The sequence below is a fragment of the Saccostrea echinata genome, unplaced genomic scaffold, assembly GCF_033153115.1.
Source record: "Saccostrea echinata isolate AGI-Se365-2 ecotype Australia unplaced genomic scaffold, CSIRO_AGI_Sech_v1 ptg000001l, whole genome shotgun sequence".
Lineage (NCBI taxonomy): Eukaryota > Metazoa > Mollusca > Bivalvia > Ostreida > Ostreidae > Saccostrea > Saccostrea echinata.
In genome coordinates, this window is record NW_026889750.1 from 35,456,304 (window position 1) to 35,528,392 (window position 72,089).

At 33.2% G+C, this 72,089-nt stretch overlaps 4 protein-coding genes across 6 annotated transcripts; 1 reads left to right on the forward strand and 3 right to left on the reverse strand.

Moving 5' to 3' along the window:
- Window positions 1-6,382: 6,382 nt before the first annotated feature.
- Window positions 6,383-14,210, forward strand: LOC133190632 (solute carrier family 25 member 32-like). Of its 2 annotated transcripts, none has more exons than XM_061326333.1 (7): window positions 6,383-6,735; window positions 7,883-8,048; window positions 8,261-8,349; window positions 9,881-10,047; window positions 10,494-10,607; window positions 10,980-11,125; window positions 11,610-14,210. In XM_061326333.1, exons 1-7 carry the CDS (start codon window positions 6,561-6,563, stop codon window positions 11,728-11,730), a joined length of 978 nt encoding a protein of 325 aa, XP_061182317.1. In that variant the 5' UTR covers window positions 6,383-6,560; the 3' UTR covers window positions 11,731-14,210. The 2 variants fall into 2 exon arrangements, with proteins under 2 accessions (XP_061182317.1, XP_061182310.1); XM_061326326.1 differs by having other exon boundaries at window positions 6,387-6,735; window positions 13,783-14,210.
- A 535-nt stretch (window positions 14,211-14,745) lies between these two features.
- On the reverse strand, window positions 14,746-27,984 carry LOC133178762 (calmodulin-A-like). 2 transcript variants are annotated; one of them, XM_061313472.1, is made up of 5 exons: window positions 27,824-27,984; window positions 18,431-18,458; window positions 16,048-16,191; window positions 15,582-15,836; window positions 14,746-15,115 (listed from the first exon to the last, which is right to left on the reverse strand). In XM_061313472.1, exons 1-5 carry the CDS (start codon window positions 27,842-27,844, stop codon window positions 15,084-15,086), a joined length of 480 nt encoding a protein of 159 aa, XP_061169456.1. In that variant the 5' UTR covers window positions 27,845-27,984; the 3' UTR covers window positions 14,746-15,083. The 2 variants fall into 2 exon arrangements, with proteins under 2 accessions (XP_061169456.1, XP_061169461.1); XM_061313477.1 differs by lacking the exon at window positions 27,824-27,984 and adding an exon at window positions 19,267-19,554.
- Window positions 27,985-35,673: 7,689 nt separating this feature from the next.
- Window positions 35,674-40,755, reverse strand: LOC133190555 (proton-coupled folate transporter-like). Its single transcript, XM_061326251.1, has 6 exons — window positions 40,684-40,755; window positions 39,458-39,537; window positions 37,967-39,215; window positions 37,792-37,875; window positions 37,439-37,595; window positions 35,674-36,679 (listed from the first exon to the last, which is right to left on the reverse strand). The coding sequence occupies exons 2-6, from the start codon at window positions 39,461-39,463 to the stop codon at window positions 36,589-36,591; spliced, it is 1,587 nt and encodes a 528-aa protein (XP_061182235.1). The 5' UTR covers window positions 39,464-39,537; window positions 40,684-40,755; the 3' UTR covers window positions 35,674-36,588.
- A 6,437-nt stretch (window positions 40,756-47,192) lies between these two features.
- On the reverse strand, window positions 47,193-55,745 carry LOC133190563 (proton-coupled folate transporter-like). The gene is made up of 6 exons (XM_061326262.1): window positions 55,686-55,745; window positions 55,503-55,560; window positions 49,973-51,182; window positions 49,784-49,867; window positions 49,123-49,279; window positions 47,193-49,020 (listed from the first exon to the last, which is right to left on the reverse strand). Exons 2-6 carry the CDS (start codon window positions 55,530-55,532, stop codon window positions 48,933-48,935), a joined length of 1,569 nt encoding a protein of 522 aa, XP_061182246.1. The 5' UTR covers window positions 55,533-55,560; window positions 55,686-55,745; the 3' UTR covers window positions 47,193-48,932.
- Window positions 55,746-72,089: the final 16,344 nt, after the last annotated feature.

Below are 72,089 nucleotides of genomic sequence, written 5' to 3' on the forward strand. Positions count from 1 at the left end.
GTAGGGCGTGGCCACAATAGGGAATCAAAGTTTTACATTGAAATATATAAGAAAAATCTTTACAAATCTTCTTCTCAAGAACCACTTGACCAGAAAAGCTGAAACTTATATGGAAGGATCCTTGGGTAGTGTAGTTTCTAAATCGTTCAAATCATGACCCCCGGGGGTAGGGCGGGGCCACAATAGGGAATCCAAGTTTTACATTGAAATATATATGAATAATCTTAAAAAACTTCTTCTCAAGAACCACTGGGCCAGAAAAGGTGAAACTTATATGGAAGCATCCTGGGGTAGTGTAGATTCTAAATTGTTCAAATCATGACCCCCGGGGGTAGGGCAGGGCCACAATAGGGAAAAGAAGTTTTACATTGAAATACATAAGAATAAATCTTTAAAAATCTTCTTCTCAAGAACCACTGGGACAGAAATGCTGAAACTTATATGGAAGCATCCTGGTATAGTGTAGATTCTAAATTGTTCAAATCATGACTCCTGGGGGTAGGATGGGCCAAAGTAGAGATTCAAATTTTACATTGAAATATATAGGAAAAATATTTAAAAGCCTATTTTTAAGAACCACTTGACCAGAAAAGCTACAACTTAAACGGAAGAATCCTTGCATAGTGTATAGATTCTAAATTGTTCAAATCATGACCCCGGGGGTAGGGTGTGACACAATACATATTACAAGGGAGAAAATCTCGTGAAGAACAGCAGGGCCAAATATACTCAGGTGAGCGTTGTGGCCCATGGGCCTCTTGTAATATTTCTTAGGCTTCAAACCCCAAAACGGTACATTTGAATGCACATTACTAAAATTAGATACCCCTTCTCATTGAATTAAACATCATTACCTAGTGTATTTTCTCTATTGGTTAAGGTGGGAAAAAACAAAAAAAAAAAGAAAAATTCATTTCAATTCCTGAATTACTTCTACACTAATTCTAAAATTAAGGTGCCTCTATCTATAGAATCCAGATATGGCCATGTATTTCACTATCGCATCATCGCACCATCGAGGTCTGGGTCGGCAGTGCGATGACGCAATGATGCGATGTCGGAGAAGCGATGATGCGATGACGATGAAGTGATGGTGCGATAGCGCGATGACGATGATGCCATGACCCGACAATGCGATGGCACCGGCGATGAAGCGATAGCACGATGGTGCGATAGCGATGAAACGATGATGCGACAACGATGAAGCAATGATATGAAGCAATGTTCACTATCGCTGTATCGTGCTATCGCACCATCGTCATCGCATTGCCGCACCATTGCATCATCGTCTTCGCGCTATTGCATCGTCTTGTCTTCGTCATCGCGCCATCACTTCATCGTCATCGCGCTATCGCATTGTCGCGCCAACGACCCTTTAGTCGATGCTTGATGGTGCGATAGTGAACTACGTGGCCCTATCCGGATTCCATATTTATCCTTATACCCCATTCGGCTTTTTGTGATTGGATTCGACCGATCAGTTTATTCCATGTGAGAAGCATCCAGCAAATGTAACCATCTGCGCACCCATGACGCGACTGACTACTTTGTTAGCTTCCTGTAAATCTATCATAACATGTTAAGTACTAAGGAGTTTTTTTATGCATTTACTTTGAGATGTAAACATTTGAACAGTTATACATGGTGAATAAACTTACATTTTCTTCATACATGCTACATGCACGTACAGGAATTTCATTCACATGGGAACCTAAGAAGTTTATTCTTTCAATGGTGTTTCAGTAATCCTAAGTCTTACGCTAGTTTATTGGGTAATCGGCTATTGTTTGATATCTAAATATTACACTTCCCGATCACTTCCTTTAAAAAGGAATTCTTGTTCCCAGTTGTATCTGACTAGAAGTCCCTCGGTTCATACATGCATTTAGTACATGCATATTATGTTATACATGTATGACACATGTTATACATGTACGAATCTTCTATAAGACATTATTTTATGCTCTATTGTTATAATATTGGATAAGGTTACAGATTTCACATAACCTGAAAGTCGTTGATATTTCCATTTTCTCCATTTTGATCTACATGTATATTAACAGCATGTTTCTCGTATTGGTCATTGTCCGTGAATAAATGAACATTTCCTTTAATAAATAATACTAGATGAAATCCCGCGCATGCGCGAGGAATTGAATTTATACCACTACCGACTGAAAATATATTATAGTTTCTACTGACAGCCTACAGACTTATAGCAGGAAGAAATACTTTGTTCAAAATCCCGCATGAAGTAGATACTTGTACGTCTCCACCCCAAATCCCCAACCCCTTTTTTGTAAAAACTTGAAAAATAACAATTTCATTAATTGACGTTTATTGTGGAACCTGTGTTATGGACATTTAACTTCAGAAGCTCTTATTTCATTTCCGTCAAGGATAAAAGCAGCAAGTATGCACATTTTACTGATTAATTGATTTTTTGGGGGAGGGGGGGATTAAAAGGTACTTGGGTCTGTTTGTACCTTATTGATATGTAAAAAAAAAAAGTACTTTACTTACTTTTTTTACATATCAATAAGGTACATACGTATTTATAAACCAAGACCCAAGTACCTGTGTAAAAATGAGCTTTTAACGCCCTATGAATAGGCCGAGTATTTGATACAAAAGACTGTATTCAGAAAAAAAAAATGGAATGTATTGATTAAAGCACAAAATTTTACATCTTTAATTGTATTTGAACAATATCTTATTCATTAATTTTTTTTCTTTTCATGTAAGCAAGTTTATTACGAAGTGCAAATTGTACTTCGGGTTCGTTGCCACGATGCCCTCAGTAAGGAATATAGCCTATACAAATTTTACCGATAAATTTATTAGGACATGTATATATATATATATAATAGTCTTTCGATATATAAATATATTCACAACTAATAGTGTTTTCAACGATTTACCATTATTTCAATGACTTTTCACACAAAAGCTTTTTTTTATGTTATGCAGTAGTAATCGCCTCGTTTATCTTTTTAACATCGGGCTCGATGCTATATGATGTTCTAGAAGCTTCCATCAATATTAAGATCGGTGAATGACGAAAATAATTTGCATGTTTCCCTTTTGAATCGGTTATCACAACTTATTTCTTTTATATCATTTAAATCAAGTTTTGATTGAATAATTCAGTGATGACGTTTCATGAAATAAACGATTGCTTGTTGTCAGTGTCATTAAAAATTGCCAGTAACTTAGATCCGCCAATCGGAAACGCCACCGTACTCATGTTTTTGCTATTTCATGGCTGTTTATAGAAATTGAAAGTAGACTTTTGATTTAATGTACGATACTCACTATGCGAGTGAAATCTAAATATAGTTTACGGACATCATCTTGTATCTAGTTTATTGTTAGAGGGGTAAGTAAAAACTCTGGTGCACCCGTTTCGGAGTTTATTTGCAAAATTTATTAATTTATAAGTATAGATAGTCGTGAAATCTTTGTTTTACCAACATCTCGTTTTGTATATACGCCATCGTCGCATCTTTTCTAAGAATTGGGAGATAGAACAAAACCCGTAGCTTGGGACAGTGGTGTTAGGCATGAAATACTTTGAGTACAATTACAGCTCGACAAAATACACACGTAACCAAGTATAGGCCTGTATGTGAACGGGGAGGGGGGCACAATTAGCAGGGATCGACATTAACGGTTGTCCGATTGCCCGGGACAAGTAAATTCTCAATTCGGGCAAGTGAAATTGTCGACATACTTGTCCGATCGGGCAAGTGAATTTTTTTTCATACAAATGTACATATTTATTTAGTTTACATTAATTTATAAATAAAACAAGAAATTGAACACTTGATTTCCGCCACGCACCTGACTGACAATGCTTTTGCATTCGAAATTCCTTGGTAGCATTTCTGCTGGATTATATACCATTCATTTGAAATTTGAGTTCGTTGTTTTCTCTTTCGTAGGAAATACGCTCTACGTCTAACAAAATTTTGTTAACTTATTAGGAAATTAGATTATTCACGCACAGAATATAAGTACAGTGTAACACGTTGTATCCTGATCAAGGTAAGATGTATGTTTCGTAGCAACTATCTTCCTTAAGCGTTGCTTCACAGTTATCGCTGAAAATCACGAATCACAGAATGATCCTACCGCAAATAATTTTCAAAAATATGATTTTTTTTTAAAGGAAACGGAGGGTTTTTGCCACATGGCAGTGTGTGTTAACAGGTTAAATAATGTACAAATGCAGGATCGAAATTTTTTCAGGTACCTGGTAGCTCAACTTGCCAAAATTTACAGTAGTGTATTTCTTCACATTTGTTCTTTTCAAAACGTTTGCAGTAATTAATAATTTTCGCTTTAAGTTCCATCCTAATTTTGGGCAACCAAGTTTTGCATTCGGACAAGTAAAAGTTTGAGATCACTTGCCCGAAGGGCAAGTGAATCTGAAAGTTAATGTCTATCCCTGATTAGGGTGGGGGTTGGGGCCTGGGGAGAACGTGTCCTACCCCCAATAGTTTTGCAACAGAAAACCAAGCTATTTTACATAATAAAGTCCAATGATATTTCTTCGTTTGCCCCCCCCCCTCCCCTTCCCAAATGAATTTGCCATGGTTATAAGCTAATCAGAGCTCAACAAATACTCTTGCTTAAAGGTGTGCAATGATTTCATTGACACCTACATGTAATATATATATATATGCATTATTTATTTCTTTCGAAAACTTGCGAATTGTTTTGTCGAAAAAATAAGGAAACACAAGCTTTCAATCAGCTTTCATTATTTACCCTTTGGAAACACATTTTTACTTTAAATCTGTTTTTTTCAGAGGTTCATGTTTTCCCCCTGTTTACGATTCGTATTCTTTACTGGAATTATGAGATCGATCACCGTTCGTTATCTTCACTTTTTAGATTTAGATGAAATTTGAAAAATATGCAAATTTTTGATAAATAATGTTTTAATATTTATAAAATAATATATTATGAGAAGATATACATGAAATATTTTTTCGATAAAAATGGAACTCGTTAATATACTTATCTTGTCATTGGTCATTTGAAAAATTATTTTTTTAAAAAAGCATTCTGATTGTAAACACAAGCACTCTAAAGTTGATATTAAAAAGATGCTTGAGTTTCTGTTTCTGTTGACAATATTTATGTAGTTTTTTTAAGGATCAGGTCTTTAAACAATCTGTTGAATTTCCATGGGTACCATTTGCGCCCCCTTGTTAGTAGATACCACAAAGTCTGACACATCTGTCTCATATTTGGATATTTCACAAGAAAAAGACTTTATGGTAACCTAGTGACAAAGCTTTATGAAAAAAGTGATGACTTCAATTTTTCAATCGTCAACTTCCCTTACTTATGTAGCAATATACCCTTATCATCTGCATATGGGGTTTTTGTCTCCCAGTTGAAGACTTTCTCAAGTCTCTATGTTTTACTGCTCTCTTTCAAACTTTTTGATAATGTCAAACATAGACTATGTTTGATAACATTTAATTATGGTAGAGAGCAGAGGACAGCAATACAAAAATGAGCAAAGAATTAAAGAAAAAAAATAGAGACTTAAGCAAATTTGTCCCGATATGCAAGAGCATGCACTACGTATGAACAATTTCTAGAACAAGCACTATTGACAAACAAGTTGATGAAACAAGGATATCAATAGTCTTGATTCAAGTCATCATTTTGCAAGTTTTTTGGTCGATACAATGACCTTTTCAACAAATACAACCTATCATTAAGCCAAATGCTGACTGACGTTTTCCATACTAATTGATAGGCCATTATTTACACACTGAAATTGTCTGCGTATTTTTTCGTTTTTCCCTATCATGACAAGGAGCACACGGCGGGTATGACCGGTCGGAAGGGGATGCTCATTCCTCCATGGTACCTGACCCCACCTCTGATGTTTTTGGAGGTCCGTGTTTGCTCTGCTTCCGATTTGTATTGTCTAAATGGACTTTGAGCTTGAATACTGTTCGTTATCCTCTTATTTCATTCTTAGGAATCACTAAAGCGTTCGAAATTTAAACGAGCAATACTGTAGCTAAGCCAGTGAATTCAAAAAGGGGATAATCAATATCTTTTAAAATCATTAAACGATAAAGCAACTCTTCCCAAAGAGATTGATTTATGACAAATGTACAAAAATTGGAGGGGGTCGCAAACCTTATCCTAATTTAATAATATGTTTTTTTTTCTTTATTTTATTTTATAAAATGCATTTCTTTTCTATTTCAGTGGAATCTTCGGCTTAGTTTCTTTAAATAGAGCCCATTAATGGTGTAATATCTATGTGAAATGAAATAATACTTGGCTATGTTTATCCGGGATTGAAGATGATGAACGAGACGGACCTTTATTTAGTCTTTCCAAGAGAAGATAACTCCTCTGTCCTGTTACTCAACAAGATGGCTACTGAAGGTGTAAATAAGTGAAAGAAACGTGATGGTGAAGATGATTTCTTCTATAACCGATGTCTCTTGGGTCTATTTTAAAGAAATTTTAGGTTATTTTAGTTGATATGAATTTATAATTGCTCTTAATATTGATGTACAATGACTGGATCTCAAGTGAAGAAAGCCGGTGTGACCGATGTGGACGGCGTGACCCCTCCAGTGAAAGGAATATTGCGTCATGTAAAGTGGGAGCATCTGGTTGCCGGAGTAAGCGGCGGGGCGGCGTCTACACTACTTCTCCATCCTCTAGACTTAGTCAAAATAAGATTTCAAGGTATAGATGCAAAGTATATGATCAGATGATTATACACCTGTACACATTTTAGTTGAACCCTTGCCCTGAAGCCGGATAATCTCAAGCCAGATGATATGCGGTCGGACTCACAGGGCTATTTTCACCGTATTTATCGACTTGGGAAAAAATGCAGAATAAAGATCTGTGGCATTTGTGATCAATTCTACATAGATTTGACTATGTTATTTTAGGCTTATTATAAATAAATGGACTGTGCAACCAATATTAAACATGATTTATAAGATGTTGCCTGTAAAAATTTATTTGTGATTGTTTGAGATAAGATCGCTCATTGTTGAAGTGTGTACTTCTTGGGGTGTATCTTTTTTCTAACCATTCCCTTTTTTTCTCCTTTGCCCATCCCATTTTTTTTACTTGGTCAGATCATAGGGACTTGTTGTCCAGATTGTAAAAAGTTAAAAAGAATAAATAAATAAAACATGTAAAAATTTGAATTTAGATTCACTGTACAAGGTGTTTCAATAAAGATTTTTACACTTTCAGTCAAGGGGAAAAAAACCATACCACACCTATAGAGTTTATGAAAATGTAGGTGTGGAATGTTTTTTAAACATGATATTCCTTGACTGAAAGTGTTAAAATCTTTATTGAAACAACTTGCAAAGGGAATTTGAAGTAGATCTTTTTTTTTCTTTTCTTTTAACAATGCAGAAGAAATGAACTCCTATGGATCAGGCAGAAAATTGAAATTAATTATTATTTGTAATATTGATGTAACTATTGTCTTTAGGGACATCTATTCTGATGAGCTTTGATAATTGTGTAGCTTCTCAAAAAAATTTAGAATTGAATTTTCAGCAGCAGCAGTAAACTTGGTAACTGTACAACCTTTCTGTGTTAAAATACATGTATTTGCATCTGTATAATTTTCATTTTTTTTTTTTTTTTTTTTTTTTTTTTACATTTTTTGCAACATATTTAGTAATTTACATAATAAAAAATCTTCTTTAATTCCAAGAGTCAACATAGAGAATATATCTGTTAATTCTCACTCTCCATGATAATTTTTTCTCTCATTTTTTTAGAGGAATCCTCAAACATCTCAACGAGTATCTGAATGTTACTCTTGCACATTAATTGATCATAAAACATAATTTATTTTTAGTGAATGAAGGGACAGCAACGGTAGGACATATAGACAGACCAGAGTACAGGGGTATTGTTGACGCCTTCAGAACGATACGGAAAACCAGTGGTTTTACTGGGCTGTACCAGGGAGTGAAACCCAATGTGCTGGGCTCAGCTTCATCCTGGGGATTTTACTTCATGTTGTAAGATATTTATCTAAGTACTGCCATCTTTGAGACAACAAAGATTTATTTTGCTATTGTGTGTGCTTTACTTCTCATTAACAAAGTATCTTTATCATTAAGTAAGACCTTCCATACTATTAAGTCCTTTTTTATATTATATGCCTGACAGTATTGAATTATTGAAAAAAATATGTACATGTATATATTTCATTATATTGTATGTACTCTAGTTATAACAGTATTAAGACCTTTATGCAAGACGGAGACACAAAAGTAGATTTAGGAGCTGGAAAACACACTTTAGCAGCTTCAGGGGCAGGTGAGATCTCACATCATTAAACCTCTTTTTTTTCTGCACCAGTCCCAAGAGTCAAGTTAATTGTGAACAAAGAATCTGTCCATCAATGTTTTTATGTCCTTTTGTATTTATATAAGGCTTGTTTGAAGTTAACGTTTTAAAGATTTTCTGTAGTAAAAAGCTTTTGGAATATAGAAATTAGATATACAAAAAGCATCAAATTCCTAAGCATTAATTAATCATATACACTGTAACTGAACTCTTCTAACTTTCTTTATAACATCTGAATGGTTCCAAACAGCAATTGCTGTGAAAGTGAACTTATGAAATGCCAGTGAGAGTTTTGCCCCTTGCTTTTAATTCATGCATTTGAGTAGAAATTGTAACATTTATGCCACAGAGGTCCATTTAAAACTATAAAAGGTAATGAGTGTCACCTAAAGTTTTTTTTCAATTGATGTATCTAGTATGTTTGACTGAATTTCATTTCCCATAGAGATACAGTTTTGCAGCTACATATGTAACAGTGGCAGGAGAACTGTAGCATTATGATTTTATGTTTCGGTCTTTGACCATAACACTGCAGATCCCGTAATGCAAATATGGTGTAATTTATAGTGCAAGATTTTCTGCGCACAGTTGGGGATAATTTCTTCACTTTCCAGCATTGGTCAATCAACCACCTTTCACTCCCTAATTCTAGACATATTCTTTAACCAACCTGTATATTTTATCCACCTACTAACCCTTTATAGTTGTTCTACAGACCAATAAACTCTCTTGTTTTGAATTTTTTGCATTCTACAAAAAATTCTTAAAATTCTTAAATCCTTAAATTTTTTAGATCAGAGTTTCAATATGGCACTTTTGACTTCTTGTTGGAGAAATGTACGATTTGATTCTTTTTTATTTGGTGACATTTTAGGAACCAAACTGAATCAGTATTTTCTTTCCTGTCCTTAAAAATGTAAATTCAGTAATTATAATATTGATATATTTTAATATAATATTTTCTCTGGCTTCCCTCTTTATGTACATATTGTTTTCATCTTGGAAATAAATCTTTTTGCCAAGAACAAGTAGTTCAGAAAAGACAAAACAATTACCCTAGTTAGCATGTTGATATGCATGTACAACAATATATATTAATGTAGAAACAAATTTGTTTAAAGCATAGCAGGGACTAAGTTGGACCACAATTAAGGAACAAAGATTTGTACAGAAATACATGTATATAAAACAAGATGTAAAGTTGACTTCTTCATGTCTAGATCAATAAACTACTTAAATTTTTAGAAAGAGTATGGTAGCTATTAAAGCCATTTAAAGGTGACCATTGTGCCAAAATGGACCTTTTCTTTGTTTATTTGGTTTAGATGAGAATTTTTGAAATATTAAATATACATATTCTTTTGAATCAAATCAAGCTGCTCAATATGTTTTTTTTTTATTTTTTGAATAATAGTTATAGAACTTACAATATTTCATGCAAATAAAAGACCAATAAATCTGCAAAAACTACTTAAGTATACAGTGTGTACATGTGTTACAGGGTTACTGACTTTGGTGCTGACGAACCCTCTCTGGGTTGTGAAAACAAGGTTGTGTCTTCAGTATGAAACCAATATTACCTCCATAAAGCCAGAAAAGTATTACTCAGGAATGATTGATGCCCTCTACAAAATATACAAATATGAAGGTGTTCTTGGACTTTATAAGGTATGAAAGTCTCTTTAAGTACTTTAAAAATTTCAATGTTGAAATAAAATGGGTGAGGGCCAATAGAAAACTTTAATTTGAATTCATGATTTGTACAAAATGAACAAGGTGAAAGTTTGTGGATGCTGTTGTTTAATGTGCTTATGTGGACTTGTAGTGTCCAGTACAAAAAAAAAAATAATAATATACAGTCACAAAGTAAAGATTTTAAATCTGCTCAAACCAAGATAAGGTTAGCCGTCTTTTAGCAGCTTAAAAAACAATTTAGTAATAATTCACAGTCTTTAACATTTCTAGAAAATTATGAAAACTTGTTTTTCTTTTTTTTTTTTTTTTAGCCAAATGAAGAAATTCTTAAGAGAGAAAAATATTTACTATTTGGAGTAGTTTTATAATGCTGCTACAGTGTTAGTCATATAAATGATAATGTCTCCATTTGTTTTTAGGGTTTTATACCAGGAATGTTTGGAATTTCTCATGGAGCTATTCAATTTGTGTGTTATGAAGAGATGAAAACCAAATACAACAATTTCAAACAGAGACCAATAGATTACAGACTAGTAAGGAATTTCAGTTTTACATGTAGATTTTTTATTAATGTATGATTAAAGCAGAAGGGATACAGTTCTGCTAAGATTTATTTTTGTATCGCCCCAGCAGAGCAACACAGACTTTTTTTTGGACAAAACATTGATATAAGATTTCTTTGAAGAACTTTTTTACATGTATGGAGTTGTCAAATAAAAAAAAAGAGAGATGATAAATAACATGATTGTATTGTTTGTGGAGTTGATTTTGATTAACCAGTAAACCTTGATTCACTAGAGCCAGAATTTTCCATAAGTTAATACATGAAATACATTTATGTTTGAGTAAAGGCAAATCAAAATGTATAACACAACTGATTAAAGTAATCAAATGTTTTTCTGTAGAACTCAGCTGAGTACATAGCCTTCGCTGCCCTCTCCAAGATAATAGCCGCGACTGTGACGTATCCATACCAGGTGGTCCGATCTCGTCTACAGGACCAACATCGCAGTTACACTGGTATCAGTGATGTCATTAGGCAAATTTACAGGTAAATTGCTCCATTTATCAATATGCTATTTCTTTAAAACAATTTTCTACTGAATACAGGAATTTTATATTCAACAAAATTATTAAACATATAGTTGTCCAAAGTGATAAAAATTGACACAGATGAGAAATGCTTTTGGAGAAAATCTTATAAAGGGATTTTACTGATTATCGAATCACTTCCCTTTTTTTTTTTTTTTTTAAAAATTTGGAAAGTGGTACAATACTTTGAATTGTAAACAATCCTATAAAATGTAAGAGAATTAAGTTTCAATTTTTTTTCTATTTATTTTTCATTGTAATTTTTCTGAAGAGTGAAAAGCATTCTTCCATTAGTTCTTATACCTGAGAATGAGGAACTAAACAAGCTTAATGTTGTACACATTTTTTAATCATATTAATATTTTTTTCTGCTTTTTAATGAGCATTTATTGACTTACTTGTGTTTGCTTTGCCTTTGCGAATGACATTTAATCCTTCTCTAGGTTTGAAGGAATGCGAGGATATTTTAAAGGAATGATGGTGTATTTGTTTCATGTGACTCCCAATATCTGCATTGTGTTTCTTGTGTGGGAACAAGTGATCAGTTATAATAATAGAACATGACTCAAAGGAATATAAATCACTGTGACGTTCCAATGGAAAAATATTCAAGGAGTCCCAGATGCCTGGAGTTAATTCAGTCTGAAAATTACACAAATGGAGATTCTTAAAAAAGATACTGTTGTTGAAGAGAGGAAAATGTAGTGTTGTATTTTTGTGTGCAAAAACGTTTAAGAATTCTCAGGGACTAGTATAGATAGATCATATGCTAGCTGTATATTGCCACAAAAATTCCACTTTTACAAGTTTTATTTACAGTACTTGGTACTAATTTTAGTTTTAAAATTTAGTTGTGTGTTCAGAAGAGATTGAAAGGGTTCATCAATCACGATCTTTTGATCAGCGATAATACCCATATATTTTGTTCTAAACAAAACAGAAGCATAGCTTTCAGAAATCAATGTTTTTGTGAATCTCTTTAAATTTTTTTATTTGAAAATTTTTATTTATTGAATTGTATTTTATTGTGGATGTATTCTTTAAGATACGTAACAGTGAATCCTATTCAAACTGTATTTTACCTAATATTAGTTTTAACAAACTACTTAAAAGAAAATCTGAATCCAGTTTAGTGGTAAACATAATTTTAAAAAGCCACTATCAAAATGAATGTATTACTTCTTACACTACATTATATAATTAATCCTATGAAAGCATACAATGCTTAAAGGTATACATACACATGTACTACCCTTTTAAAATGTTTTTTCAATCTTTGAAGAAAAAAAAATATATAGGCTATATTTTTTAATGAATATTCACGAATGGGGAGTACTGCACAAGTCGATTTCTGGCCAAAATGACCACCCCTTCCATCTATATTATTCTAATTTTCTACTCGCACAGAAAGCAAATTGGCTTTTTAAGCTCTATGCCAGTTATTGTATATTGAAAAAGTTGCTTCATAATACTACACACAGTGGTGATACTCTAAATTGTGCATTTATTTGTAACAAAAAAAAAGAAAATACAACAGGATTTTATGTGATGCTGTTAAATACATGTACAATTGTGTAATTTTCCACCAAATTTTAACATTTAACTTCCTTTTTAAGGATAAAATTGCAGCATGTATGCATTTACCACTTCATCTATCTTACTGACAATGTTATCTCTTAAGAAATGTATTTCTCAGACTTTTTCTGGTTTAAAATTAATTTAAGGGCAGTAGATACACCTATTATACTGACGTAAGCACTGTCTTTCATTTGAGGCCAAAGAGATTTTGACACTATTTGCATTTTATAGGTGTATTTGGATGTCTTATTTTTGTGATAAGAGTTGTCCCTCCTGTGATCACAAATGCATGTAAATCCAGCTGATGCCCTTCTAAACACATTAGTATAATCGCTAGGGTTTCAGAAAAACTATAATTTAAATTTTAAAAAATGCCTTTGACAAATGTATTTTAATTTCAAAGATTTATTGTGCCTTAATTCAAATTTGGCCGGCCATGCATAAATATCAACTCCTTAAACCCATCAAAAAATATATATTTGCAAAAAATGTTCATTGTAGTACTTTTATGACAATCATTCTAGGTTTTTAAATTCATGACAGAAACCTGCATACTAATAAGAAGTTGTTGTAAAACTGATTGATGATTTTTGATGGCCACTAATACAAATATTTTACCTTGTTTACTTCTCATGATCTTAATCTGCATCTTGTAATTTGATGAGTGATGTATGATGCCTACTCCATCTGTTAATTCACAGAATTTCTTTATGATTTTTTTTAGAATGAATTCAAGTTATTTTATGGCTTAGAAATATTATTTATACTAAACAGTATTCAATGGTTTCAAAGCATTTTTGCTTGCACAACAGATGTGTAGTTAAGTTTCTCTGATTTTCAAATGTGCCTTTGATTAATATTATTTAAATGAATATTCTGAATTATTTTTACAATAACCATATGTCTTGTGAAGATAAATATTGTTACTGAGTTGTGAGCTGTTCAAAAATTAAAAAGAAATAAAAAGTTTTATGTATACTCTTAGCTATCTGATAGGATTGCCTTAATTTTAAACATGTGGTTAATTGATATTTTCAGGTATGAAGGATTGTGGGCTTTTTACAAAGGACTTACCCCTAACCTGTTACGAGTCACGCCTGCCTGTTGTATCACATTTGTAGTGTATGAAAATATCATTTCACTGAGTTTTCACAGAAATTAAAATTCTCAAACAAGTAAATGTTTTTTGTGTGATGTGAGAAAGAATGGAAGAATTGTTGCCACAAACGTGCGACTTTTATACTCAGTTAACATCATGATGATCGCAGGGTCTGTGTGGCGTGTACATATAAGTGTTCATTCAAAGCTATGTCTCTTTTACGAGTGTGGCAGATCTCATAATATTTGTCTTGTAGACACTTGTACTTTGTGTTTAAAGCCATTTTATGTGATACTGATATTTTTAAAGGTTACAGAGCTAACCTTGATGTTGAAAACAATTGATTAAAAATGAGTTTTAAACAACATTTTTATTGTCTTCTTTGCACCTTATTGATTCTTTGTTCAGTTTGTACTTGAGCTCCAGGCAGTCATGTTGTAACATTCTTTTAAAAGTACACAGGTATTCTTTGTCCTCGTTATATAAAGTATAAGATGTCCTCATTTATAACATAAATTTTTCAATATTTTAAGATAAACAGAAAAATTGTAACCGGTAAATTCATTTGACCACTTCATGTTGTATTCACAGCGAATATCCGTTGTACCAAGTCCATGTTGATTTCATTTTAAGCCTAGATGAATGTTTATGGTGCTGCTATTATTAGTTAATTGAAGGAAAAAAAAAAGACATGATGAAGAATCAATATATTTACACAAGATAATATTTCCAACAAGCATCAATGTTATTAATGTCAGACAGAGAGATAATCAATAAGCAAAGCCCAGATTACTGAAATTAAATGTTCAGAGAACGCCATATGATCATTTCTGTACCATTATATGAAAATTACAACGTATTTCTGTTCATCAAGTCAAGAAATGAATCACCTGGGCATCATATTGGATTTAAATATTTTATTAAGTCCATCTGTTATGCAGTACAAATTTCATATTACAAATGTATATTGTTGCTGTCAAAGTTTTCTGGTGCCTCCTCAAATTGTAACAAGGTAAAATCAACCAAGTTCCACAAAAAATAAGCAAAGACTTTACTGATATTCAAAAATGCCAAGTTTTGTTATCCATGCCATTAACACTTTAGACAAAGCTGGATACATCTGAAGGGTTAACCTAAGTGTTAATAAAAATCAAAATGATAAAGGCACTATGATAATAAGGTTGTCCTGTCAACATATTAACAAAAGTCACAAATACTCTCTCTACATGGAAATTAGGTACTACATTGATTCTGTCCATATCTTCACAAATTCTGAAAAAAAGAATAATCCTTAATTAAATTAAGGTAGAGTCTACGCTAATTGGGAATGCAGGCATATAAACTGTGTACCTTTCAGCATTTGTAGTCTTATTTTAATGGGATTTCGCTTATCATTTAAATAAATGTACCTATGGGTGCTTTTTGTTTCAAAAGTTTGGTTGAATGAAATTACATGTACATATATATATAGCTCGATAGAGATGGAAATGATAAAACAAAATGCATATGATGAACAGTAAGAAAACCTCGAGACTTTGACTTCAGTAAGGGATTTTCTTTCCCTTTGGGGGGGGGGGGGGTGTCAATTTTTGATCCTGGCTAAAAGGAAGTTTAGGATACCGACTTGTGAATTTAGTTTAAAATATTGACGGATTGAAGGAGCTTCTACGTCTCTCAAGAACTCCTCAACCTCTCAGATTACGACATAACCATCTTTCACTTTATCCAGACCGCTCACCTTCATAGTTTATCTTCCCATCTCCGTCTACGTCTGCTTCCCTCATCATGTCCTGCAGCTCCTTGTCTGTCAGCTTCTCGCCCAGATTTTGCATAGCGAATTTCAATTCTTTTGCGTCTATTACGCCGTTGCCATCTCTGTCGAAGATTTTAAATGCTGCACGAATACTGGACTCTTGGTCTGATCCTGCCTGGTTTTTCTCAAGTTCCTTTTTCATGAAAGCGGAAAATTCTGCAAATTCTATCCTTCCATTGCCTGCTCGGAATTATATTAATGAAAAAAATGACAAGATGATTAATTTATTTTATTTATTACTTGAAGTTTAATTTGTTAAAAATGCTTTGATTCATTTTATTGCATATTGAATATAGAAATATTTTTTTTAATTGTTGATTTTCTGTTACGTATGAGCTCCAAATAGTACACAGATTTAATTATGAATGATAGGCCTATCGTTTTTTAATACCGTTTTTATCCAGCACTTTCATTGCTTCCTTTACGTCTGCTTTTGTGACGTTTAATCCTAGAAACCTCATGGCTTTTCCAAGCTCCTCACTCGATATGTACTTATCATTATTCTTATCGAATGTCTTAAAGAGGCTCCGTATTTCTGTTACAAGGAAGAAAAAGAAATATATATGTTGTTATTTCACAGTATATTATTCTGATTGACACCAAAACTCTTGTTGACGATTATCGTCTCTCTGTATTGCATTTTAATCATTTATTTAAGCGCAGAACAGAGCAAAGCTAAATTTAAGTTGTTTTTTTGTTTGTTTGTTTGTTTTTTTGTTTTTTGTTGTTTTTTTGTTGTTTTTTTTTTTAATCAAATCAAGATCTTTGGCAATTTATGAGTAGTGTAAATCATTGCATCTTTAGCAATGTTTAACAATATTTTCAGAGCATCGAACTTAGATGAATTAAATAAATACCATCTATGTATTTCAAAATGTACTTTTCTGTAATTCTATGCTTTAAGGTGTATCGCCACTATCATGCAAGTCTTGCAAATAAAATGTATAATTCCAATGTTAATAGACAGTTTTGTGGCCCTTGTTCACGTCGTCGCCTTATGGGCGAGATACGGAGGAGGCGAGTTGTCCCAAAAAGAAACCCTACACATATAAGTACTCATGACACAATTGTTGGATTTGCCTGATTATGCCAGATTTGTTAAATAGACACGGAACTTGTATGTTTAAAAATGAACTTAACATATATCGCCTCTCATGCGAATGAGAAATAATTAATATTTACACTATACATTGTTTATTTACTCTCAAAGATTAAAAAAAAAATAATAGTAAAGATTCTTTCTTGTCTAAACCTGCTGGTCAAGCAAAAAGTTCAAAGGACTAAACCCCTTAATATCATTGACACAACGGATAGTCAAACAATTTACTGGCTTAAAAGAGAAAGTAATCCCACCTATCTCAGCAAGCTCACATAACGAACGTACATGTAGTTTTTTTTTGTTTTTTTGTTTTTTAAATCTTCGTATATACAGTATTTGTCGTAAGAAATATTTTTTCTATAGTTATTTGCAGATTTAGGACTTAAAATTAAAATTAAAAAAAAAAGAAGTTCCAGCCTCAGATTTTTACTATAATTTTTTCTTTGAATTTTATCAAGGTTAACCTTACTTTTAAATCTATTTACACTGAACTACCGTAACATATTTTTCGGTTGTGTAAATGTACGATTCCAGTCCAACCTTGATTTTAAATGCACTTATTATAAAATTAAACACTAGTGTGGGTGGGTGGGTGGTGGGAAGGGGGTAAATTAATGTATTTGGACATCAGTAATGCTTAACCCCCCTCCCCCAAATAGAATATAAAGGCAAATGTCGACTTTTGTTATGGGAACAGCTCACCAGGTGTTTGTTTTATAAGCTTACTAGAGTTAGTATTAGTGTTATAATACTTCATTGTGGTACGGTGTAAAATCTTTAAATCCTATTTAACCGATTAATTGACTTGTCAAATTCTTACTGATTATTGTGTAAGTTATAATAACTTGCTTCGTCACTTTCATTCGATCGGCACTATTGTATTGTTGTCAAAAACAACTTCTTAAGACGACATCTAATCACGATTCTTTGATGTATACATTTAATTTCAAAGAATTCCAATTAAATCGATGAATTTTTCAGAAAAATATTAAAATTTCGATAAAGAAATGTGATATTTCTAGTACATGTTCTTGGCTAATTTTGACTTTTGATGTTTATGTGGGTTTACATATACATAAAGAGGATTGTTTTTTTCCGGGAAACAAAGCTGAATAAAAGGAACTCGTCTCCGAAAAAAAAAAAACATGTATAAACTGATAGCATAACTATTTACATTAAAATTCAGTGATGACTTCCGATTTGCGGGAGGTGAGAGAAATTGTTCTTGAGAGAACCAATACCTATTTTTATTTGGTATGAATCTGAAAACCCCTGTGTTGACTTTCATTTTTCTCAAATAAACATACTTTAATTAAATGTATACAAATGAGGATCATTTTCAGTCAATTTATCACCAAGGGGAATTTAAAGAAAACTACACTTTAGAATTTATGCGCTATAAGGGAATGTGACCTGGCTTAAGTTAATATTGTCACTTCTCTTATTCCCTAATTAACAATGTTTTAAATTTATAATGAGTACCTATTGGCTATTGAACACTGTTAATTAGTGATAACCAATGATCAATACTTACATAATTTAGGTTTTAAATGAGGTTTTAATCTGTATATAAGTTTGCTATGTGGGAGAAAAGAGAACGGTTTTGCACACTTTTTTTTTCAATACCTGAAATTCAAATGTGTGCAAAACAGGAACAAACCAGAAGAGAACTTACCTGCCTCTAAGTTTCTGTCTACCTTTTTCTACAAAATAAGATAAAAACAACAAATTTAAAGTCATACATGCAAAAAGTAAAAAAAAAAAAAGAAGTAAATGAAAAAAAAAAACAAACAAAAAACGTCATTTGTTATCAAAGAATTGATGTTTTATAGAATTGTTCTATAATATACATATATGTAACTGATTCTTCGAACCATCATAATATATATTGATATCATAAACGTTTTCATCATTTCTCCCTTTAATGGAGGCACAGTTTGTGAAGGAATTAATGACTTAATCCATGTTTATCATTTAAGTTTCATGTCCCTTGTGTCGACTTTAAAACTGAAGTTTTTTTTAATTTGCTTATCTTATCTTGTGACATGTATGTTGAAAATCAATGTATATAAAATTTTGCAAACTTGAGTGTTTACTACCCCGGCGCTTTATACCTATTAAAATTCTGTGCAAATATTTAACCCACAATTTAAAGTAAATTATGGCGAAAGCTATCCGTGTATAGATCGAGAAACACTCGCTTCATCTTATATGTGTTGTGGTATTTGTTATTTGAAATCCGTAAAATGAAATTTGATTTTAATACAAGCTTGAAAGATCGTCTCCGAGAAAAACAAATAATTTAATGGTTAACCTGTTCATCGAAACCAAATTTTGCAAGTGAATACACTGATAGGGGTAGTTAGATTTGCCACAATCGCCTGTTGGTCTTTGTATTTTCTTTTACATTTTCAGTAGACAAGATCGATTCGATTCCTTCACATCTTTTATATTAACAAATTCAAAACAGTAATCAAATTTGTGGCTAAATTCAGGACAAATAATCATTACCTTAGATGACATAATTCAATAAATCCAATAATCACACTTTTCAAATTTACAGTCACATTCAGTAAAGCCAAATTGCCTGCTGCAACAATTTTGGGACAAGCAGACTACAGTGCATTTACATTTTCCGCAGACGACGAGGAGATAGTGCAAACTAATGTTGGTTTCTAACGCCAACTACAACTTGGACAATGGTCGACCTGAGTCTGATTTTAAAGGGACAAAATGACAGTTCTGTTCACAAAGCCCAATGAGGTGGAAGGACTGTTTTCTCTTTCCCTAGATCGATCTGCGTCGATCAACACAAAAGATTTAATGGATCTCAGATTGAAAGTATTCTTATCGTATATGTAAAATTAAGCCATTATGTTTTGCTGAAGTGGTGTTTTATATTTAATCATGAAATCATGATCGTATGGCATGTTTGTTACATGTTGTTATAGCTGATCGAAATCAATGAAACATTCTGCAATTCAATGAACCCCAATAGTGGGAAATATATAATAAATGAACATATATACCTGTAACTGATCAATAAATTAAAATTTGAAAGACGAATTTTCAATTGGAATGAAAAAGGTATTGTGGCAGTAAGAATGGCTGAGTTTAAACAGGAATTAATTCGAATCTGATACAAGTACAGGAACATATTATCTTTTGACTATACTGAAGTCAGCTACCCAGAGTATAATAAACCTAAGTAATAACACACATTAAAATCTATGTTGGGGTCAGAAAGCAATAAATCTGACCTGCAAAATGTAGATTCTTTCTGGGGTTACAGGGAGTGTAAAACCACTAAGCCTTACATGTATCCTGAAACATTCCGATATATATAGTCCTCATGTTTGTTTGAAAGATATATTTTTAAAGACTTACTTTAAATACAAGTACCGTGGTGTTATCAAGCTTTAATCGGTGATTTTCCTGTTAAATCTGTTACATCTTAATTTTAAGAAATACCTGTCATAGATCGCTATTAAACTAATTACTAAAGTTGATTACTATTTCTATCTATGTTATTTATATTAGCCTTAACTGATGGTCATAATTTCAAACTATAATGAGATAAAAGTAGACATGGAGCACAGACAATTAAAAGAAAACCATGTGTTTGCTACCAGAAGTTTAGGTTGTTACATGTGTAACTTATCAAAATAGGCCTAGCATTTCTCAAGTATTCTTTTTAAAAAAAAAAAAGATATGCTGTATATGTTGAATCTTCCAGCAAACTGTTGGAATTTCGAGGGGCAATAATTGTGCTTCTTTATTAGCTGACCTGTTTTATTCATTTGGAGCAGAATTTATTCAAAAACTTCTATACGAGAAGAAGAAAACACTTCATGTTTTCTTCAACTCGACATTCAGATATACTGACGACAAAATAAAAGACATCACAAAGTCTGCCACATTTGTTTCGTATTTGGATGATATACTGACTATAGACGATAATGGACAACTAACAACTAAGTTACCTGAAAAACGAGATGACCTCAGCTTTTCCTTATTTTATTATTATTATTATTATTATTCTTTTAATTATCATTAACTTTCATTTTATCTATCTATATGTATGTGATAATATTCCGCTATCACCTGTATATGGCGTCAGTTACGTCTCCCAACTTCGATACTCAATTCGATACTCTAGAGTATGTTCTGAGTACAATTAATATTTAAACAAAGACAGGATACTGACAGATAAGTTGAAGTTACAGAGATTTTAACATTTTTTTAAGTCAGGATTTCGTAAAGTCTATGGTCGTTATAATGACCTTGTTAGCAAATATAGCCTATCATTCGGTCGTATTTTGGCTGACGTTTTTCATACCAGTTGTAAAGCCTTTGTTTTTATACTAAATTTGACTATGGAATATGCCATGTACCTGATACAATACTTAAGGTTCACGGCGGGTGTGACCTGTCAACAGGGATGCATACTTCTCCTATGCTTCTCCTATGCACCTGATCCGGGTCTGTGTTTTTTTTTAAATTTATCAATTTATTTATCTATTTTAGATCGATTTCTGTTCTTTATCTTCACTTTTCTCGTAAAGTCATCTTTGGATCTTTTTGTAATAATTTAAAGCCTAATTCAATGATTATAAACACTCTCCTTTTTTACTTTTTGCAAATTATAAATATTGTAAGAGTAATAACATCTAGAATATTTATCATAGCAAACAACGCAATCCACATAAATGATTTTCAAGGTTACAATACGTTGGAACCCCAGCGAAGAGTTTTACAGGAGTTTATAATAATGCTCAAGTTCACATGAATTTTACTTTCGACACATGCATTTTGCATGTAGGAATACAGTATATAAAATAATAAATATAATCAACTCTTATTCCAAGTCTTACTTTTCTCTTTATGCATATTTCCTTTAAACTGTGGTTGATAATTTGATGATATTCGAGAACATCAAATAAAAATCAAAGGATATAGATAAATCAAGTAGTACAACTACGTTTTTGAAAAAAAAAATCTTGATCGATTGATTATTTATATGATTGATTCAGAAACTGTCAGAAAACACGTCATCACTACAAATAACTCAACATAACTGATATGCTAACTGGGATTTTTTTAAATGTACATGTATGTTCCTGTTTGTTATATTCATGACTATTTGCCAATGTATGGTGGTGTTGTCAATAAATTGAAATTGAATTCATAATACTGTACAGTTTAGTTTCTGATTCTTGGGAAAAATCACATCCATGGGTACTGTCAACATTAAGATTATTGTTGTGAGCTGCAGATCTAGAGAAGAGAAGAGGAGAGGGGTTGGGCTCTAATTGAATGAAAAACTTGTATTCATGCAAATAAATATTAGAGAGAGACAAAATGATCAAGACAGTGAATTTAAACATTTGTGTTTACAAACTATGGACATCATTAAATTAACATATTTTTCTGTATAATACGTATACATGTATTAAGCAAATAAAGAATAATAATAATATTGACCAGTATTAAGATTCTGTAAGTCAATATACGGTTATATTGTACGTGCGTACATTGACCCTGGTGCATTCATGGGACAAAAAGGGATTTTACCAAGGAATGAATCTCTAAACATCAGTTAATTCTGTAATTCAATATTTATATATCAAAGTGAAGATAGTTTATCTTAGATATTAGTTATATACATGATCTTCCAAACTAGAAATGTATCTGTCGACTCTTCAATGCTTTTAAGTTAAAGTTTCAAATGTAAAAAAAAAAAGGGGGGGGGGGCGTTAACAGAACAAAATTTCGATTTACGTGTACTAACAATTCCAGGACCTGTCTGCATCTAAATTACAGCTACAATTACTTCATTTTAAATTTAATAGCATTTCTAATTTTCCATTCATGCATTGGAATCACAACGCAATTTCTCAACCATTTCTCAGTTTTAATTAGACTTTTGCATTGATCTTATCAATACTCATTACTTACATGATTATAATTAACCGACTAGTGTAAATGAAGAGAATTTCTTTCTTTTTCAAATTTTATCCTTGACCATTCAAAATAAGGATGGATGCTTGTCAGATTTCTAATTAATCAAATTATATTGTATTCGAAGTGTATGGCATGTCAAACGTTGCAATATTCGATCTTTTCCATTTGTATTGTATAACTTTCCATTTGTATTGTATAATTTTTATTTGTATTGTATAATCTTTCATTTGTATTGTATAATTTTCAATTTGTATTGTATAATTTTTATTTGTATTCTATAATTTTCCATTTGGATTTTATAATTTTCCATTTGGATTGTATAATGTTTATTTGTATTCTATATTTTCCATTTGTGTTGTAAAAAAAATCATTTGTATTGTATAATTTTTCATTTGTATTCTATATTTTCCATTTGCATTGTATAATTTCTTATTTGTATTGTATAATTTCTTATTTGTATGCGATAATTTTTCATTTGTATTGTATCCGAGGATTGTTTATTTATTTCGTTACGAAGGATGTCATTGGTCATAAAATTTAGTCTGTATAAAGGTCTCAGGTGCCCTTCACAAACTTAGTCTGGTACCCTTCCCACAATTCCGATCGCGCACTCTCTACAAACACAAACTCGGCTCCTCTATTTGCGGTGCATGCTAAGGGACGACCATTTGATTCTCGGGGGATGTCGAATCCGATTATTTATTTTCATTCTCTCGCAGGAGAGAATATTTATTTCCAATATGACCAGAGACAAGGAGAAAAACAAAAAGAAGAAAATCCGCCCAAACCCGAAAACTCAGTTTTTTGGGGGTGGGGGTAGTTACCACCACTCAAGGTCAATTTATTTATTTTCTCAGTCAGCATTCCTAAGGACAGATTATTTATTTGCCATCTACCAGCGCTCCCTTTTTAGAATCCAATGACCGTCTAACATGCACGCAAATACATATGCCGCCGAAATATGGCTGAAATATTGCCGACTCGGCGTTAAACAATAATCAATCAATCAATCAAGCAAATACATATGAGTCCAGTTTGCTTTGAGCATCCGGAACATCTTCAACCCGATACAGGCTGAAACTTGACCAATGAAATCCATCGTAACGAAACAAATAAACAGTCCGCGGATACAATACAAATGAAAAATTATCGCATACAAATAAGAAATTTTACAATACAAATAAGAAATTATACAATGCAAATGGAAAATTATACAATACAAATAAAAATTATACAATACAAATGAAAATTATACAATACAAATAGAAAATTATAGAATACAAATAAAAATTATACAATACAAATGAAAAATATACAATACAAATAAAAAATTATACAATACAAATAAAAATTATACAATGCAAATGGAAAATTATACAATGCAAATGCAAAAGATCGAATATTGCAACGTTTGACATGCCATACGAAGTGAACTGGATAAAAATACATTAAATATATTTGAGATGTTAGGAATTTAACTAGGGTGTCCCGATAGGGCCATTTGCAAAAGTGTCACAGCGCGTTCTTCACAACGCAATGGCGCGTTGTCACTTGCAACAATGCGTTAGTGACAACGCGCCGACGCGAAGTGACAACGCGCTAGCGTAAAAGTGAAAACGCTCCAGCATGTTGCTTACAATACACCGTGGCGCTAAAACACAACACGCCGTCACGCTAACTCAACTTTACACAACATGTCGTCACGCTAACACACAACACACCGTCACATTAACGCAACTTAACACAATGTATTGTGTGTTAGCGCAACGGCGTGTTGTGTAAAGCTGCGTAAACGTGGCGGCGTACGTGTTGTGTGTTAGGATGACGGCGTGTCGTGTGTTAGCGCGATGGTATGTTGTGTATAAAGTTGCGTTAGCGGAATGGCGTATTGTGTGTTAGCGTGACGGTGTGTTGTGAACGCGCTGTTACATTTTTTTTGCAAATGGCCCTATCGGGGCACCATATTTAACAGACCATATTTTTCTTAATTCTCGACGTTTTAAAATTGCTTTTCAAATTTACTACAGACTAACCAATGTTTTTATTTTGCTTTTCAAATTTACTACAGAATAACGAATCTAGTTTACATTTTTAAACAATCAAAATTTTGAAGATTTTTCTGAACTTAACTAAATTTTATAATTCGGGACTTCAACTTTCAGAATATATTAAATAAATTTGATTTTTCCAAAAAAAATTAACTTGCTACCTTTTGTAAAGCTTCATATCTTCATACATGGATTATACTGAAAAATCAGTATACAAAAACTTTACTTTTTCCCTGACAATGTAATGAGTTTTATTTTTGGTTTGTTTGATATCAGTATAGAAGAGTCTTCATATATATAAGCATTTAAAAAAAAAACTTGGATAGACCTGAACTATCTAAATAGATTAGGGAAGTTTTATAGCTGTAAAAAAAAAAAAAAAAATGAAAATTTGATAAAAAAAAAAATATGAAGAAGAATCCATCTTCAAATGAATTCTAAGGCGCAAAATATATAGAGGATATTCAATGTTTTGTAGATGAATATGGAATTTATTTCACGAGTGGGACTGGATTTTTTGATATTTTCACGAGTGCGAAGCACGAGTGAAAATATCAAAAAAATCCTGTCTCACGACTGAAATAAATTCCATATTCATCTACAAAACATTGAATTTTCTGTTTATTACATTTTCTTTGATTTTCCCTTTGCCTCTGTCTTTTCTTAACACAGTGTCATAGGCTTGACGTCATAGTTGAGCAGTTGAGACGTCACAGCAGTTCTGAGATTGAAAACATTACATAGCATTGATTTAGCAACATATTTGGGAAGAAATTTGCAGTTTTAGCTCTATCAAGATCGTTAGTTACTATTTCTATCTAATGACAGTCCAGAAATTATTTTTTACTTACTTTGATATCCTTTCACACTGTGAGAGAATATCAGTTTGGTATCCTTTCACACTGTGAGAGAATATCACTTTTATTCAATAAATAAATCACAGTATTTCACTGTTGAAAATGTAATAAAATGTCATATGTAACAGGATGCATGTACTTTGAGAAAGTGCTTACCGATCGAATACTGTGATAATCTAAAAACTATATATGACGACTTTATTTAGAGAATGCTCAGAATTACACAGACATTAATTCCATTGTGAATACCTTTATTTACAATTACAGTTAGTAAGGTGTACATGTAATTATGACAGATTTCCTAGCTACATGTACATGTATAAGCAATATACACGTAAATTTAGGGAAACGAAACAGGCTCTATAAGTCAATATAGTTGAAAAAAGCGTTACGGTATAATTATTTTACATCGATAAAAAAAAAAAAACTGATTAATATATGCTTGGTGAAAAAATGTTGGCCCATATAAGGTTCGTCGAATTTAATTATTTGTATTTATTTATAAACAATAGAATATAGATCTGGTACATTGTAAGTCATAAAGGAAACTTAGATTGTTATTTGTCGATAGTAATTTTATTTGGTCACTTGATATTATGAAGAACAATGCCGAGTTTAAATGGTTAAAGCTGAATATTTTTACACACGTGAAACGTCTGAATCACTTGTAAGAAAGAAAACTAATGTAGATTCAGTACCTAGGAAGGGACCTCAGTGCTCTATAGTTTGTATCTGAGCTAAGACATTTATCCTTTTCCCATTCAATAGTTAGACGTAAAAAACAAAGTAACACGGGACAAGTTTATCCTAATTCAAAGTTTAAAAAATAGGGAAAAAATACTACAGCTTTCAAATTATAACATAAATTCATCAAATCTGAAATATATCAGACGATACCCATGTAAATACCCTTCAAAGTGTTTTTGAATCTTATATGTTAACAAGGCAACAAACCAGAAATAGCAGATAGAAAGAAAACCGTGGTTTGCGCAAAAACATGCAGTATATATAGTAACTTATAGTGAGAGATGTTTTGATTTAAGTCACAGGCCTTTGGATCATTTTAATTCGACTGAAAAAACTTGAGGTATAAAAAATAAACTTTATTTCTTTTAATAACCCCCCCCCCCCCATTTTGTCAGTGAGAATTATTAAAACGATCCAAAGCCTGTGAGTTAAGGTGAAAAACGATGATGGGAAACTGCTCTTGGCAATCGCAAACATGCATATTGCTGGGAGAGTCATCAAAGTGTTTTTTATTATGCCATTCTAGATTACATTCAGCAATTTAGTAAATATTTTTAATTTAAATTACCATGCGCGTGTATATTATTCTACTGCCAAAACCGAACAATGTATTGTTGTGTGCAGTCGATGTGTACAGAATTATTAGCTGTCACTGCGAAACGACCTCTTGGTTAGTCAACAAAATGTTTCTTATCCTATCTCTCCTAAAAGTCAACTATCTTTACAATTTTATCTTTCATCATTATTACGCTCCTCCTATGGTCTCTCTCTCTCTCTCTCTCTCTCTCTCTCTCTCTCTATTTACAAAACGTTTCCCTACGTCTTACGAATGAGAAGATCCAAGTCTATATTGCATAACGGTATACGTACATTGGATCAGGTAGTATGAAAGCACCCACAATAATGTTTCCGCATCGCTCTGTTAAAAGTCACGAAACAATAAGCGATGCAATTGGGTCAATACTTCAGAATACCAGAATACAACTTAAAACGATAAAGTTACATTCAATTCTTTATACATCTGAACGTTAATTGTCAATTCGGATATTTGAACTGGAAGGCGTTCATTAAAGAAAAAAATGGCCATTAGAATATATGGATTCAGATTTAAAGCAATGTTTCCTGTATTAGCATATTTTCAAGAGCGTGTTTCTGGATAGAACCAAGAGTAACATTTAGATTGAAAACACTCATTTTGAAGCATACAACCATGATGTTAGTCTGTTTATTTATTTATTTATTTTTTTAGCATGCAAGACTAATTTCAAAATTTATATGGGGTTGTTTTGTTATGACAAGCAATCAATTAAACATCACAAAACCTTAATTATTAATAATATCTAAAAAGTTTTTACACACATTTGACATTTAATCATTTTTTTATCCATAGAATACATTTATTTAATATGTAATTTTTATAGATCATATAAAATTAGAATAAAACATACTAACCTTCCCTTTACCACTCGACATTTTAAAAAGTAAAAACCAACAATATAAGTGTCAACTATATATTCCAATCAGTTAAGGTTAAATATCCCTTGTTTATATCATGACTGGGGAGGAATAAAATAGGTTACATCCGCATATAGGAAAAATACGCATTTGGAATAGGTCTAGTCTTCCAATCACTGGGAATACCTGTAGATGTTACGAGTAAGAAAAATCCATATACGGATCAAACATGGTCAACGATAGAGCTTACTGGTTATGCTACAGACCTTTAAAATTGAAATAATGTGGAATCTTTGTAATTAAGTCTTTTGTCCAAAATAAATTTGCACTTATTTTAATCAATGCAATTTTTACATTTTTTTAAAAAATAAAATCAAACATTTAATTATCCCCCCCCCCTCCCCAAAATACATGTCTGAAATTAAAAAAAAATATAAAATCTAATCAATGTAATTTTCACACAAAAAAGATTCATAGTCTATTCAATACATGTTTTTAGCTTTAAAAAAAGAGTATTAGTATGTCAGGTATAAAAATAAACGTAGTTTTTTTTCTGTAAAAATAAATCAAGGTATTCTGGTATACCGGCTAATTTGATGAGGTACTCAAAAACACTTTTTTGGCATGATTTAAAATGCAGAGTGAAGTCACGCACCATCCAAATGTCTTGGAGTTAGAGCCAGTGTTCATTAAAATGCGTTAAATAAATATTATCATTCAGATCAATTCGTTCTAGTCATTGATTTTAGCCCCTAGATACCATGATAAAATACACGACCAATGTTTAATTAGGAACTATGAATCAATGCTCATTTATAATCTTCAGGTTTATTTTCGACGCAATTCTTTGAGGTTGTATTTCAAAAAAAAAAAAAAATCAACACAATAATGATATGCTGCTCCTGTTATAACAGCTCTCTTAGACCAAGGCGTTTCATTTTACTTTTGAGGTCAGAAATCGATTGTTATTAAAATGAATTCAGATAATCATGATCATAGAAAGGATGCTTTTCCGAGAACATTTTCTGTGTATTGAGAGGAGACTTTACCTTGTGGCGAATGAAATTAAAATCTATATATAAGTAATTAGTTTTATGTGAAGCAGTGATGACAAGCTAGGAAAAGTCTTTTGTTTGATTTCTTTAACTTAAGACGACGAAAGAAAGGAAATAACAGGAAATCAAGGCGGTATAGTGTCCCGAGATAGAGGCTTATAGAAAACTCGGTGCCAATTAATCAATATCTTGATGTTTTTCATCTTTTCTTCCACTTCTACATGTATAAAGTTAATAATATTCCATAATAAAGAAAAGAACAAAATCTTTAATGCACGAATTAATGACATCAACGTTAATCTCTCCATTTCTCATTTCAAAAAATGTATGGTTTTAACATATCTGTTTTCATATACGGTTCTAACATTTTATTGACTGATACCGTGTTTAGAAATGAATAAATATGAAAAACAAGATGCCCCAGGGCCTTAATGGTCACCTGACAGTAATACAACCCTGTAAAGGATATATAGACGTATAGGATAAAATGAAATAAACTGATAGGTGAAAAAATGTTGTCCAAATACAAGGGAAATAGGACTACCAGGGATCAACAAAATAATCTAGTTCTCAGCAACAACTCATAAAGTAGATCTATTTGCTTGCCTGTACTTGTACACTGTATGTGCTATTACGCTCTCCTTTGTCACTATCACCAGGCTAAACAACACAACAGTGCTTGCGCACATAAAACGTTATATACACAGTAAACCCATATCCCATTGGCCTCGCTTGATGACATTTTATCCACAAATATAAGGTATTTTTGTCTCATATTTATTAATCTTTCAAAGGGGTCTGGACACAATTGCATTGCACTTTTGTTTACAATTTTAAAAATAATATCAGTTTAAGGACAAAGTTCACTTTGTGAGAGTGCAAGGATGTTTGTCAATCAAACGCGCCCCGAAATTTGTATTTTTAATAATTTCCAAGTAAAAGAAGTTTCTCAACACATTTTAATGATATTTTTAGAGTGAAATGCCCTAACAACATATGTCTTGATATCATACTGAATATTTTAGAAAACACCAACATCAAATCTGTGTCCAAGCCTTTTTAGGATTTACTGTGTATCTGAAAATTAAACACTATAAAAGTACTTCTTGTTATTTTTTTTATTCAATCGACCTATATATCAGTATATTATTTACAGTGATTATTTATCATTGTTGAATAACAAAGGAGAATCACTTCGCTCAAAGTAGTGGTCAAACATTTCACAAATCTAGCAAATACACCCTTGCTCAATACAACTTTGTTCTCCGATTGCCTCCTAGATGCCAAAAAGGAGAGAAGACGATCTGCAAAGAATACTAGTAACTGCATTTTCACAATAAAATTAAATTAATAGAACCCTGAGGCTATGGGCAATGAATTTCACGATTTTGGAAGAGGCACCCTTGCTCATCATAACCATGCAATGTCTGCTAAATATTTAAGGAATGACTCTAATTCTTGGCCAAATTATTCGAGTATAACCTGGTTTGGGTCAGTTTACGCTGTTTTATAATCCGCTTCGCGGATTATAAAGCGTAAACTGACCCAAACCAGGTTATACTCGAATAATTTGGCCAAGAATTAGAGTCATTCCTTAAATATATTAGGAAGAGAAAAGCTTTTAAAAAAATATTTGCATTTTTATTACATAATCAATAGAGCCCTGCCCTATAACTCCAGAACCTCTGACCCTGGGGCCAAGAATTCCGCATGTTCATTTCATTTTCTTTTGAAAAAAAAATATTGCCTAATACTTCTTTTAAATATATGTAAAATCTTTTTTGAAGATTTAGCCATAGATTTTTCAAAAATATAAACAAGTTTTGATATTCATAATTTTTATATAAATAAGTAAAATGCCTAACTGACCCTTCTGACAGGATTTACTAGATATTTATATTATGCATTAATTAACAGGAAAATTGAAGTTCTCCAGAGTCTTACTAGGAACAAATATTTTCTCTGGAAACCCCCCCCCCCCAGAAAAATGCATACAATAAATAATAAAGAGCTTATATTGTTCTTTCAATGATGAAATCATATCTTTAAATATCAATTGATTAAACAAGTCTGGCAGCATATCTCTGTAGTTGTAAAATCAAGAAAATGCATACACTCCATCACTTCATGTTATAATCCAGATCCACAGATGGAGGATAGTTGATTATTTCTGCGGTTTGAACCCCCCCCCCTTTTTAAAAGAAAGTAGCCATAAATACAGTTGAAATTTGAAATTTTTGAAACATTATTTTATAATTCCTCACTTATATTGCATTCATTTGCAGGAATTGATAATTTCTATCCAGAAATAGCTAGGAGGAAGTTCAGTCCTATAAGCCCCCCCCCCCCCCCCCCCCCGGCAAGATTGTTTCCTTTTAAACTCCGATCTTCAACTTTTCTAGTCCAGTGGTTCTAATGAGAAGATTTTGAAAGATTTTTCTAATGTTAATAATGTAAAATTTCATCTCCTATTTTGGCTTCATCCTAGCCCCAGGAGTCATGATTTGAAAATTTAGAAACTACACTTTCTCAGGAATTAGCTTCCACATAAATTTCACCTTTTCTGGCCCAGTGGTTCTTGACAAGACTTTTTATTTACCCCATCCTATTTTTGCCTTTCTTGATTATCTTCCCTTGGAAGCAGGCTTAGCTCTTAATCTGAATCATTTAGAATCCCCTTAACCCAAAAATGCTTTGTACAATCTTTGGTCAAAATTAGTCCAGTGGTTCTGGAGAAGAAGTCGAAAATATGAAAAGTTTACAGATGGAGGGATGGATGCCAGAAAATGGATGATCAGAAAACTTTCAGTTCAGGTAAGCTAAAAAAAAATCATAAAAAGCAAAAGCCATTAGGTATCAAATGTACATGTAATATTTAAATAAAGAGTTGTGATTGTGATACTACTTGAAAAATAATATAAAAAATCCGTACTAACTCCTTGGTAGTTTTATGCAGTTATAGTGATCTGCCCTTTGATTTAAATTCTAAACAAGAGGCCCATGGGCCACATCGCTCACCTGAGTAACTTTGGCCATGCTGTCCTTACCAGATTCCCCCCCCCCCCCTTGTAATACCTATTGTGGCCCCGCCCTACCCCGGGGGGTCCTGTTTGAACAATTTAGAATCTACATTACCCAAGGATGCTTCCACATAAGTTTCAGCTTTTCTGGCCCAGTGGTTCTTGAGAAGAAGATTTTTAAAGATTTTTCCTATATATTTCAATGTAAAACTTGGATTCCCTATTGTGGCCCCGCCCTACCCCCGGGGGTCATGATTTTAACAATTTAGAATCTACATTATCCCAGGATGCTTCCATATAAGTTTCAGCTTTTCTGGCCCAGTGGTTCTTGAGAAGAAGATTTTTAAAGATTTATTCCTCTATATGTCAATGTAAAACTTGGATTCCCTATTGTGGCCCCGCCCTACCCCCGGGGGTCATGATTTTAACAATTTAGAATCTATACTATCCCAGGATGCTTCCATATAAATTTCAGCTTTTCTGGCCCAGTGGTTCTTGAGAAGAAGATTTTTAAAGATTTATTCCTCTATATGTCAATGTAAAACTTGGATTCCCTATTGTGGCCCCGCCCTACACCCGGGGGTCATGATTTTAACAATTTAGAATCTATACTATCCCAGGATGCTTCCACATAAGTTTCAGCTTTTCTGGACCAGTGGTTCTTGAGAAGAAGATTTTTAAAGATTTATTCCTCTATATGTCAATGTAAAACTTGGATTCCCTATTGTGGCCCCGCCCTACCCCCGGGGGTCATGATTTTAACAATTTAGAATCTACACTACCCAAGGATGCTTCCACATAAGTTTCAGCTTTTCTGGCCCAGTGGTTCTTGAGAAGAAGATTTTTAAAGATTTTTCCTATATATTTCAATGTAAAACTTGGATTCCCTATTGTGGCCCCGCCCTACCCCCAGGGGTCATGATTTTAAGAATTTAGAATCTACACTACCCAAGGATGCTTCCACATAAGTTTCAGCTTTTCTGTCCCAGTGGTTCTTGAGAAGAAGATTTTTAAAGATTTTTCCTATATATTGCAGTGTAAAACTTGGATTCCCTATTGTGGCCCCGCCCTACCCCCAGGGGTCATGATTTTAACAATTTAGAATCTATACTATCCCAGGATGCTTCCACGTAAGTTTCAGCTTTTCTGGCCCAGTGGTTCTTGAGAAGAAGATTTTTAAAGATTTTTCCTCTATATGTCAATGTAAAACTTGGATTCCCTATTGTGGCCCCGCCCTACCCCCGGGGGTCATGATTTTAACAATTTAGAATCTATACTATCCCAGGATGCTTCCACGTAAGTTTCAGCTTTTCTGGACCAGTGGTTCTTGAGAAGAAGATTTTTAAAGATTTTTCCTATATATTTCAATGTAAAACTTGGATTCCCTATTGTGGCCCCGCCCTACCCCCGGGGGTCATGATTTTAACAATTAAGAATCTACACTACCCAAGGATGCTTCCACATAGGTTTCAGCTTTTCTGTCCCAGTGGTTCTTGAGAAGAAGATTTTTAAAGATTTTTCCTATATATTTCAATGTAAAACTTGGATTCCCTATTGTGGCCCCGCCCTACACCCGGGGGTCATGATTTTAACAATTTAGAATCTATACTATCCCAGGATGCTTCCATATAAATTTCAGCTTTTCTGGCCCAGTGGTTCTTGAGAAGAAGATTTTTAAAGATTTATTCCTCTATATGTCAATGTAAAACTTGGATTCCCTATTGTGGCCCCGCCCTACCCCCGGGGGTCATGATTTTAACAATTTAGAATCTATACTATCCCAGGATGCTTCCACGTATGTTTCAGCTTTTCTGGCCCAGTGGTTCTTGAGAAGAAGATTTTTAAAGATTTTTCCTATATATTTCAATGTAAAACTTGGATTCCCTATTGTGGCCCCGCCCTACCCCCGGGGGTCATGATTTTAACAATTTAGAATCTACACTACCCAAGGATGCTTCCACATAAGTTTCAGCTTTTCTGGCCCAGTGGTTCTTGAGAAGAAGATTTTTTAATGACCCCACCCTAATTTTGTCTTTTCTTGATTATCTCCCCTTGTAAGGGGACTTGGCCCTTTATTTTAACAATTTAAACTCCCCATCACCCAGGGATACTTTGTACCAAGTTTGGTTAAAATTGGCCCAGTGGTTCTTGAGAAGAAGTTGAAAATGTGAAAAGTTTACAGACGGACGGACGGACAGACGGACAGACGGACGGACGGACGACGGACAACGGGTGATCAGAAAAGCTCACTTGAGCTTTCAGCTCAGGTGACCTAAAAACGGAACAATTGCTTCTTCTCAGATCTTTCTGGCAAAATTGTAAAAACAATCTATAATCATGATAATTACAAATAACAGGTACATGTATTAACTATACCTGTACTTTATTAAATAGTTTTTCATCATTTCCCCGAGCACACCCTGGTCCAGGTGTTAATGATTTGCAGAAAAAAAAACTTCGAATTTCTAGTACTCATTCATTAAATTTTATACAAACCAAACAATTTCCATAGAGCTGACAGAATAAATAACTGGTGTTATCCAAACCAAATTACATACATGTATATATTTTTATTAGAACAAATCATGTGTATCTATAACAAGTAAATACTAAAGAAGCTAGGATTCAGAAAGAAGTTTAGTTAAACTTATATTAATGCCGTTCTCTTTCATAAATCACAGTAAATATAAAACAGTAATTGCCCTATTTGAAAAGAAGTTTTCATTATGCATGTCATTGTACCTATGATTAAAAAAATATAATGAGAGGCCATAATGCTCACAGTCACCTGAGTCATCATAGCCCTGCTGTTCTAAATCAGATAAAATCCCCTTACTTACATGGAAAATTCTGATCTGCATATTGTGGACCCACCCTAGCCCTAAAGGGTTCATGACATATAACCAAACTGTAATCCACACAGGATACATGCTTCAATATCAATGTGACTACTATGATCTTGCCTTTCTGGAGATTTTTATTTGAAGATTTATTTTCCTGTACAGATAGTTTTCCAAAGAGGTAAATCAAGCAAGTTTTAAGAGTTCTTTCCCATTGGACACCATGCAATCACATCATTTTAGTCAACATGCTCAGTTTCCTTCATTAAGAGACCTTGTCATACTGGGCATTGAGGTATATGAAATACATGTATATAGTTTTTCAGGAGAATATACATTTGTTAAATTAATTAAGCCACCTTTAATTCATAATTTTCATATTATAATGATTTCCCAATATATAATTGGTTACATATGTAACAAAGAAAGAAAATTCATCAGGGTGGCCTTCAAGATGGTGGCCAATGAAAATAACCCAGGGAATTAATTGCATCAAAAGAAAACTATCGATTCACAAAAAAGGTAAAATGTGATCCCTCACCTATTTTACCCTAAGTCCAGGGTTGATAGTCTGGAGGAAAAACAACCTTAAACAACCTTTGATTTACACATTCTTCAAAAGAATCTATGTAAAACTTTTGATTCCTTATTGTGGACCAACCCTGTCCCTGAAGGCCACAATTTAACAAATTAACAATATGGCCCTGTTATTCTAGAAAAGATTTTAAAGATTTTTTTCTATATATTCTCTTGTAATCTTTGATCCCTTGTGTGGCCCCGACCTACCCCATGACTTAAACAAACTTGAATTCATACTACCTGAGTGAGGATGCTTGCATATTAACATTGATAATCATTACCCTGCTGTTCTTGAAAAAAAAGATTTTTTAAAGATTTTTCCTACATATTCCAATGTAAAACTTTGATTCCATATTGCCCCCCCCCCCCCCTTCCCAGGGAACATGATTTGAACAATTTGAATTTACAATTATCAGGAAGCTTCCACTAAAGTTTTATCTTGTCTAGCCCAGTAATTCTTGAAAAGAAGATTTTTAAATGCATGACCCTACCAAATTTTCAATATTTCTTTATATGGTATTATTTGATTTTCCTCTAAAAAGAGGGTTACTATGCCTCTTTACTTGAAAAAATTTAAACCCCCTTTACCCAAGTATACTTTGTAGAAATTAGTTTGGTTGACTTTGGCCTGGTGGTTCTGGAAAAGAAGTTAAAAATCTGAAAAATTTACAGACAACACACTACCAACAGACACTCTTTGATCAGAAAATTCTCTCTTGAAACTTTTGCTCAAAAAAAATTCATTCGAAACTACTTCCAGGAAATATTTTTTTGAAATATCCTTTAAACAGTAAGCAAAGTCAAAAAAAAAAAACATGAAAAATTCCATCATTCATATCTTGAGGCAGTTCAGTCAAAAAATCTAAAATTTTTGTTCTCATTCTAAGGTAAATCAGCACATTTTCCTGAATTTTCATCAAATTTTGTCTGCAAGTTTTGATACAACTTTTACACATATAAAACAAGATAGATATACAGTAAATGACAGATTGAAAGATGTCCAATGTTGCATAAATAAATATCTATATATATATATAGACAATAAAAAAATTGTTATTATACTTTAAATGATCCTGGAATATATGTTGTCATTGTAATAAAGAAAGTAATTCATTAGTAAAAATAGCAAACATATATGGTAAAACAAAAAATCCTATAAAACAAATTCACATTCCACACAGATCTTTAGTCTTCCTCAGGTTTAATGATGATTTCTGCTTCCTCTTGATATCCCATGGTTGTCGACCCTCCCACTCTATCAGCAATCTTTAGTCTTCCTCAGTTTTAATGATGATTTCTGCTTCCTCTTGATATCCCAGGGTTGTCGACCCTCCCACTCTCCCCGCTATCCACAGCACTCTGAAATTTATGTATTAAGATAATGCTTTTAGGAATTAGAACTTCACTGGCTCATTAACCGAGTTTTGCTCATACTTGAATGGGAACACCAGTTACTGGTAGTCAGTATTCACATGAGAACTAAATTTTCATCTGATGACGCATGTAGACAGGTGTTGATAAAGGAGTCAAAAAAGCATTCAATATTTTTGTCAATTGTTTTTCCAAAGTATTCTAACTATATAATTACCAAATATAAAAGAATGATTTAAGACTATAAGTGATGCAGGGAACAGACTAACATACTAATCTTTATTTGTACTGACCAAATTTGAAATGAAATCTCGCTGTATGAACACACTTTCATATAAGCAAAAAAAATACTCGTTTTAAAGCATATTTGACCTAGTCAGGGGCAGGTGTAAGTCTGTTTAAATGAATGCAAAAGCAAATAATGTGTGGTAAATTAAGTTTATCTAATGTGTTTCCTGACGGAGAAAGCTTTCCAATAAGCCTTCTATGGATAAAAAGTTCAATCTCTTTCTTAATTCTAAAATTCTCTAACCACTGTTCATTTATTTTATAGAAATATCATCTCGAACTAGATGCTTGATTATGGTTTCTTATCAATTTTACACTCGGAGAAGCATCGTACTGAAATCCCAATGCATTATAGGTATGAAAGAATTCTCTTTCTCCAGCATGAGGCAGTTTTTATGGATATCAAATGGATGATAAATTGTAGATAACACACTTACATATACAGTATTATTAACTCACATTATTAATATCACTGCAACAGCACTAATCCCAGCAAACATAAGAAACACAAACCCCCTCATGTCTGCTACTGTAGCACTGTATACAGCATTGCTGAGGGTGGTCCCTACTATTGAACAGAAGGTATCAGCCATACCTACTCCAGCAAACAGTGTACCTACAACACAACATTTACTGTTAAGCAAGAGAACCTGGCCCAGTCTAACAAGTTCTTCCATCATCATGAAATCAAATCAAAAGCATGTTAAATTCAATGTTTTCTTTTCTTTCAGAGTCCATCCTGATTATGAAATGTTCAAAAATGTACTGTTTATTAATAAATCATTCAAACACAGCATTCAGCAATAACTTACCTTGTTTGTCTGCAGGTGCCATTTTAGACATGAATCCCTTCATAATTGGTGCTATCATTGCAGAGCCAAAACCAACAACAGGAACTATACAGAGAAAAAAGAACACTGTATTGTACAACACTTCTCAAAATTTGACACTCATTAATTAACAAAACTGTGATGCTTATATACTTACCAAGAAACAATTCAAAACTCTCTTCAGCAAAGGCCTCCAGAATAAAAGCAGCCATATGTGAAGAAGCTCCTACCAGTGCAATAAATTCCACTGATACACAACACTGAAGAATACGGATAAGTACAGCACCAAGTATGTACGAAGACACGATCCGAATACCCATAAACCAGCCGAGGAGTACCGAACTCCAACAGAATGGTCTATTTAGCTGATATAAAGTTTCCACATTTGAGCGTCCAAGTACTCCTAGCTCAACACATATGAGAATCAAAAGAGAAAACACATACCGCCATTGAGTTCCTTTCCCATACTTATCACTAGTGTAGAATTCCCACACTCCTTTTAATTTCTCACAAATGTTTATATTTTTAGATCTAGATTTGAACTCAGGAGGGAGAGACTCTGGCAAGAAAAATCCAAACAAAAGTAGAGACAATAAAATGCACAATGTTGAAATGAAAGACGGTACTTCAAAGCCAAAGGCTTGGATGAGGTAGCCAGAAGAAAGGGTTCCAAGTAGTCCCCCAAATCCTGCAATAATCTCCAAGATCACTAGAAGGAGAATTCGCTTATCACCACTTTTGGTGATATCTGCTACATAAGAGAGTGACACTGTGATCTGACAATATAGTCCCCCTGTCAGACCCTCTACAAGGAGGAAAACAATGAACCAGTACAAGTCTAATTCATAGTGTATGCCAACTACAAATAATGCACTTCTAATCAAAGCACCAAAAATTGGAATAACAATGAAAGGTTTTCTTCCATATGTGTCACTTAGTGTAGATAAGAAGAAAACTCCAAATATCGGAGGTATGAATAAGGCTAATGATGTGTAGATCATAAACTGTGAGGCTAAAACTTGGATCTTATTTCGTATTTCTTCCTCTGTCCCCGTTGAGGCATTTACACTCGTATTGCAGTACGACTTTTGCATTTCTTTGGAATTGTATGAAATGTTTGGGAAGTATTTCTTGTGATATGCAAAATACACATACTGATTAAGGACACCTAGTTGCAGAATGGTAAAAGCCACAACCAACAAGAACACTCCTGAAAACAAAACAAAACAACGAAAGAGGAAGAGCCTTCTTCCTTTTTGAATGGCTACTTCGTCTTCTTGGGGAATATCTGATGAGTTTCCTAGCAGTGGTGCAGTCTCAACATTGTCATTGTCATCAAATGGTGCCTCACATGAATCTCTCTGCCTTAGGTTAACATCTTTTTCAAGTACATTTTCACTTCTTGTCTGCGAATTAAAATTTGATAATCAAAAATATATAGAATGTGTTACACTCTAACAAAGTGAATACAGTGCTAGATCTGTTTTATATAAGCATTTATAGTTGACAAAGTATGTAGTATATTAGTGAAAAGAATTTGACTTTAAATATATTTCTATAGATGAAATAGATTTGATTATTATTAAACAAAAATAGCACTCACTTGTACTACAAATATAGAAAATATAAACAGACGTTGATAACATACCGTCATGGTTTCAGGAGATACTTGAGATTTTCATCTGTCATAAATATTCATATAAGTGATCATCTTTAGCAGCACTTCACCTTAAATTAAAATATAACACTTGTAACGATATGATACTAGCCATCTTGCTAACATATATGTATCTTACTGATGGTACAGGTACAACTACACAAAAAAGTTAGACAAAATTCCTAACGAAACACTTGTTATTCTCATTCGTTAATTAAAGATATGCTTAATCATCACTAATATATCTAATATGCCATCTTTCCCAATATAGTTGGAATTAATTGACAAATGACTTGCTGTCATGACAAAACCATTACACGACTTTCTTGCCCCAGAACTAATTTCCCGAAGTGCAATGTGCTTCATTTTTGCCCAGATATGAAGTTGGTGATTACTGATGGTGGTCATTGAGGTTGCAACAGAAGCATGCAGTCTCCAAGTTAAAAATCAAATAATATGCAGCTATTAACTATCCACTATATATGTACTATATAATACTAGTACCTGTATATAATATATGTACTAGTATTACCAACTCACTTCCTCCCAGTAGGACCTGAAGACCATTAACCAGGTGGCTATTACACTAAAAATTCTGGATACTAGTATGGCATGGATTAGTATATTCATTATAATAATGGAAACAGTTAACCTGTTTATAGATTCTGCCCATATGAGTTTAAGGACATATGCAACGTTACCTTACCTACTGATAATTTTTCTAGATATTCTTAATTTAAGATTATAGTGTCATCAGATGTTCGTAGACAAAAAACCAGCATGCATTACCAGGGGTTTTGAAAAGATATCAATTGATGAAAATTATTGTATAATTCATAAAAAATATATTAAAATTACTAAACATATATTCTACATGTTTTGTTTATCCACAGGGGCATCTTATCCGCTCTGTTCTCTACTACACATGTGTATTTTTATATATGTGTTAGTAGAGAACAGAGCGGATAAGATGCCCCTGTGGTTTATCCAAACTTGTTTAAGAAGAAGTGTACAACAGCATATATAGACACTAAAATGTAGCAGTCACAGTTCCTTTAAGTATTGGAACTCTTCAACTCCATTGGAAAAGACAATAAAGTTAAATTCAAACTATGTTGCGTATGTCCTTAATAAGATGCATTTTTAAAATAAGACCAACATTGCCCTATAATCAATAGCTGTCATTACTATTCCTAACACAAAAAGCACCCACTTACCACTACACTAATTATACTCCAGGATATGTCTAGCAATCAAAAAAGGACATCTAATTCCTGGGCTGACTATGCACTGTTAAATGTAGCATACTGTAAATCCTGGCTTGGTCTCAAAGAATTAAGAGGCATTCTCTGTAATAACTTGAAATTTTACATAGAAGCTGTGGCACACACAATCTCAGAATTTCTCCAAACTCTCTACGATGAAGCCTTTGATAGCGTAATATCAAATCAGGCAGTATATTGGTAGCTATGTATACTGGTTACCATGGCAACATGCCATAAAGTTTGAAAAATGGCATTTTTGAACATGTTCAGTCACACTGTTAACATTTTTAGCAGTGCAAACAAGTGGCAATAACTGTTTCCAAAAAGCTGAAGGGCTGATGTTTTAAATGCATGATAAAACATATTTAAGAAATCAACTATTATACAAGTTACCATGGAAACAAAGTATTCAGAAGTAATAATTTCATACATTCATTTTTAGAGTCATACACTCAAAAATAAAAGCAGTTCTAGGTTGAAATGCAACGCAATAGATAAAGATACTTGTAACACATACATGTACCAAGGATGAATTGTGGTATTTCTTATTGGTTGGCAATGGTTGCCATGGTTTTAAAACCGCAAAGGAATTTAAAATTTACTCTCTGTATCTTTCAATCTGATCTTTTTATTAAAAAAAAAAGCACATTTCTATATAACTGGTGATCAATTTTTAAAGGCAATATATGATATTCAACTCTAGTTCTATCAGATAGGTACTAAGTAACTGTAACTTAATTAATTACTTTCCCATATGTAACTGACCCCATCCCAGTTGTTGATCAAATTTGATCATGTTACACTTATCATTAGTGAATACTAAGCATTTTTCAGCATTTTAATGCATTTAAAGTATTTCAAATGAACCCTGGTTACCATTAACATAAAGAGATATAATCTAAGTAGTTTCTATATAACATTATATGCTCCAGCCATATTCATGTTGCATAAAAATGTTGTTGCAGTTGAATAACTCTCACCAACATGTATCAACATATGAAGTTTAATAGAAATATTTTGAATAGATTCTTTGAAACTGAGTTAAACACAAAGTGTGATGGACGGACATATAGACAGAAAGATGGAGGGACAGAAGACAAATATTACAAACACTATACTCTCCAGCCTCATTCATATGGCACACCAAAAAAAAAATGGAACAATTTTCATATATAGATTTAAAAAAAAGTTTTGAGAATTCACCATGTTTAAATCTGGGACAAATCATCTGCCTTTGTGGAGCAAGGGGTTGTTTGATGTGAACACCTGGATGAGGCTGGAAGTTTGTGGCCACCTCAAGCCTCCCTCCAAGTAAAGCATAATATAAATGTTATTCTCTTCCTGTACTTTTTTTTTATTTTGTTGTTCTATATTATACAGTTGTTGACTGGGGTAGCGGGAAACAGTCGATCTGTTGGACCGGAGTGCAAGCTGTTGTCCAAGGCCATAGGCACTCCGGTCCTACAGATCGACTGTTTCCCGAGACTCCTGTCAACAACTATTTCGTTATACTTCTACTAAATCAAATTCATAAAATTAACAACAGTCAAGGGCATCATGGAAACAAGTTATTTTTAAAATAATGTGTTGAAGTTATTAAATGTCATTATTTTGGGTTATCTTTCCCTGATTATGCTTTTCTTCAGTAACTTATTCCAGTTATTGATACTTTACTATTCATTATTTTAAACCTACTAGTATCTGAAAAGCTTTATTCATGTTGTACTTGGGTTATTAAGTTGAAGGAAAAGGTTCATGACATTAAAAGTTATTTATCTTTAAGATTGAACAAGTTGAAATTCAACAAATCATAACTTATTTCAGTTTTTTCAACCTTAACCAACCTCACTTTAGAACTCTTGCACAAAAATCTACAGCTTTGCACAAAAATTGTAAGACATAGAGATTGTACAGTAATATCCAAGGATTTTAGGAAAATTAGTCTCACTGTTGGCAAAATTGGCGGAAATTGTGTAATTGACCTCTGAAATGTTCTTGAAATGGAATTATTTTTTCCTGAAAAATATCATTATATTTCGATAAATATCATCATATCTGCTCAGGAGATATGAAGTCTGTTGAGTTTATTAAAAGAAGTAGATATATTTACAACTTTCTCAGCTTTACATCATCTTAAATCAGAAGCAAACTCAAAATATTGATGCTTTTTGGCAAAATTGATAGGCATTCTACATTTTAAGGATTAACTCAAATGAGTTATTTCTTTGTTTAGTAACAAAGAAGTGAAGTAACTTTAAAAAGTAATTTTAAAAAATAACTTGATTCCATCATGCCCCTGACTGAACAAGAAGAGGTAGCAATAAGTCCAGAGTCACCAGATATTCACCGAGAATATTTTCAGCCGTTTTCACAACATTTTTCATATTTATACTGACCATTCATGGTAGCTCAGTTGGTAGAGCGCCTGCTCCGTGATCGGGAGGTCGTGAGTTCGAATCTCGGCTGCGACTGACCTAAGTCGAAAAAAATGGGTAGCAACGGTTCCTTCGCCATGCATGCGGCACTTTGAAGTGAAAGTTGCGGGTCCTTTGGATGAGAACTTAATAACCGAGGCCCCATGTCACGGCAGGCATTGGCACAATAAAGATCCCTCACTGCTCAATGGCCCTGAGTGCCGAGTAAAGGTCAAAATTTGAAGCCCTTCACCGGTATATGGTGACGTCTCTTTATGAGTGAAAAATTCTCGAATGGGACGTAAAACAACATACAATCAATCATATTTATACTGTCCCTACTTTCAAGTATCGCCTGGATTTCATCCTCGTTCGCGGCAGCAAAAAACGAACAACGGCCATTTCTGTTTATCTTAACGACAGGGTTAAATTACTCGGTACTCCTCAGCTGATTACATTTAACTCACGTTTACTCGAATCAGCCGAGGTTTGCTGAATGAGGTAAAGACAACTCAATTTAGCGCCATTAGACGTCAGCGGGCAACAGTCTTTTTTAACAGTCCATTTTAACAGTTCCTGGACCGACAGTTGGGGAAACAGTCGAACTGTTGGACTTTTTAAAGTAAGAAATTATATAGGGACTGTTTAGTAGGGGTATAACATTTTTTTGTTTTTGACGCATTGGCGTACACGATTTACCGGAGTATGCATATATAACATAGCTGCACTGCAAACTTTCTTGACCATGCCCGAATACCGATAGGAATCCACTTTTTATATTATGCTATGTCGTATACTATTGTCACTGAATATACCACTGTCAACCTACATGAATAATCTACAGCAAAATGCCAAAAACCGAAATAAAAATCTTCGTTATTGATGTTAAGTCATAAAATACATGATAGTGTGGATAATACATAGCTTAGTACGTACTTCTTGGTCATGTGTTAAATAGACGATTGATTTCGTAGGCCTAAAACAACTGTAGAATACTGAATAGGCCTATTATGTCCAAGGTGTCAAAGGTACATTTTTTTTAAGTATCAGTGATTTTCTCATATGTATGAGAAATGTAAAAATAGATAGATCTATATATACCTTATGGCTTATGGTCGGACGACTTCTGGACATAACAATAAAAGGGACATTACTCTCAACTATCCTTGAACTTGACTATATGTACAGTGTGTAGTGGAGGATCTTGGCTGATCCAACCGTTAAGAGGCGTACATCACGGTAATATCAGGGATCTATATACTAATTAGTTTATAGGTCTCTGGTAATATTAAAAAAAAAAAAATAAGCAAAAGAAAAGTAAACCAAAAACAAGATTTTTTTAAAGAAAGTAAATTATGTATAAATATAATATATAAAATATATAAATATAAATAATGTAGAAGTAAATTTAAGTATGTTATATAGGTGTAGTATATTTTAGGATTTATTATATATATATATTTGAATTCTTTTTTTTTTAATTAAAATAATTATCCGTTAATTTTACCTCTCTGATACGTGCCACTTATCACATGCACTTAATTGTTACATGTATAAAAGTTAGTAATCCCATCCCCGCATAATTACACTGTTCGCGCCACTCATCCGCTTGATCCTACCACACACAGTTAGCATACTTTTCAAAAGTCTTTCTTGTAAATTATTTTAAAAAAAATTACAGTAACACGTACATCCAGTTGATCTGATATTGATAAATAAATAAACAGATAAATAAATATTGTTAGATATTTCATTTGTGAATTAAATCATTTATTTCTTGGCATGTATTGGAATATCAATTGATTTTAATTTTTTTTTCATTAGAATTTAAATTGGCATATAGTTTTATCTTATCTGCATGATCTGGGACATACCGAATGCGTTTTTTTTTACCCAATGAAATTTGTAATTATCATCTTCTGCTTCTGTTTCGCAAAACATCAATTTCACGTCTTTCGTTTAGATATATATGACACAATATGCCAAGTAAACAAACTTGAGAGGCCCAATTTTCAAGGTGCTATTTGCAGGCCTAAAGTTTGTTTAAAGGTAGATGATCCTGTTTTGAATTGTCTCTGTAATATGTCTACTTGCTACTAATTTTACTATATAGTACGTTAAACATGTCCTAAGGCTATACCAGTCTTCCAGCGACGAAACTTTATAGAATGTTGGAAAAAGACCACCCTAGCTCTTTGACGTCATTTTCAAGCCCTTAGTTGTTTGGACACTCCATATAATTTGATAGAACTTACAGAATGAGACAAAAATTTCAAAGTTTTTGGAACAATTGTGTCATACCACATGCCCGAGTTAATGGGCTTTTTGGATGACAAATATTTTTATTGAGAGAGTGTTTCTCAGTTACACTCAGGTAGGAAAAAAACCATTATATTCGAGGTTGCGCCGCCTGGACATACCATTGCTTATAAAAACATTTAAAAAAGTAAAACTAATGATTAGTGGTTTACTCTATAGATAGAAAAGATGATGCTAACTAAATGTATTAAAATTCATTGATGTTCCTATAGGGTTTTAATTTTATACGCTAGTCCACTAACTTTTTGATAACCCCTCATAGGTATCAATATGACGTTCTACAGTAACCGCAGCGTAAAGTACAGAAATGCTACCTGTACCATTCAGTGCTATGGTTATATCACAAAACGTTAAAAAAGTAAGATCTGCACCAGATTAAGGTTTTCAATATGTACAAGTAAGTAAATCATTTATTATAGTGACATGTGTTATACAGTACAATGAGAAACATTTAATACAATTAAATATTCAAACACCCGGCCCATCGGACCTATATGTCACTTTTAACAAAAATGAATGAAATATATATATATACACATGTATATGTATATGTATCAATCTCAGAAAAAATATAGTTATGATAATACTTTGTAATTATTTAGACGTAATCAGGTTTCACCTCGACGAAAATTAAGTTTTCGCTAGCAAAACACGCCAAAAGGAAATGGATAAGCCATGAATACTTAGAATGGAGAACACTAAGATTTGTATCACCGCACTGACAAGGCCCCCATTAGAAATGAGGAAAGTTGTAAAGACGAATAATAGCCTGCGTAGAATAATGACAGTGGGTCATTATTCGTCTTTACACCGGTCACTTGCGTAGATCCAGGAATTTATTCCGGGGGTGCTTGGGTGTGTCCAAACTAACTCGAACAAATTAAGATGGGACTCTCCCCCCCCCCCAAAAAAAAAAAAATACATGTAAAATAAAAGGCCCATGGGCCACATTGCTCACCTGAGCACTTTGGTTAGCGAAAATCGTAAATCAGTAATGTTCAATATTGAAAAGTTTAAAAACAGTGACCCCACCCTATCCCGGGAGGACAGGGGAGGGGTTGTGATCTGTACAAACTTGAATCTACACTTACTGATGACGCTTCCATATTTATATACATGACTAATCATGGCTTGCAATTTTTTTCATAGATTTTCACTTCAATATTCCTATTTATAATTTGATAGCCTATTGTAGCCCGCCCTATCCCGGTGGTCATGATTTGAACAAGCTTGAATCTACACTACCCTAGGATGCTTCCATATTAATATGACCAATCATGGCATTGCTGTTCTTGACGGGAAGATTTTTAAAGCTTTTTCCAATACGTCCACATGTATATTCCTATGTAAAACTTTGATTGCACATTGTGGCCCCACCTTACCCCCTGGCGTCATGATTTGAATAAACTTGAATCTGCACTACCTGAGGATGCTTCCATATAAATATGACTAATCATGGCTCTCCTGTTTTTAAAAGAGTTTTTCTATGTATCCCCATATAAAACATTGACCGCCAATTGTTGTCCCACCCTACCCCGAGAGTCATGATTTGAACAAACTTAACTCTACACAATCTGAGGATGCTTTCAAATAAATAAACATTTATTTAAATGATATTTTCACTCATATAACGTTGTTTCTCTTAATTTATAATATATATGCAATTTAGCAAAAAAAAAAAAAAAAAAAAAAAAAAAAAAAAAAAAAAAAAAAAAAAAAAAACACCCAGCTGCGAATTGCCAGTTTTTTGATTTTAGTTGTACATAGCAAAATTTGTGGACATAAATATGACTTATCATGGCTTTGCTGTTCTTTAGGAAAAGATTTTTAAAGATTGTTCCTATATATTCCAATTTAAAAGTTTAATTGTCGATTGTGGCCCAACCTTAGCCCCTGGGGTCATGATTTAACAAACTTGAATCTATACTATCTATACTACGTAATGAAGCTTTCACTTAAGTTACTTTTTTTTTTTTGACCAGTGATTATTGAGAAGATTTTTAAAAGATACCAGCAAATTTTCACTTATTCTTAATTTTCTCCACTTAAAAGCAAGCATGCATGGGCTTTCATTTGAAGAAATTTAATTAAATCCCCTTCACCTAAAGATACTTTGTAACAAGTTTGGTTGAAATTGACCCAGTAGTTCTTGAAAAGAAATAAAAAATGTGAAAACTTTACGCACGACAGATGGACGCCTGGCACTCTTTGATCAGAAAAGCTCAATTGAGTCTTCGGCTCAGGTGAGCTAAAAAAAACTTCCTCAAACCTGAAAAAACTATTTCGTAGAAAGGAGGGGTAGGGGTCGCAAGTCATGATCACTTTCCCAAGTCAATTTTCATATATACATGTATTTCGTATACATGTACATGGTTCTCCTTACCAATTCACGAAGAGTGTGTTTCCTAGCATGGGGTCCAAGGTCAATTTTTGATTACTTTACGTATAAATTAAATTTGAAATAAATCTGAAAATCCTCCGGGGAGGGGGTCCAGACATCCCGATCCCCCTCTTGATCCGTGCATGGACCAAAAGCAACTTAAGAATCTAATGGGCAGGAAAGGATACAGACAAAGTGGAGTAGGTGGGCGTCAGCAAGGGCAGCAGCCAGAGACAAGTGGAGGCAGTTTATTGGGGCCTTATGTGCCAGCGAATACGAGGTGAGGAAGCAAAACGCATTATCCGACGTAGCGAAATACTTGAACCGAAAATTTAAAAATGCACCTCTTATCGAGAAAGCAATAATAATTGGGATTCTGATTGTATCCTTTTACAATGCATACTGTCAGGTACATGTATATTATAATTTTTACATTTCGAATGACATACAGGTACGTTCTGAACAGGGGCGGATCCAGCAGTTTTTGAAAGGAGGTTTCAACGTGTTGCACCCCTCCCCCCCCTCCTCCCGACACACACACTCAGAGACACACACACACATATACAGGGAGAGAAAAATTCTCTTATGCATACTCCCTTTAATAACTAATTTAAGTTAGTTCCTCAGAAGATACTCCGAAAATGATATAGCCAAATTCCGCCATAATATTTCGATGTTATCAGATTGAAATCTCACGTTACTTATCGTATACTAGATCAAGTTGATATTTCCTATCATTCACTCGTAAATGAAAACGCTTAGGGAAGGGGGGATAATGAAGGTAAATGGATGAAAGTAAATACGCAAGACTAGATCTGTAAGTGGAATGGACAAAGATTGCCGATCGAGGTGTTTTGAATTAAAGTACGTTCCTATTCAAAAACCATGTAAAAATATCTATTCCAGAAAACACGTTTTATTTTCTATCTCTCTCTCTCTCACTACGTTGCAAAAATAAAGGGGGTCCAACTCCCGGGACCCCCTGTGGATCCGCCAATGCTGAAGTTTTATCTTAATTCCTTTATTTAAATTTCAGTATAATAATACAAGTTCAGCATTGATTTTTGTTGTTGTTCGCAATTAGCCCTCTATTTCTCCTCTGGGTCAACAACAATTTCTTTTTCTGTGTAAGTCATATCTTTGGATCCACCAATCCTACCAGCCAACCAGAGAATGCTATATAAGTAACAAAATCTCACAAGTTATCTATGAAAAAAAGAAGAAACACGCAAAAAAATATTTTAAGATCAAAGAACACGCAATTTGACCAGCACTTACAATATTAAGATAACTGCCACAGTACTAATCCCAGCAAACATAAGAAACACAAAACCCCTCATTTTGGCTACCGTAGCGCTATATACAGCGTTACCGACGGTGATACCGATAATGTTACAAAGAGAGTCGGCCATACCAATCCCCGCAAATAAGGTCCCTATAAAAGAGTAGTTCACTATTACCTAAATACAGCAAATACATATACTATATATCATATAATTCTATTTTGTTTGTTCTTTTTCTTTAATATCTCTCTCCCTCTTTCTTCTCTCGCTATATATATATATATATATATATATATATATATATATATATATATATATATATATATATATATATATATATATATATATATATATATTACTTTCATTTATTAAAAAAAATCAAAAGAGAGACAGAGACAGAGAGAGGAAAATATAGAAACGTTAAAACTTCTACCAAGATGTTAAAATGATGGGGATATATATATATATATATATATATATCTATATCTATATATATATATATATATATATATATATATATATATATATATATATATTTATTTATTTTAAAAAAAGGGTATATTCACATTGTACATGTATATAATTTCGGAGTAAATTGGCTGTGTCTTGATTTCACTACTCAGTATAAATTCTAGTAAACAATTGAATTTACTGGCCTTGTTTGTCTGCCGGAGTCATTTTGGACATGAATCCTTTCATAATCGGTCCAATCATTGCAGATCCAAATCCTACTACAGGAACTTTAAGAAAAAAGGAAGGAAAAAGATCATTTAAGACATAACATATAAATTGATGTAATTCATTACCCATGATATTCTAAAAGTTTATGAGATTTTTTCATTTACCAAAAAACATTTCAAAACTCTTCTCCGCAAAGGCTTCAAGAAAAAAGGAACTAGCGTGCGATGCTGCTCCAATAACACCACAGAATTCAATTGATATGCAACGTTGCAGAAGGCGAAGAAGCACCAAGCCAACGATGTAGGCAAATGTGATCCGAATGGCAATGAACCAGCCGATAAGCACCGAATCCCAACAAAACGGTGCATTCAATTGATACAGGGTTTCAACACTAGCTTTACCTTGCAAACCTAGTTGAACACATATACCAACCAAAATAGAAAACACATATCGCCACTGAGTCCCTTTTCCGTATCTGTTGCTGGTGTAAAACGTAGTCACTCCTTTTAATTTATCACAGATCTGTAACCTCTTTGATATCAACTTAACCTCATGAGGTAGAGATTCAGGAAGGAACAGTCCTATTATTAAAACAGATAGAAATACACATATCGTTGAAATAAGCGTTGATATAGTGAAACCAAGTGCACGAATCAGATAGCCAGAAGACAAGGACCCTACAAGCCCACCAACACCGGCGCATACCTCAATAATCACCAACAAGAAAACACGGTTGTCTCCGGGTTCTGTTATATCAGCAACGTATGACAAAGCTACAGAAAGCAAACTAAAAAGCCCCCCTGTTGCACCCTCTACAAGCAAGAAAACAATCAACCAGTAAAGATTCACCTCGTAGTGAATACCAATTACAAATAAGACATATCTGAGGAAAGCCCCTGCAATTGGAAGGACAATGAAAGGTTTTCTTCCATATGTGTCGCTCAGCGTAGCAAAGAAAAGGTTTCCAAGTACAGGAGGAATGAACAATGCTAAGGAAGTGTAAATTAGAAACTGTGAGGCTAAAACTTGGATTTTGTTCTCAGCTTCTGTGATATCTGACGAAACATTGTTGGCTTTGCAGTATGACTTCTCCGTAGGATTGACCTGGAAAGACAGATTACCAAAATAGTGTTTGTGGAAGTAAAAGTACACGTATTGGTTGAGTACACCATGCTGTGTAATAGTGAAGGCGATGACCAACAGGAAAATTCCTAAACTTAAAACGAAGGAATGACGAAAGAAATGCCTTGGTCCAGGAGATTTTACAGTGTCCTGCGTGCTTTCTCCGAGAAGTCGCACCGTCTCGGTATCTTCAGAATGAAGTAGATGTGTGGAATCTGTAATTTTGGTCTCGTCATTGTCCGTTGATTTTGACTGAAAAAGATTAAGTGAAATATTTTCCGACATAGGATATCATTTAGGAATAATGGGTTATTTTCTAATCGAATGCCACATAAAACATATTTCTAGAGTTTGTATAATTATTATTTTGCTTTCAGTCAACATGCAACTGTTGTTGTCTTTAGCATAATTACGATTTCATAATGATCAACTATTAAAGTCATGAGACATGCATCTCATACGTGGCTATATTTGTTACATTAAAAGTTATAATCTAAAGATTAAACTTATCTATAACTATCTTACTGTCATATACATTCTAGTACATATAATGATCAAAATTATCAATAAGGTGTTGGTAAATGACAGAGGCAATTTGGTGATTTACCTTAAATCTGACATCGTACGCGTGTTTTTGGATATACATTGTCTGATGTACCATATCAATTGTCTTATACAATTACAGCGTATACTATTTATAGAGTTCTGATAAACCCAGCCTATGAAATTAACTTTTAAAATTTACAATCCATTTCAATCAGTTGATGTACACAAATTTGAAATACCGAAAGAAATGTAGAAAGCCTGGTGAGGTTTTATCATTTGGGTTTACCAAAACTTGTAGAAGTCAGTCAGGCTCCTAGAGAATGCCAGTGTCAATATTCAATGACCTAAAAGTTAGACCTTGATCTGTGAATAAATATACAGTTGTGGTCTGTTGCAAACGGTTGTCACTGCGACATTCCTTAGTGTATTAAAATTCAAAAGAAATGTCAGGCATGTAATTCTTTTTTTTTTTGGTGGGAGGAGCCCCGGGCACAACATAACAGAAATTATGTAAGCGAATAAGTCAAAATGATTTAAAAGAGTTTAATTAACAAAGAGTAGTGGATCGTATAGCGGCTTTCTCTATCAAAAAGCGTCGTTGATCGTATTCTATAGGTAGGTTGGGGCTATCTGGTACCATTTGTGGGGTGTACAATACATAACGCTCATTTACATACACTGTACAGCTGCTGTATGGAACGATGCTTAAAACTTGTAATTACTGGTAATATTAATTTCAGATTCTATATATATTTTGCTTCTGTTTTGTTTTGTCATTTGTTTTTGTTTTTTGTTTTTGTTTTTTTTTTTTTTGGGGGGGGGGGGGGGTCGAAGTATACATATTTTGGAAAAACATCCTAATTTTTTTTTACACTATGTTTAATCGACGCCATTTCTGGAGGTACACCTCAGAGTTAGCCAGGTTCCCTGGCTCATCCTAGCTTAGTGCTGCGTATAGTACACGAAGCATAACAGGGGCAGGGAACCGGGCGACCTCTGAGTGAGTTCACTTCAAAATGAAGTCCCGGCAGGTTTATTCGGGTTTCCCTCTTGACCAACCATAGATTTGCTTATATATTAATTTTTTCGACCAATCAAATTTGCGCGTTTTTAAGCATGTGTGTGTGTGTGTGTTGTGAATGTAAGCATGACAGGCGCAAGTAACCGAAGAGACTTAACTCCAATATTAGTGAATGGTTGAGTATCTATTGTTTTATATTTACATCCACTGAATATTTTCTCTTTTATTTCTAAAGAAAACAATTGGCGTTTATCAGTTCATGTACAACACTAGGCATATGACCTGTACAAATTTCTTGATCAGTGGCTGTTCCATCAATGAAACGTACTGTGACGTACATGTATATCAATAATACAATAATTAATCTTTTTAATCCTACTTTAAATGATTATTTATACAGATATAAATATAAACAATAAAATGCCTTTCTTAATTAGGTTATTAGTACGGGAATTAACGTCGCAGCTATTGCAGAAAACAACAGCTGCGACGTTAATTCCCGTACTAACAACCAAAGGAAGCATTTCATTGTTTAAATGTGAATATTGTTTTCTACTTATAAACGGATGTTAAAGTATTGAAAAATAATTATAATAAATTGTTTACTCTACAGATTGTACTATGAGTGTTTATATTTGTTGGAGATAAGAACCAAAGAGTCAAAAATGTTGTAAAATTCCTGATTATTTAATAATACCTCGGCTTTCGGTGTCGGTCAACCAATACCTGATCAGGTCCGTATAGTCACGAGTAGACCTCATCAAAAGTCAGTAATTGAATAATTATGTTAAGTTACTATTCTTGTTAAGTCTCCTCCAGATAGATAAACATCCTGGTACCTTACAATGCCCTTAATCCTTTTATTTTACGGAAAAGTCAATATCCCGATTGGATTATAGGTGCATATAGTCTATAATGAGTACATTGTAATAAGCTTAGCTTTACTTTCTTGATTAAAATAATTGTCTCAAACCCTATAGATAAACAGTTCGAAACTCCTTGACAGAAAAAAAGATAAAGAGGGACTAATCTTAAAATTAGATTTATTTTCCATTATATAGTATACTATGTTGGAAAATGATTTGGATGGAACAAGCCCTGTGTCGTCACGGGCCTGTATCTTGCATAAGAAGTTTCACATTCATTAATTCAGACATATGATATGTAACAAATTATTAGGTAACTCGTAAATTCAAGTCTTTTATTGCAACACAGTGCTAAAAGAAATGCTACTATTCAGGTAAAGAAAATTATACATGTATAGAATTAACATATTTTCAACAATTAAGCTGTTTACAAATACATGTACTAGTACTTGTATTTTTTATTGCATGACAATATATCATGGAATCACATTTGTCAGTTACGGTACTTTCATAAGTTGTTGGGTTTCAACTTTTTTTTCAAAACCAAATTTTAGTGATACATTACCACATTGTACTACAAGAAAAAAGGGGGACAACTTTGCCTTTCAATGAACATTTTCAATAGTAAAAAAAAGTTGAAGGGGAGGGGGGGGGGCAGTCCCTGTCCATCCCCTGAAGTTACGTGCCTGTTTTCAATAAATCGCACTATTCACGATTTCACCAGACAATCCTCGTTTATATATAACCATTGCCTTGTTGCCATTGAAACAAGTTAGAAATGATCAAAGTTCAATAATATCAGTGTTAAAAATTGTTGCATTTTGTCAAGTCGAAAATTCCTAGGAATTTTACTTTACTATGAAATATACAACTTTAACGCCTGATGTGAATTCATTCTACCCCTATTGGCTATTGCTATTCTTTTAGAGAGAGAGAGAGAGAGAGAGAGAGAGAGAGAGAGAGAGAGAGAGAGAATAAAAGGTGTTTCCTGGAATACAGATATTTTTACGAGGCATATATACCCTTTGAATATACGTAATTCAAAACAACTCGATCGGCAATTTTTGTCCATTCCGATAATTAGATAGAGTCTCGTCGTATTTCCACATGATCCATTCATCCATTTTCCTTCATTTTCCCCTTTCCTAAACCGTTTTCATTTATGAGTGAATAATAGAAAATATTTCTACCTAATTCAATATGCGATAAGTAACATGTGAGAATATCGAAATATTCTGGCCAAAATTTAGCTATATCATTTTCGGACCATCTTCTGAGGAACTAACTTTTAAAAGTCATTAAAGGGAGTATGCATAAGAGGATTTATTTTTATCTCCCTGTATGTGTGAGTCTGTTTGAGTGTTTGTATATGGGGGGGGGGGGATAGCACCAGCCTGGACCCCCTTTCAAAAATTGCTGGATCCGCCCCAGAAACCCTTTCCTTTAAATCAAGTGTGCGAAACTTTGAGAATGGAGAGGGAAGGGAGAGCAATATGACAGAGAGAAAACCACTGTCTTTATGAACAAATCTAAGGTCCACCCTTTATTTGAATTCTTAATTCTCTCAACCCTTTCCCTTAAATCAAGTTAAACAAGCAGAATCTATATACAAATAGCCAAACAGCTGACGGGTACATGTATATTCAAACATATATATGGAAATATGTAGCTGCAGAACTGTAGCTCTCTGCTTGAGAAAATTCGGACAGACAAAGCAGAGAGCTATACAGATCCAAGCGTTGTAAAAACCTTCAATTTACGCCGCCGCTTTTTTGTCGCTCGCTTCGGGTATTAATTTCTTGTAATTAATGCTTTCCCTTGCTTTAAAAGTGGTATCCAATATTTATCTATATATTTTACTCCTATTCCTGACACGACAAAAAAGCGGCGGCGTAAATCGGAGGTTTTTACAACGCTTGGATCTGTAGCTCTCTGCTTTGTCTGTCCGAATTTTCTCACGCAGAGAGCTACAGTTCTGCAGCTAGGAAATATGTAGCCACGATGATAATATTGATCCAATGGCTCAAAATACTTCGGCATGATCGCGGAAGATTTTTAATGCCCCATCCATGCACCTTTCTCGTTGATCTTTTTGCCCACAAACTTAAGATTATTAGTAAGCTTCTTGTGGTAACATACCTTCACATTTTTTTCATTTATCACTAGCATTCTAATTCCATTGACTTTGAACACCAATCTGAAAGTGAATTAAGAAATGAATTAGAGTTTAGTTGAGTGCAGATAGAATTACACCACGCATGTAATTCTGAGAGAGAGAGAGAGAGAGAGAGAGAGAGAGAGAGAGAGTGATAGAGATCTAACCTTGTGAGTGAGTTATAATTTTCCTTAATCTAAAGATACAAAAATGTGCGCTAGCTACATGTACCTGAAGCAGGACACCACACAGTTCACAGAGAACGTTCTAGTTTGTCAACTTTGTCTAATATGCGTCTTAGATCTTAGATTGTTCAGTGACTGTGACATCTATATACTTGTAGATTAAAAAAATTTGCAAATAAACTCCGAAACGGGTGCACCAGAGTTCTTACTTACTCCTCTAAGAATATTCACTAGATACAAGATGATGTCTGTAAACTATATTTAGATTTCACTCTCATAGTAAGTATCGTACATAAAATTAAAAGTCTACTTTCATTTTCTATATATAAACTGTCATGAATCAGCTGGCGGTTCCGGTTGGCGGATCTAAGTTACTGGCAATTTTTAATGAAACTGACAATAAGCAATCTTTATTTAACTGATAAAACGTCGTCTCTGTATTATTCAATCAAAACTTGATTTTAAATGATACAAGAATAGATATGGGTTATCCCATATCCAAGATATTCGACTTTTAATTTATTCGAATTTTCATTGTGCTCAGATGATTTCTAATAAAAAAAACAAGTATTTACTGACAAAACGTCAGAGATACTCAAGCTGTAGAAAGTCATAATAAAAGTGCCATAAATATCCTAAAACGACAAAATATTTAGGCTACTGAGTTTCAACATCTTTTGTTGAATAAAATATGCATGTACTATGAAACAAACTGCATGTTCATATATAACGTTAGATGTAGATGCATGTAGTGACTATCACAAAGTCGCTAAAAATAGTTTTAATTTCACATAGAACATAGACTAAATATAATTAATCGTATAATTTTAAAAATGTATTTAACACCTCGTTCATTTTCAGGAATATTTAAACCAAATAGCATGTTACAGGCCTGTAGCAACGTTTTCAAAGTGAAGGGGGGGGGGGCTCCGAAAAAAATCCCGCGTACTATATGGGCCTGTGCTACATGTGTACCATATAACTTTCCAATGATATAATCTTCTGTAAAAAAAAAAAAAATCAAATCAAGTTCAAGCCGTTATGGATTATCAAAGATAGCCCATTTTTTTAAATAGCAAAACTATAGATCTATCAAGGATAGATTTTAATTTATTTTTTAATTTTGTGCTATTAAATTACTATCACCCATAGTATAGGCAGATGTTAAAGATGGTCAACATGTCACCTTTTAGAACGAATGAACTTGTAATCAATGAACTTGTCCAGAGATGCATTGACGGCCGTTGTTAAACGCAAAGGAAAGCGCGAGATCGGATGCGGCTATGGAGCATCACTGAATATTCCTTCGCCATAGGATAGAATCCGACATTTAACACTTAATATAGATTTTGAATATACAGATGTTTTGAAGATAAACTTAGTATATTTTCGTGTTTTTAAACTGAGTAGATCGATGACCTAGTCTCGTTTTAGATAACTCAGCCCCTCTAGCCCAATTTAGGGCTTGAGTAAAAAACCTGCACTTTTTATGAAACTGGTGTATAGTTCTAAACTTCTTCATTTCCGTAGCAAATACTGATACCCAGTCTACGTGATCTAAGCGTCTCTAGCAAACGGTGCACACACCTGTGCTTGCAAGACCAAATAGCCTTGGTCTACACACGTGCGAAGATCCTTTCAGACGAGCTCGGAACATTACGTTGCTTTGCAACGAGGTTACGATTGGAGGTGTTTAACCATAATAACCATTCCGTTATTCATTAAAAGAGAGAAAAAACACACAGTTAATGATTAACATATCCATTCAAAAGAAATTATAAGGCAATGAACGAACAATAATAATGACAGTAATATAACTGGTGAAAAGATTTATCATTATCAATCGAAGTATGACCTATATATTTTCGGGAAAAAGACTGAGGAGGCAGCGAGCGTAGGAATATGAAAACTTTTTATTTGCTTTTCCGGGGAAAAGATGATTTTCTTAAAATCTTTTTACGTTAATTTTGTTTTCTTTAACGTATTAAATATACATCATTATTCTTAACATTTGTTGTAATCTTGTATCTACTGATCATGAACGGAACTATTTTCGTCGGAGCAATTGTGTGAAGAGTACCTGACTTTAGTAATATATCTTGAATAGATAATATGCACTGATCGAATATATTAATAAAAGAAATAAGTCATGATAACCGATTAAAAGGGAAATGTTCCCTTGCAGAGTTGTCGTTCGTTTCTCTCTCAGACACCTCTGCGATGGGCTCACGTCAAGATTTTTGACATAACGTAAAAAACATAACATTCCAAGGATTATACTTAGTAAATATCTACCTTAAAATAGAAACATTAGTGCAGGCATTTAATTATAATGAATTCAAACAAACGCACTATTTCTCGTGCTTATCACTGTGATATACGCGAGCCAACGACAGAGGTGAATGTATTAAACGTGAGCCGAGAGTGATTATTTTCGTCATTCACCGACTTTAATATTGACGGAAACTTCTAGAACATCATATAGCATCGAGCCCGATGTGAAAAAGATAACCGAGGCGATTATAGCTGCATGAACATAAAAAGCTTTTGTTTCGTGTGAATGGTCATTGAAGTAATGGTAAATCATTGATAACACTATAAGTTGTGAATATACATTGTATTTATATATCGAAAGACTATTACATATACAGTGTGTAGTAGGTTTTCCTAATAAATTTATCGGTAAAGAAGATGGGTGAACATGACGAGCGAAAAGCCTATAGTGTGACAAACATGAAGGTGAAAAATTAAATCTCAATTATATCAAAATTTTCCTTGATATTTCATCTAACATATGTACTTTATGTAAAATCTCTACAAATTGCAAAAATCTCAAGAAGATTGAAATTATATGCTTATGAAGTATTGTACACACACTAAAGAGGGCAAAAAAGAGTCATTTTCTCATACTATCATTATTTTTCGATATGAGTGGGTCTTCGCTCCATTTTTTTGAAAGTTCGAAGTTTGCATAAAAATATACATTTTTTTGGTTTCCAAAAATATGGAGCAAGGACCCACTATACCTTAAAAATATACTTTTATGACATATCATTCGCATCTTTTCGAGAAATACTTGAAGTCCATTAAGTCAAGGGTCATATCACAAACATGATTTAAATGCCACTAGTCATCAGGACTTGTGTAGTCTAGTGGTTAGCGTGCTAGTCTCGAAAGAAAATGATACTCGGGATTTTTATTGCTAGGGTTCGAACCCCACGAATACCACATTATTTTTTTAATAAAAGAATAAATTTTGCCGAGAAAAAATTTTCCTCAGAAAAGTTTTTTTTATCATAATTTCATAAATTTCAATAATGAGAACTTTACTCTAAATATTGAATTCATAAATTGAACATGATTTTTATATATCTGAAGCTATAGGCTTTCTGCACGCTATGTTCGCCCATCTCCAAATTTATATATATATATTCCTCACTGAGAGCATCGTTGCAAGGAACCCGAAGTACAATTTGTACTTCGTAATAAGCTTGCTTACATGAAAAGAGAAAATGTTTGAATAGGGTATTATTCAAATACAATTAAAGCTGTAAAATGTTTGTGCTTTAATCAATACATTTCAGGGGTTTTTTTTATGAATACAGTCTTTTGAATCAAATACTCGGCCTATTCATAGGGGGTTTAAAGCTAATTTTTACTTTGTCTTGGTTTATAAATATGTACATGTATGTATCTTATTGATATGTAAAAAAAAAAAGAAGGTATAATACAACAATTTAGAGGATCCATAGAGTATAAAATGAACTGAAAGGTGAAGCTTTGTTGCCCAAAAGCAAGAAAAATAGGGTGATCAGGATCAACAAAATAATTAGTCTAGTATTCATTAACAGTTCATAAATTAGATTCTAATCTGTTCCCCATTTATCACTCTCACCAGACAATATATTAACAAACTATCAGTGCTTCTGTACTCTTTTAATTCCTTGTGGAAATCTCTTACATTGGCCTGAGTAAGACTCTTGGTTTTTGATGAACATTTAAGGTACTGGTATTCCATCCCTAATAGCCTCAGATTCAGTGAATTTGAATCCATAACAGATGTGTACGGGTGGAATACTCAGTATATTTAGACATAATCTCCATTTATTACTATTAGCATGTAAGAATGGAACGTGTCCTAATTTATGACTTGACATTTGTTGAAGAGTTATCTCCCTCTTTTTTTAAGTAATAAAAATCAATTTAAAAAAAATATACGGTAACAAAATTGTTTTCAATTGTCATTCCATTTCTATTGATTTAATGCATCTTTCCACCACAGTATTTATTGATATTCTTATTATTTGAATTTTTATTTAAAAAAAAAAATGGCTTGTCTCCATATACTTCAATGCAATTCCTATTAATTAAATACTGCTTAGTTAATTACATTTTTGAAACTTTCACTTAGTAAATCCTTTTCTACTGTAAAGTTCTTTGAATTAATATCAGAGTATTATATACGTGGTTGATATTTAAGGATAGAGAATTAGGTCCTATTAGGGATGGAAAACCTTAATAAGACAAGTCTACCTGATCATTAAAACTATGAAAGTACTTTTTGTATAGTACAATAAAAATTCTTGCATAATTCTCTTATTCTATGTACATTTTCAAGTACATTATTTACAGTGATTAATTATCACAAGTAAATGGCAAAGGGGAATATCTCCTCTCAGTAGAATACAAATTAATAGAGCCCTGGCCTGGACTAGAACACTTGACCAAATGGTCTTGATGTTCAAATATCTGGTAAAAATAGCCTTCCTTATTAAAACTTTTACTCTTTTTGCCCCTGATATGCCCAGGTGCAGAGAAGATTTTTAAAGCATTAATGCATTTTAACTATATAATAAATATAGAGCCCCGCCCTAACATCTGAACCTCTGATCCAGGGGTCATGAAATTCACAATTTTGGAAAAGGCATCCTTGCTTATCACAACCATGTATTTGTTTAAATAATACCCAGGAGAAGAGAAGATTTTCAAAGAAATAATGCACTTACTATATGATCTATATAGCCACGCCCTAGCACCAGAACCCCTGACCCAGGGGCCATGAATTTCACAATTTTGGTAGAGTCAGCCTTGCTCATCATAACTATGTATTCAATTTGGTTCAATAATACCCAGGAGTAAAGAAGAAGATTTTCAAAGAAATAATGCACTTTCACTATATGATCTATATAGCCCCGCCCTAGCACTAGAACCCCTGACCCTGGGGTCATGAATTTCACAATTTTGGTAGAGTCACCCTTGCTTATCATAACTATGTATTCAGTTTGTTTCAATAATACCCAGGAGTAGAGAAGAAGATTTTCAAAGAAATAATGCACTTTCACTATATGATCTATATAGCCCCACCCTAGCACCAGAACCCCTGACCCTGGGGCCATGAATTTCACAATTTTGGTAGAGGGCTCAATGCTTATTACAATCATGCCAACAGTTTGACTACTTGATGTCCAGGAGTAAAGAAGAAGATTTTTAAAGATTCCATTAATTTTGATGGTTTTGGCCCCACCCCTCAGGCCCCAGAGGGGCAGGAGCCACGAATTTCACAATTTTTGTTCCCCTTCACCCGTAGATGCTATAGGCCAAAATTAATTGAAATTGGTTCACTGGTTCCAGCGAAGAAGCTGAAAATGTTCAAAAGTTTACGACCGACGGACAACGCACGACGACGGACGAAAAGAGATAGCAATAGGTCACCTGAGTGACTCAGGTGACCTAAAAAAGTAAAGTACATACATATTTATAAACCAAAACCCAAGTACCTGTGAATTTTTACCCCCCACAAATCAATTTATCAGTAAAATGTGCATACAAAAATACAAAACGTACTTTCATATATAGTTTTTATTAGTTAAATACGATCGGGTCTGGAATCGAGGACAACAAAATGAAAACCTTCTAAAAGACGTGAAGAGTATACTTATCAAAACAAATTTAATTGATCATTCAAATGAATGTCCACTGTAATTAATTTTGTAAAGGGCCCAAATTCAGAATAAATGATTATATCTTGGGTTGTACATAATCCTAAATTTTATATTCATTATCGGGAAATTAATTAATTACCTAGGAAAATTGTCTTTCGAAATATTTGTTTATATTTTAAAAACATTGTATCAAAGATTATAATCATTTCTGTTATTAGGCAGATAATTGTAATTTATTAAATTATTACACATACTGAAATCTGAACAGTATACCGTTACGACTATATCTTGCCTTTGGCAAGACGACCGGTTCCTCAGTTGCAGCTACTATTTATACATTTGTTGAAATTACAAAATTATATATAAAATAGAATTTCTTATTGTACAACTACAAAAGTCTTCATACAATTTTACTTCCAATATAAGTATACCTACGCTAAACCTTTCGTGAGAGTAGGATGACGCATATTTAAAATAAAACAGATTTTATTTATTTTGTCGAATATTCGAATATATTCGAATACTGCCATTGAATATTCGAATATGAATTATTGACAAAATTGACATCCCTAATATATATATAATATATATATATATAATATATATATATATATATATATATATATATATATATATATATATATATATATATATATATATATATATATATATATATATATATATATATATATATATATATATATATATATATAATTTAATTTAATTTTGTTTGTATTCTAGCCTCTGATTGGTTAATATCCAAAAAGGAACACAAATTATTTCTGTATAACCTGGTTTGGTATGGGGACACACCCCCTGACAACCAGCTGAATCATCTGTATCCATACAATCCTCTCATTTCCAGTCCTCGGGATTCATGGAAAATTCCAGATTTAATAAATGTACCTTTAATTTCAAACGATAATTCGATCTTACCACATGTAACCAAACAACATGGCTGCTAGGCCTATGTATCAGTTATTACCTCCCCTCGATTCCCATCACTTCCGTTACTACGGTTGTATTATTGAGCGGCAAATTTGAACTAATAAAAAGTAATGAAATTTTACACCCATAGTTATTTAATGATTTTAAAATTAAATTATAAGGGATGACTCTAATTCAATGATTCAATGATTGCTTTCAGTGAACATCGATTCGATTAAGTATGGTCTGTTATCTTCAAATCATTTTTAAATTATTAAGTTAATATATGGCAGCGAAGTCGGACATGCATAGAAATGCCGCTACCCATTCAAAAGTGAAGAAATAGTTAGAAATGACTAAAGATAAAAAAAAAATGTTGGAAGTCAGTTTGTGTAGCAAGTTTATACGGGGAAAACAACCAATTTAGACTACCGATCCCAACAACGTCCATTCCTTCCATTTCGCTAGTCTAATCCACAGGCCTTTAGATCGCTTTTACAAAAAAAAATTAAGGTGTTAAAAAATATCTGTATTATACAACCCATTTTTTAAAAGTCGAATTTAAGCGATCCAAAGGTCTGTGGTCTAATCATAACAAACCGTCCTCCTTTTGCAATGATGAATAGATCTATCCTAAACAAGAACTATAAACCATTTGTAATTTTTGATGTATTAATTGTGTCTTTTGTGAAATTTAGTACCAAAAAACAGTTCCATTGGACTCGATGTTTATATACATTTATAAACTTGATTAAAACAGCTTTGGGGTTTGACAGAGCTTAACGTGGCTCAAGAAAATTAACACACTTGTATGTACATTTTTACATGTACCGAGTACCCGGGTACTCGATCTGAAAAACGTCCGAGTAACCGATTTTCAAGAAATTGACCGATTTGACATCCCTTATATATATATATATATATATATATATATATATATATATATATATATATATATATATATATATATATATATATATATATATATATATATATTAGGGATGTCAAAATATTTATTTTCTTTAGTCGAATATTCGATTGCATTATTCGAACGACAGTCGAATATATTCGAAACTTTTTCGGAAACTAAAATTTTATTTCAAACTTCACTGGTACATCACATATTTAATCCCAAATCCCCCTTTTTTTTAAATTGATTAAAAAGTTACATAAAATGTTACACACAGATGTTCACTTGGACTTAAAATGTGGATAGCGTGTTTATATTTACTTAATATAGACCGTTAATTTCTCCAAAATGTAGGATTTCACCGTCAATCATGTTCATAAATTGGTCTGTAAAGTCGGTTTTTTAGGAAGCATAAAAAATGACTGTGTGATATATTTTTTTAAAGCTTATTAAAATGATGTGGGGCACATACGGTGACCTTGATAATGTTAAATATTTGAAAATACTTTTTGTACCAATTATCAAAATGTCTTTAGAATATGTAAAAGAATATTAATTTTATAATAATTATCGTAGTGTCCAAACATGTCACGGCTATAATGGGTACATGATATGAGATCAAGTCCAATTAATAGTTTTACAAAGAAAGCGCAGTATGGCGAGATAATTTTATTATGAAAACAACACATTAATTGACAATAATTCACGCGGAAGTGAAGCGTTTTTAATCCCTGTACTTTCAACATGTTAAGTCAGCAGTTTTTAATGAGGAAAATTATCTTATCGACTATGTCTGAGGGAAGACGGTTTCTCAATTTTAGGCTGAGAATTCCAACTCTTTATCACTCTTTTATTGAATTTATTTATTCGAATGTCGTTTCGTTATTCGATCGTCGGTCCATTCGACTGATGGTCGAATAGTCGACTAATCGTTGACATCCCTAATATATATATATATATATATATATATATATATATATATATATATATATATATATATATATATATATATATATATATATATATATATATATTCTTTCTTGTATTCTCACTCAATCAAATAACCTGTTAATTAAATTATATAAAAGGATTTCTTGATTAAATTGGTTGACATTGGTTCAGCGGTTTCAGAGATTGATTGATTGATTGTATATTGTTTTACGTCCCATTCAAGAATTTTTCACTCATATAGAGACATCACCATATACTGGTGAGGGGCTTCAAATTTGACCTTTACTCGGCACTCAGGGCCATTGAGCAGTGAGGGATCTTTATCGTGCCAACACCTGCCGTGACACGGGGCCTCGGTTTTTAAGGTCTCATCCGAAGGACCCACAACTTTCACTTCAAAGTGCCGAGCGCATGGCGAAGGAATAGTTGCTACCCATTTCTTATCGAGTTAGGTCAGTCGCGGCCGAGATTCGAACTCGCGACCTCCCGATCATGGAGCTAGTGCTCTACTGATTTCAGAGAGGAAGCTGAAAATGTTCAAACGTTAACGGAGGACGCACATTGCAGAACGCAAAACGCACGACGCACGACGACGGACGAAAACAGATAGCAATAAGTCACCTGAGGTGACCTAAAAAAAATTGAACAATAACATGTATGCATTAAAATGTAAATATTATACATGAGTTTGTAGGGACTTGGGTGATAAATGCATCTGAAAACGAACTGGCCCTGTATCAAATGAATTATACAAAATTTATTTTCCAGAGGGGGGGGGGGGTGTCAGCCAAACTTAAAAAAGAAGTAAAATCCGACTCAGATTTTTAAACAAGAGGCCCAAGGGCCTTCACGGTCACCGGAGTACAATACAACAATTTAGAGGACCCATAAACTGAAAGTGAAAAAGTGAAGCTTTGTTGCCCAAAAGCAAGAAAAATAGTATGATTAGCATCAACAAAATAATTGGTCTGGTATCTATCTGTCCCCCATTTATCACTCTTACCATTCAGACTATTTAACAAAATGTCTATTTTTTAACCCCACATTACTTCTCACATTGGCCTCTCTTGGCCTTTGAAGAGCATTTAAAAAGATAAGTTATTTTTGTCTTATTTTTATTCATATATTATTTCCAAGTCTACCTGATCATAAAAACTACGAAAGTACTTTTTGTATTATACAATAAAAATTCTTGCATAATTCTCTTATTCTAGTAACCTTTCAAATAAATTGTTTACAGTGATTAATTATCAATGGTGAATGGCAAAGGGGAATTACTTTGCTCAGCAGAATACAAGTTAATAGAGCCCTGACCAGGACCAGAACACTTGACTAAATGGTCCAGGTGTTAAAAATTATGGTAAAAATACCTTTGCATATTAAAACTTTTAGTCTGTTTCCCTCTAATATGCCCAGAAGCATAGAAGATTTTCAAAGAAATGCATTTTCACTATATTATTAAATAAATAAAGCCCCACCCTTACACCCTGAGCACTCTTGCTCATCATAACTATGTACTTAGTTACTTTATTTAATACCCAGGAGCAGAGAAGAAGATTTTCAAAGAATTAATGCATTTTCACTATATAATCAATAGAGCCCCGTCCTAACACCAGAACCCCTGACCCTGGGATCATGAAATTCACAATTTTAGAAGAAGCACTCTTGCTCATCATAACTATGTACTTAGTTACTTTATTTAATACCCTGGAGCAGGGAAGAAGATTTTCAAAGAATTAATGCATTTTCACTATATAATCAATAGAGCCCCGCCCTAACACCAGAACCCGAGACCCTGGGGCCATGAATTTTACAATTTTGGTAGAGGGCTCAATGCTTATTACAATGATGCCAACAGTTTGACTGCTTGATGTCCAGGGGTAAAGAAGACGATTTTTAAAGATTGCAATATTTTTGGTGGTTTTTAGCCTAACCCCTCAGGCCCCAGGAGGGCAGGGATCATGAAATTCTTGTTCCCCTTCACCCATAGATGCTACATGCCAAATTTGGTTGAAATTGGTTAAGCGGTTTCAGAGAAGAAGCTAAAAATGTTCAAATGTTAACACACGATGCACGCTGACGGACGAAAACGGATAGCAATAGGTCACCTGTGTGACTCAGGTGACCTAGAAACAAAATATTTCAAACATTTCTAAGAGAAAGACGACCGCTTTCCTCGTGAATTTTTTACATACATAAAACCCCCTTTTAGTAACCTTAGAGAGCTACACGTTTCTACAGGGGGTGGAGGGGGGGGTCTTCTTAACTAGACTGTATATCGAATAGTTTAACAGGAATATTAGCAATAAAGGTACTTGTATATGAATATATGAATGAATTGTATATGAATTAAAAATGAAGAACAAATATTTATTTAGACAATAATTAGTCTATTTCCGACTTTGATGGAGATTTAAATTTTTAAATTTAAATTTAAAAATTTAAATTCAAAAATTTAGATTTAAATTTAAATTTATTTTTTACTTGATTTAATTTAGTCCTTGAATATGTATTTTGAGAACGAGAAAAACACCATGCTATTATTATTACAAGAAGTGAACAACACATACGACAAGCACTATGACTTAGAGTTATTTTGTGTCGTGAACTGTTTTATCTGTTTATGCTGGTCCTAATTAACTGATTAATTTATATGTATTAAATAAACTGTCATGAATTCTATCATCATATTTGACAAATATAGCAAATATATTGTGAAAATCCAGAAAAAAACAGCCACAATTTAAGCTCAAAATTAACATAATTTTAGTAATATCGATCTAAAAATTAACATCAAAATGTTAAAGTTTTAATGCCAGTAAGAAAAATGACACTTTGAGTGCAGATAAGTCAAATAATTGACCATGCGAAGTAATTTGAAACTTTTTGTTGTCACAAATTTTAATGTGTCTATTCAAGGTGAAATACGACTGCTTTTTCCCATACTTAATTTGAATAAAAAAATATTGGAGGAAAAACTTTGAAAAATTGATTTTTGTGTTAGACATAATTACAGTGCAAAAAGGTCATACTAAATGCTCCTTAGCGCCAAAAGAAGCGCATTGACCGTACCTCCATTTTGTTTTGATTTTTAATTGAGATATGTGTGTAGATTCTAAAAATATACTCATTACTTTTGATAGCAGGATCAACTTAACCTCTTTAACCCAATCTGTATATTTACAATTTCTGATCTGAGTTCATGATTTTTATTTGTCCAACCACAAACGTTTCTAAAGATGTTTCGACGGGTCCCGGCCGGGTCCATCAATACATGTATTTTTCTGAAAATGCGACCATTTGCTGTTTTTCTGTATAGACTTTTACCATTTGGAATTTTATTGAGGATAGATCTTGCTTTTAATTCAATTAGTCTTTCTGTGTGGGATTTACTTGAACGCAAGAAAACTGAGCTGTTGCGTTATACATAAGGGATGAAAAGCTAATCCCCCTCCCCCGCAAAAAAAAAAAAAAATAATAATAAAAATAAAAAATAAAAAATGTGTTAACAAATTCAGTAAATTTATCAATTTATAAGTTTAAGATTTCTGATTAATCGCTTGTTTTTCTTTTTAACATGCTCTAGAAATCCGGGACTAATGAAAAGGATATGCACATTTTGTTTTTAATCGGTTATGCATATTTTGTTTTTAATCGACACTTATCACAAATTATTTCTTCGATAATCAAGTTTTGACTGAATAATTTACTAATCATTGACGTTTTTTTATTATGCAAGTAAAATCATAATAATTATCTGAACTTATTTTGGTGAAGGCATTTCGGAGTTTATTCATAAAATTTATTCGGTTTGATCAATTATGGTAGACAAGACTAGATCGATTTTCCTTATAACGGTAGCATATGCTATTGACACTTTGTCATGTGTAATTTCAAGCTACATATATTTCTAGAGTTCAACAAATAATCCGAAATATTGTTTCCCTTCTTGGGTTCTATAAATTAATGCTCAAAATGAAATGGAGATAAATGTAAATTCCACTGTGTTTAATTTTAGTATTTATAAACAAAGCTTGGACGTGGAAGGATACACTCTCTCAAACATCTGGTATAATAATAATTTGGTGTCTTATTTCCGCAGCGCTCATTTATATTCAATTTTTAGCGCATCTGAGTCAAATGCTCAAGAAAGCTTTTCTGATCGAAATTTGTCCGTTGTTTTTTAGGTACGTATTTTTGTCCATCGCTTTCGCGAAAGTGCGGGGTCGGGGAACTGAATTAAATCTTTTTCGTCTGTCCGTCCTTTTGCCCGTCTGTCTGTCACCTCTTCACATTTTTAACTTCTTCTCAAGAACTATAATGGGAATTTCAACCAAACTTGAAATAAAGTATTCTTGGATAAAGGGGATTCATTAAGGGCCACGCCTTCTTCTAAGGGAGATAAATTATGAATTAGTAAATAATAATGGCATCAAGAACCCCTGGACCAAAAAAGATAACTTGTGGAAGCTAGCATCCTCAGGTAGTGTAGATTTAAATTAGTTCAAATCATAACCCCCGGGGATAGAGTGGGGCCACAATGGGCGATCAAAGTTTTACATAAGAATAAATAGAAAAATCTTTAAGATTTTTCTTCTTAAGAACAGCTAAGCCTTGATTGGTAGTATTTATACGGAAGCATCCTCAGGTAGTGTAGAATCAAGTTTGTTCAAATAATAACCCCCGGGAATAAGATGAGGCCGCAATGGGTGGTCACGGTTTATAGGAAATAATCTTTTTAAAAAATTTTTCTCTCAAGAACAGCAAAGCCATAATTAGTCACATTTATTTGGAAGCATCATCAGATAGTGTAGAAGAAAGGATGTTCAAATCATGACCCCTGGGGGTAGGGTGAGGCCAAATGGGCATTAAAAGTTTTACATAGGAATAAATACATAAAATATCTTTAAAAGTCCTCTTCTCGTGAAAAACAAAGCCGTGATGGGCAAAATTCATATGGAAGCATCCTCAGGTAGTGTTGATTCAAGTTAGTTGAAATCATGACCCCCAGGCAACAATGGGCGTTCAAAATTTTACAAAGGATTACATATAGGGAATTTTTTTTAAAATATTCTCATCAAGAACAGCAAGGCCATAATTACTCATATTTACATGGAAGCATACTCAGGTAGTGTAGATTTGGATTTGTTCAAATCATTATCCCCGGAGGTAGGGTGAGGTCATGAGGAATACATAGGAAAAATCTTTAAAAATCTTCTCAAGAACAGCAAGCCAAAGTTAGTCATATTTATATGGAAGCATCCTCAGGTAGTATAGATTTATATTTGTACAAATCATGACCCCCTTGGGGTAGGGTGGGGTCACGATGTGCGATCAAAGTCTTACATAGGAATACATAGGAAAAATCTTTAAAATTCTTCTTCTCAAGAACAGCAAAGCCAAAATTAGTCATATTTATATGGAAGCATCCTCAGGTAATGTAGATTTAGTTTTGTTCAATTCATGAACCCCGGGGGTAGGGTGGGGCTACGATGTGGAATTAAAGTCTTACATATGAATACATAGAAAAAAATTTGAAAAATCGTCTTGTCAAGACTAGCAAAGCCATGATTAATCATATTTATAAAGAAGTATCCTCAGGTAATCTAATGTAAACAAAACTTTAAATTTGAAAATTATTTTGTTAAGTTATCGCCCAAATTTAGAAAAATACTTTCAAAATTTCGTACTGCAAATCATCATCTACCAGTAGAAACTGGAAGATGGTATGGTTTATTACTTTGCGAAATAATCTGTACACTCTGTAATACTTCTCAAATTCCTGACGAATTCAATTATATCCTAGAATGTAAAGCGTTAGAAAATGTAAGAGAAAATACCTAGGCAATTATTATTCTTGCAGGCCAAATGTTGTAAAATTCATGGAACTAATGTCAACTCAAACGAAGAAACCCTGAAAAAACTGTGTTAGTTTATTTTAAAAATTTATGATGCTGTCTGTCCATCTTGATATACTAGACTAGTATTTCCTCCTCTCTTTTTTTTTCTTTTTATTTATTCTTCTGTCATCTTTTTGTATTGTATATGTACCTCTGACCAATTTGTATAAAATATATACATGTATTTATTAATGTACCCCGTGTACTAATATTTTGGTTTGGGTGAATAAATTGAACTTGGACCAGAACCAAACTGTTTGCCTGAGGCCGTTAGCCTCAGGCAAACAGTTTGGTTCGAGGGGTCGACAAAACGATAAGTAGTCTTAATGACATTGTTTTCTGCAATTACGCATTTATTAAAAATTCGTTTTGGACAAAAATGTTTGCATAGGAAATATATTTTCTGGCATCAGACTAAATTTACACGCTAAACGTGGTAACAACATGACTTAAGTTAAAATCGACAAATCAGCTGAATGAGTTGAAATGCATTCTGGGTTACTACGGATACTACTGGAATTTTACGTGAAAAGACCAAAACTACCCGCAATCGGAAAAACAATGAAATTTTTCATGCATTTCACAGATGAAAAACAATATGTCTATTATTTTCTATTATTTCTTCTTCCCGTATTTCTTCTTTCCATGCTCACGTTTACTAAAACATAAAAAAATAAACGTAGAATTCTAGGGTTTCTAAAAGCCATTCTATAATGCGATTTGCGTCTGTATTCCTTTTTGTACTATACATTTTACTGTAAGCTCAAATGTCACGTGGATTCCATGGCCAAAGACAAAAGACAAATGTGTTAATGCGTATTGTAATGTAAAAAAATAATAATACGTATTGTAATGTAAAAAAATAATAATAATTTTAAAAAACCTGTGCTGGCCATTTAAGAGACTAAGATATGCTGCCCTTTCTTCTTATCCTTAAAGTGCTGAATCAGATATTCTTTGCAAAACATTCTAAATGTACATTGTACAACAGTTACTTTGATTTTCTAGTCAACAATCAGTAACAACAAATTACAAACGCAACAATATCAATTTATGAGATGAAAACCCACCTCCTTTCAAAGGCGGATCCAGTGCCGGTGCCCCCCCCCCCCCCGTTTTGCATTTTTTTAATATGTACATTATCCTAAATCAAGGGAAAAACACCTCTTATTTGTAAGAATTCGTCAGCTTTGGACCCCCAACATGGCTTTGCCCTGGACCTACTGGGGACTTCAATGCAGCCCCATACCCCCTGCCTTCTACTCCCCCCCCCCCTCCCCGTTATGAAATTCCTGGATCCGCCACTGTCCTTTATTATTGAAAATATGATGAATTTTCGTTTGATAGAATATTTTCCATAGAAAAAAAATGCCCTGTAAATTTTCTTTGAATCACCCAACCCGTTTTTTTTGCTGTTTTTGTTTACACAAATTAACACAACATAAGTAGGCAAAAATTTTAGGCATGCAACAGAAAACGTGCCTATTCCTTTTTCTTATTGCTGCATAAGGTGCCCTTCTAATCCTTAGATTACTATGCCTTTTCGGTGTGTAGATTGAACACTATTTAGTTAGCACCGATTAGAAATTTTCTAACCAGGGCCTTGGGGTGTAGGTGGAGTCGCAATAAAGAGTCAAGTATTCACATGGAATATACACACTGTAGGAAACAAATATGTTAAAGTCTTTTTCAAAACAGCAATGCAATTACTCACATTAATATAGAAACATCCCAATATAGTGTAGATTCATATTTG

Bases quoted from the DNA above. Each gene is read 5' to 3' on its own strand.
- LOC133178762 (XM_061313472.1), bottom strand. From the start codon at position 27,844: ATGTCGAGTGGTAAAGGGAAG. The intron at 16,192-18,430 runs GTAAGTTCTCTT...TCCTTGTAACAG, and splicing joins AGACAGAAACTTAGAGGCAG to AAATACGGAGCCTCTTTAAG. The intron at 15,116-15,581 runs GTGAGCGGTCTG...TCTTTTTTTCAG, and splicing joins TGGGAAGATAAACTATGAAG to AATTTGTGAAGATATGGACA.
- LOC133190563 (XM_061326262.1), bottom strand. From the start codon at position 55,532: ATGCTAGTGATAAATGAAAAAAATGTGAAG. The intron at 49,868-49,972 runs GTAAATGAAAAA...TTTTTCTTAAAG, and splicing joins GAGTTTTGAAATGTTTTTTG to TTCCTGTAGTAGGATTTGGA. The intron at 49,021-49,122 runs GTAAGTGCTGGT...TTACTTATATAG, and splicing joins GTGGCAGTTATCTTAATATT to CATTCTCTGGTTGGCTGGTA.
- LOC133190632 (XM_061326326.1), top strand. From the start codon at position 6,561: ATGACTGGATCTCAAGTGAAGAAAGCCGGTGTGACCGATGTGGACGGC. The intron at 8,049-8,260 runs GTAAGATATTTA...TATGTACTCTAG, and splicing joins TGGGGATTTTACTTCATGTT to TTATAACAGTATTAAGACCT. The intron at 11,126-13,782 runs GTAAATTGCTCC...TGATATTTTCAG, and splicing joins GTCATTAGGCAAATTTACAG to GTATGAAGGATTGTGGGCTT.
- LOC133190555 (XM_061326251.1), bottom strand. The intron at 37,876-37,966 runs GTAAGTATATAA...TTCTCTGTATAG, and splicing joins GAGTTTTGAATTGTTTCTTG to TTCCTGTTGTTGGTTTTGGC. The intron at 36,680-37,438 runs GTGAGTTAATAA...CATAAATTTCAG, and splicing joins GTTGCAGTGATATTAATAAT to AGTGCTGTGGATAGCGGGGA.